The sequence below is a fragment of the Botryllus schlosseri genome, chromosome 15, assembly GCF_051294905.1.
Source record: "Botryllus schlosseri isolate E-star chromosome 15, Bs_hap1, whole genome shotgun sequence".
Lineage (NCBI taxonomy): Eukaryota > Metazoa > Chordata > Ascidiacea > Stolidobranchia > Styelidae > Botryllus > Botryllus schlosseri.
In genome coordinates this window covers 3508024-3580112 of record NC_137250.1, presented here as the reverse complement: position 1 = coordinate 3580112, position 72089 = coordinate 3508024, and the positions used below count along the sequence as shown (strand labels likewise).

Genomic DNA, 72089 nt, shown 5'->3' with positions numbered 1-72089 from the left:
GGATGGTTCGGTTGTCCTGACCAGCTTTTAAATCGTGTTTCCGGAATCAGACCGGCAACAATCGCTTTCGATCAGGATCAGTACTTTTAAATTAAGTTAGCTGCGAAAATTGACAGATTTAAGAGGCTGGTGTGGAGCAGTGATACCACGTTTGATCTTAGTACAGCGTTTGAAGTTTTCCATTGGTTAGTTGAATAATTGATTTAACACCATATCTATGCTCGCGTCTGAAACTTTGTCTGACCATTGGTGTTTCAATTGCGCGCTGTGAGAGGAGCTTCTCAAAGCTCAAACTGATAAAGTCTTGTTTACGTTTTACCATGAATGATGATCGGCTATCAGTTCTATCTGTTCTTTCTCTAGAAAGATGCTACGCTTGAAAACTTGATTTTGGGATATTTTTGCTGATTTCGCTTCGGCGAAAGCCCGAAAAGTTCAGTTTTAGGGCGGCTATTAATTTTTTATTTGCCCAATACAGGGGGGCCAACCTTTCCGGCCAATGGACCTGATGAGATTTGTGAATCATTGCGCGGGCCACTTGGATGTTGAATGTTGATGACCTTTCTTTAGTCGTCCGATAGGATTATACGTAACGATGAAAACAAGACTTATAATATACTACGCATCAAAATCGATAACAATAAGTCATGAAGAGTTAGCGTGCATATTGCACTAATGAACTAACAGCGCAAAGCGCTAACATTTTTCAAAGTTAATGAATGAGTTCGGCCAATACTAATGTCACTTGCATATGTTGCGGGTCGCCTCTGTGTGCCGCTGGGCTCATTTGACAAGGACAGGATTATTCGGCGCTTAGACATATAAATATCGAAGATTCCGGCGTATATGCGTCTATCATTTTGTGCAAAAGTTTTAATCGCCTACCATCTTTATGCAAGTACAGATGCGAAGTCGGATGTTGGACGACACGTTTTCTCATAATTGCGAGTATTGTCAGACTCAATTCGGTAAATTTTCAGGAGGGGGTACTAAAAGAAAGAAATTGAGTGATAATAAATCGCGCCAAGTGCTAAGAATAATGTCAAGTCAAATAAATCTACCACTGATGAATAAGTCATCAACAACTCAAATTTGCCGGTCAAGCTAATCAAATTTTTATTTGGCCTTGCAAATACACAATAAATTACATACTTTGTTACGCCGATAGCAGACGATATATATAAACGTAATAAACTACATGGAATGTTTATTATTTGATATTACAGCTCATTTCAGGAATTATCTCGCGAGTCGCTCAAAATCTCCTGGCGGGCGACGGGTTGGCCGCCACTGGCCTAATACATTCGTTCACCATTTGACTACTTGTTTTTATTATTTTTGGCCTTATAAACGCTGAGACGGCGAGGCTTCTTTCTCAAGCAATATAGAACCTCTGAGACGCGGCATATTATTTGTAATGATTTTTATTTAAAAGATTGCTTGAACATGAAAGTAGGTCGAAATTTGCTGCGGTCTACTTGTGGGGGGGGGGGGCATTTTCAACGAAAGCTATGGGCGGCAGCACATGCTGCTACGCCGCTGTCGGACAATGCAGTTTTCAAATCCATGTCGTCTTCCTGATCTACACAGAGTAATTACCTGCCTTGGAAGTGACATTCACGATCTCAAATTCAAATTCAAAACACCACCGTAACTATATCCATGTTATTGATTGGTAAGTAGCTTTCTAGCATCGCCGTAAAATGTAGGTGTGTCGCGCAGCGTTATGTTGCGCCGAATACTTTAGAAGTCGATCAACATTTAGATTTTCGTAACCAGCGCGACAATTACATTTCATTGATATCAGTGATTATAAATTCTAAGCTATTTACGATGAGTTGCGCTACCACAAGTGAGGTTTGGCCCGTCTGTGCCTCATCTGTATCTTACCTCTCCTTTCGCGCTTTATTTCCAAACAATAAACATGAAAATTCCTTGATTTTGGGAATAAAAATGTTTCAAATATAGTCATTCATAAACATCGATAGAAAATACCAATTATCATTGAAGGTTTCACAATTTTTCCTCACACATCCCAGACGATGTGTGAGGCGCCGCCTCAGTTGAGCCCACGTCCCTGATGTATCACACCTTACACTGGGTATATATTGCTGTGGTGATGATGTTTCGTTCAACTTACGCATGTGATCATGGGTTCTTGCATTTATGAAGATCATCACGACAAACCTGTTCGCGTATAACTGGCGAGAGTCTCAAATTTTGTAAGCTTAACCTCACCACTACCAACCAAGACTGCAAAGACATCTGTACGAGTTTTTACAGAGAAAATGTGGCGCAGACGAAGAACCCCATGTAGTTCTATCCAGTGATAACATGACGCCACGAAGTTTCAATTGTGACGTAACAGACGATTGACATGTATGGCTCTTTTGGAGGTTAGATGGAAAAATAGGGTCAATATGGCTCTCCCGATGAAAAAGGTTCCCGACCACTGCTCTAGGACGTAGACAAAAAAGATATGGCCAGATGAAGTTGACCGATGGTGATATCCGATGGAAAGAAGAACAATCGATCTGTGAATTCGAGAGCGATAAGTTTCTGTACATCAAAGGTGCCGCCTCACCAAAGTGAGAAAACGGCTGCGACCCCTTCTCTCCCTCACTATCTTCGCCTGGTCCGGCATTAAATATAGACAGTTTTGTTGACTGGGTACGTAAAATAAGTAATTCATGTGGTACGAACTGTAGTGAAATACAAGTTAGTGGTACGCCGTGTGTTCAAAAAAATAGTGGTACGCAATGGGAAAAAGTTTGAGAAATACTGAATTAGACGAAGCGACGCCAGAGGATAAACGTGACCTTGCTGTACTTGAACATGCCGATTTGAAGGCACGCACACTGAGATAACGAACGCCGTCTACTCTGCAAATGCCCGTTCTTTGATGATAGCTTTTTAATCATACGGCGAAATTTAACAGTGTGTTATTGTGTGTGCCTGCGAATTGGAATTAAATCCTGCGCATGATCGTGAATTGCTGCAAGGATCTGCGAACGTAAACAGAGAAACGCATCCCAGAACGCCGTTATAGTCCGCGAACAATATTCACGATGCGAGCTACAGTCAATTCGATGCCCGAAAGTTGTGTGTAATAGAGTCGTGGCCTATGTATAATAATCTGTTTTATGCATTTATTCTTGTCTGTTTGAAACAGTCGTATTCCTGAATTGTCATACAATGAGCGTGTATAGTTTAATTCTATGGTTCTTAACCTTTTAGTCTTCGCGGACCCCTTTTGGACCGTCAAGGACCCCGCAGACCCCCAGAAGTTTTAGTTCAAATTTAGCTAAATTATCGTGCAATAGTCATCTGTCCTGTGCAAATCATAACTGTCGGCAAGTGATAAACACCAACAAAATGACTTTTCTCGAAAATTATATCATATTTATCTAGAAATCGGGTTACCTTTTATTATTTCAAAGCGAATTCTGCAACCGCATTTCTTGAGATACGTGTTCGTGTCTTTAAAATCCGCGCCTTCGGTTTGATATGAACAAGTGCCGAAAATCCATTACCACAAAGATAGGTGGTGGTGAATATAATAATAATAGTAACGTGTAACGCTTCCAACGGCACATTTGGGTGATCGCAACAAATATGGAACCAAAATTGATAAAAAAATTAATCAACGTGGTATATAACGAAAAGCCTGGTTAATAGGTCATTTCCATCTAGCAGCTCATCTTGACGTTAATGTGGAAGAAAGGTTATGTAGCCTATATACCACAGGGGAAAATGGATATTTGTCAATCTTTCGAAGTCACCGTGATTAATCTTGCTGATCCTACAATTTATTTTTTCCACAATCGTATACAAAACTTCTCTAGACAGTATAATATTTGTATCGGTAGACCATTGGCAATTCTTCAATTAAAATGGGTCAGCACAGCAGGATATTTTTTTAACATACTGGCCCATCCCACCACGATTTCCTCGGCAATAGAATTTGTTTTGTTGTCCGGAAAAGAGATTTATTGAAATAATGCATATATAAGTAATTGACCTGGTGCACAAGGCCATTGCTGCCGAGCACCAAAAATTTTATACCAACAACAACAACAGCAGGATATTTCATCTCGGGCGGCCCTTCTGTTGATGAGAGGTTTTGAGTGTTACTAGTAATAAAGCGAAACTGCTTGTTGATGTTCCAAATTATAAAAAGATACATATTACGTTATCAACTATGTTGCAAATTTAAAGGCTTCGCGGACCCCCTGAGAATGCTTCGCGGACCCCCGGGTTGAGAACCACTTGTTTAATTCGTTACTGACACATACACAGGATTATCAGTGGCACTAGTTCTGCGTTTGTTCGGTTCTTGTGAAGGAAAACTTTCTCTATTCCAGTAAACTTGATCGACACCTGACGGACTGGTGACGAGCGCATCAATATCGAATTTCAACCCGTTGGATATTTGATAGAAAGCGAATTTCTACTGATATGGTCGAGACATGCGCTCCTGTTGCGCTTGTCGCAATTAAACTTGAACAATCCCACAATTTAAAGATCACAGCCAACTGTATGGCTTGATATGAGCAAGTACACCGCCGGTATTAAAACGTGGCATTAGTGTTTTGATGCGGTACGCAGCAATGCCGTGGACTGAGTTCTCATGCCAATATGTCGTTTTCCACAGTCGACTTAGAGTAATTATGACGTGGCGTGACTCTGACTATGCACACTTAAACAAAATAACGGATCGGCGCGACTGCCCCGGCGCAACGAATAGTATTTAACGGTATGACTAAACCATTCGATAAGTTTACGTTGCCGGAGCTGGGGCCGGAGCATCGGTATCAACTGACTCCGGAGTTTGGAGCCAGAGTTAACTCATCATAGAAGAGAGCTCCGGAGCCGGAGCTGAAGCAGTTTGAAATATGTGCCAGCTCCAAAGCCCTACCTCCAACACCCATTAATATTCATGAAATCTGGTTATCTATGATAAAAGCATTGACACCCTGATGCTGGCTAATGGATCAAATGTGTGACCCACCCTAATCTGTGGCGGGGAAAATGGACATTTGATCCGTTGTACCAAAATGATTTTAGTGATGTAAATTTGTATACCAAGATTTATTCTAATGTAGTAATTTCTAACCGGTGGGTAATTTAGGAGTTTCTGGTTGGGAATAGACTCACCAGTATTAACCTCGTTTATTAAATGTCTTTATTAAATGTCGATCGTATCTCTGATATTTAGGCCTATTGGCTCCTTTGCAATTCAGCAATTCGTATTATCAGCGTCTCCAATAGGCGAGAATCGACAGGACAGAGGCACGCGATCTCAAGCACATATACATAAAGGTTGTTATTCATTCGTATGCGAAATGGTGTAATTGAAATCACCTGATTCGTTATAATACGAGTCCATATGTATATGTCAAGTCGAGTCAAGTCGAGTCAAGTTGAGTCAAGTCACAATTCAAGTCCAGTTGCCTCTTCGAAGTATGAGGCATGATTACGTCGTGGTATTTTGCTAGCTGTCTGAAAAACAGATGAAGTTGTCATTGACTTTGAACCGATGAACGAATATACATATACATATGCACATATCCGTAGCACTGCAAAACTACGTAAGTAATTGCATAGCATCAGGTTATAGTTACCAGCCAAAATAGAGAATAGAGAAACAAATTGATAAGATAAAATACATTACCCATTTACAAATTTATATGATACAATTCTAGCCTGCGCCAATGGTTGAGGACTACATAAACTATATTCGAATTCAATTTCAATGAAACAAGAGATGTATTAAGGTAAGAACAGAAAGCAGAAATATACATTATTTCGGTTAAAGTACTTTACTATACTAGTTTACGACAACGTTAACTGTAAGCTTCGATCACTTCGTTTGCGGTCAATTTATTTGTGAGAGAAAAATGGAGGCGCAGTAAAACGGACGATCAGTGAATGTTTGGTCTCTCTCACGGGTTACACAAGCGTTTCGCGAACAATCCGAACATATGCAAGATACAGTGATTTTCATCGACACTGATTACTTGATGACTTGAAATTGACTCGTGAACTTTGGTCCGAGTCACGAGTCAATCCACATTTCTGATAAGCCGAGTCAAGTCAAGTCAAGTCATTTTAGCAAAGTGACTCGAGTCAAGTCAAGTCATACGAAAAAGGTGACTCAAGTCTGACTCGAGTCAAGTCATGCAATTATTTAAAAGTAAAGACTTACTTGAATTTTGGAGTCAAGTTCCAGAGGGAAAGTATCCCAACTTGATAAACAATGCCCAGAAATACAATTCTCTATTGTGATCCACTTATGTATGTTGAGCACCTTATAGCAAGATGGTCAGAATCAAAAAATCAATATCGCAATCGATTGACCGATGACCACCTCAAGCCACTACTGCGTACTGCATTCTCTGCAATTACACTTCGCTTTGACACAATTCTTGAAGCTCAAAGCGAATGACAAGTTGGACATTAAATTGATTTGTGTATTTTTTTCTTGTTAGTGTTGCTATTCGTCGGTACTTGCTTTCATGCGTTATAATTTTTGTTATACCTAATGAGTGTATTCGTGCGGCTCCAAACGTACTCTGAAATTTCAAATGCGGCTTCGACACCGAAAAAACTTTGGAACCGCTGGTTTATATGAACTTTCATAGTTCAAATAGCGGGGTTAACTATTCTGTCTTGCAGGCGTACGTAAGACAGTGTGAAGAAACAATAAAACGCCCTTTTCGCAGATGGACTTTCTACGATTTACAATCGCGTAGTATTACCGTATGGAGACATTGTAGCAAACAAATTCCCAATTGTAACGAGGCCTCTATATCATATGCATATGTTATGTAATATATCGCATGAGGTGAACGCTCTTACCTGGTCGCACATACAAAATAATAATTGACTGAAACCAATACTTTCAAGAATAAAGAAAACAAACCCGTGCATACTGCATACCGCGCGGACTATACTATTTTACTCTGTTATATTACTTAGGATAACACTCGATGTATGACAAAAGTTCATATTTGCAGAGTTCAACATTACTGAATATTAGGAAATGAAGTCCTGTCAATTCTAAACACCAGCTACAATTTGATATGGTCGTGCTTATATAATGTATATAGCCATGTATGTTTCTTGCCAACCTATACAGTACGTCAGATTTCAGGGCTATTCTTTCACGAGGCAGTCCAAGACAAGGATTTGTGAGACGATATGAAACGTAAATCCCTTTGCGCATTTACTCGCTACGCCTATTGCTACAAGATCGGATAATTTAAGATTCGCATTATTCCCCTTATCATGTCCTCATAATGATCGATGGATCTTCGCTTTGAAACCTGGGTATTTAAAATAAAAATCTTTTTCCGAAATTGCTGAATCTCTCCATAACTTTATTTGCTGATCGATTACATATCTTCGATGACTGAGTCGGCATGACCATGTTGCGATGAATGATCAAAATCAACTGCACGGCTAATTTTATTACTTTCTCGTCACTACAAAATATCACAGACAGCTTCAAAAACGTTTGCGATTACGCTCCGATCGCGATATGTCTTTCTGTGCGTACCTTCAGGGAGTGTGAAAAGAGGAAATGTATATCGTAAAGCTTCGAAACACAATTTGGATACATGATTGGTGCTTAACTGCTTATACTGCGAATGACTGAACAAGAAATGAAGCAACTTTATCTGGATAAGAGCATACAGTTCTCACTAACTGATCTCACCCTTAGCCGTACTCCATCAACTTTCATTAGGAGAGTTACACGGTTCGGTGATTGCGGTGTTGAGGGCGCATAAGCTACCAAAGGGATGAGATAAATATTTGTTTTGCAGCAGACGAGACTCGTTCTGTAAACCATTCGATAGGCTACGTTATGGGGATTACTCTATAACGCGATAAGCTCTTCAAATGTTCAAGGTTTAATCCGGCAGCGATTCGACAGATATCCGACAGTTAGCAGTTCCGGATTCAGAATGTTAGATACGTCACCAAGTCTGTTAAATTGTGTTACATAATCGAATTCATCCAGTTAAATCTAAGTGAAAATCGCCAGACATTGATCGACGTGGCCCGGGCGTCGATAGAACTAACATGATAGCCTTGCGAGTGTGCAGTGTACAGTGTAGAGTACTTGAAAGTTATATTTTGATGATGGATTTCGTGGTAGGCAAGTCTATATAATTTACAGTCTCGTTCGTCAACGGCCGCTAAAACTCCGACCTCGACAGTTAATGGCTATTATATACATATATATCATATATATATAATATAATATATGTATATGAATTGGCTCGCCTTCTCATTGATCAGCAGTTTATAGCGTCCCCAGACAGTTTAGTAGATGGTAAGTAACCTGCCTAGTGCATATGCGTCTTAATATATAATCAGTATAGTCACAGATGAGCAAATGTAAATACACCGATGGCGTGATCGATCCTGAAAGGATCCTACGCTTACTGAATGAGGTGTATGTCCTAATTACGAGAGTACGGACATGAAGTATAACTATAATTGATCATTTGATTTGAAACCGCATAGCGATAAATTTATGTCATTTCAAGCAACTCTATTCTCACAGAGGAAGTGTCACTACTCGTACTTATTCATGTAACGTATTCAGTATTGTTTCCAGACATAGTTGCAGAAAATGATTTCCGTGGTAGCAGGGTATGGTATTTGAAAGTATGTGAGTCTAGTTTAGTTTGTAATCGAGCGACGGATCCATACACCAATACTCAACACATATACAGGTCCACAGCACAGCGAAGCTCCGCTTTGTATCCATAGATGTTATCAATTTCGAACTGAATCACTACTCATCTATACTCATACCTAACCGGCTCGTATCAAGTGCAAGCAGGGCAGGATATCTCGTTCCATATACAACGGGGTCAGTAATAGGTTCTATAGTCTATACATATGAAAACGTCACAGTCATAACGGAATGGAAGTATAGTCATAGGATTAAACTAAACTTCAGGAAGTAGTTATCCAGAGGGTGTTGTGATATTTGAGAATACACCATTGTAAAGTGAAACTAATTGGAATGCAATATAAGCTAGGAAACCTTCGAGGTTTTTGCAGACGCAGTGACCTACATCTCTGTTATTGCTGTTACAATTGGAAGATAGCCTATACCGAAATGTGATCACTTACCATGATTAGCCTATACCTCCTGCAATCTGGTACGAATTCACAAAAACTAGAACAGTAACCTCCACACACAGATCTTCGCAGGTATAAGAGATTCAAGATCGTGCGTCCATTTGTCCCTGTACCACTGTACAATTATATGGACTGAATTCATCAATGACTGTCTGGATCTGTTGATTTCAAATTATGATAGAGTAAAATCTAAGGTGATAGATCAGCCTAATTCACGAAACGCAACTGTTGGTAAATTGCTGGATGCTAGATCTTTTACAATAGACGCTATTACGTCACACGAATCAGTGACCTCTTCGCTCGAAATTTCCATGGCGTATCATTAGTCACTTCATTTCATCCGGTATTGGAAATGCGTTTCAACTTCGTGAGATAAGCAGTTATGCACAGTTGTATATTTTCGATGCAGCGCACAAAATTAGTAAGTCGCCTACCGAGCAGCGACTGAATATCAACTACTGTGTGATGTGACGCAATCTGTGTTTGTTTCATGAAGATTGTTAAAACTGAGAAGTGCTCGAATTTGGTTGGAATGTGACGAGTTGTGTGCTCTCCGCATCATCAGTATGATTGCAATTCTTCGATAGTGCGTCTAGTACGGCAATGTATCTGTTTACAGCTGCATAGTGCGATCAGATTACTATCGCTAGATTGAATGCAAATGGCGCTAGTAGTAGTGGTATTCACTATCCAGTAAGAACTGGTACAAATACGTATGAACTTATATGCTATGTTTACAGTGATTGGTTTAGAGAAGCAGTGAGTCTTCAATAAGTGCGTTGTGAATTCATTGGTAGCATTCTCTTGGTAGCGCAGGTATGCAAACAATTTTCGGTGCTCTCTGTACTAATTCCGACGCTTTTATGGAGTAATTTTACCACACATTGGGTGGTTCCGGGTGAAATCATTGCTGCGGTGCTGCCTGGTGGGTTTTAACACATTAGCTCGGTAATTTCATTCAGTGTATTAGTTTCAAGGCTGAACTACGGTTAGTGTTCCTGACAGTTGGTATACAATACTTATCGTGATAGGAATGGTTTGGTTCGTTAATAAAATCTGGAAGGGGTGTGCAGTTGTGCACTGTGCAGTGTGCAACCAGCGGCCCGCAGAATATAAATGTCCATCAGGAATAGTGATCGGCCTGCGAAATGGGTTCTGGTTTAGCCTAATCCGATGTAGTGGAGATCAACGCTAGTGGGCTATGAGAACGGATTAATATGACACTAAAATATGCCCATGATGAAATTCGATAGACTTCACTCGGTATCGCGGACATTATTTGCGCCTTCATCCTATATGCTTTCAACTATTCGAGATATTTTGTGCAGTTCGATGTTGAATTTCATTGAGAAGCCTCACCCACGTCAAAACCAATTCTAAACGAGGTGACGGGCTTTGCAACTAATGAAAATATCTTGTGTGGCCTGCTGTTTCGCGGCGTCATCTATGTCTGGCTGAGTTGACAAAAAGGTTGCACCTCTGGTATAGGCAGGCCGTGTTATTTTTGGCATTTCAGGAGCCAGATGCCAAAACTGCCAAAAATAAAAATTTGAAAATGCCAAAAATAAGCAATTTTTGGCATATGCCAAAAATAACGCGGCCTGCCAAATAGTGTATTTCGTTCATGGTGTTGTGTTAACAGGACCGCGTTACAAGCGAGAAGAGCGTTTGTGAAAGGCAGGTTTCTTAATCTGGGTCCAGCCCAGCCATTAGGGGTGAAAGCATGGTGTACTAAATGGTGTGGGCACAGCGTGATTGAACGGCTGACTGCATTTGGTTTACGACAATTTTACGACATTTTTGACCGGCTTGTCGAGCACTAAATTTGATAAAACGGGTATCAACGAGAAGCTGCCGCAGTACTGATTATTAAAATATAAATTATATTCTGCTCATGGAACTGGAACCCCCAAAATCAACCACGATTTTTGCATTGTGATCGAGTTGAACATTGTGACGCAACAAACTGTTTGGCTATTTCTGAGCTGCATAGTCTCGTTTTGCCAGACAGTCTTGATGCGTCAATGTTCTTAAACAAGCTAACCTTCCCAGGACTCTTCCATACGAGTTGGTAATATTAAAGCCACCTGAAGTGACAAAAGTCCTCCGAAAATATATCGGTAGACTGAAGGAGAAATGATAGTCGGGCTACTAAATAGAATGTGTTGAGAGACAACACAGGAACCTCCTGGAAAAGGATCGGGAAGAAAAGTCTTTCCGCGATGAGATCGATGGCACTGGCGAAGTGATATCTTTTCATGATGCATGGAAGCCGGTTCGGCCCTCCAAAGATTTTGAAGCTCTGAAAACCTCTTGTGGATGACTGGCAACATTCTTTCCCTCAACGGCTACTGTTGAAGCCGATATTTCCCAGATTCGCTGGGCGAGAAATGAATTTAGGAGAAACTTGGCTGACCTGAGTTTGGAAGCACTGTTACAGTGCAAACGATTTAAGTCTATTCAACAGCTGTAACAATCAGCTGTTGAGCGTGTTTGTTAGGCTTTTCTTTCTTTTTTTTGCTTATTGGCACCGAGTCCGATGGATACTGCACATTTTGTGGTCTCGTTTGATATTATTAACCTATGAAATCGTTAGGTTTTTTTTCTTCTTATTGTTTGTTGGCACTGATTATACGTGGATGCTGCACATTTTGTGGTGTCTTTTGACAAACTAGCCCAAATAAAGCGTTTTTGTGAATAATTCGAGGCGTAAACTATCTATTTAGAGGTCGATGCCAAAACTGCCAAAAATAAAAATCGAAAAATGCCAAAAATAAGTTATTTTTGGCAGTTTTGGCATATGCCAAAAATAACACGGCTTGGGTATAGGGTATTAACAGCGCAGCAGGCTTCGATTCGTTGTAAATTACCTAGTGTCATTGTCAGTGTGCTTAGAGAAGTGCGGATAAATACAATAGAACTGTGGATTATACTATTAGACAAATAACTCACTTTCACTTGCCTGCTACGTATAGTTATTTTCGTCTCTTCTCGGGAATAGCGCTTTTAATGCTACGTCGACATCGTCGTCAAGTCAATATGGCTTATATGGTGCGAGTAGCGGTAATCACTTACGCGAATTCCGTTTTACAAATATAAATTTCGATGCGTCTCAAGAGCAATATTAACCGAATAAGGAGAATTGCTACTAAGGCACTGGTTCTTAAGCGATATTCCCGGGAACCCCATGGGTTGCCGGAGGCACTCTAAGGGGCCCCATGAAGGTCACGACACACACTCAACTCATACCAGTTGATCGCAGCGCATCAAGTAGCTCGATTTACGTTTTTAATCTTATGATTAGCAAACCTGTACGAACTGTAGTGTACACTGGGGGTGTTCAAAATGCCTTCTTTCTCTAATTGTACTGGCTACTTGATAAAATTTTTAGGTTACCTAATTAAAGCCGTCTCACCAAATTTGGTTTAATTCCAACCAGTAGTCGCATTGCTACAGGAGAAGAAAGTTATTTATTTATTATTATATAAAATAAATAAATAAAATCATAATTTTCTGTTCACCCCAAGAAAATATTATAGGTTGTCTATAGAAACCATGCTCATGAAATTTGACTCAATTCGAAACATTGGAAAGAGTCATTGATGTTCAAAATTTGTTCGATGTTCAAATTTTGTGAGCATCGTCTCAATAGACAACCTAACAATTCCATGGGAAGTAGCCTACATAAAGTTTAAATAAGTTTCTTCTCTTGTGGCAACGCGGTTTCTGGTCGGAATTGAACCAAATTTGGTGTTCAGGATTTAATTAGGCAACTTGACAATTTTATCAAGTAGTCAGTACAATTTGCGAAAGAAAGTCATTTTTGAATTCCAACCATTCACTGGTTAAATTGTCAGGTTGCCCTAAAAAAACGCAGCACACCAAATTTGGTTCAATTCTAACAAGTATAAGACTCCGCATATCCGAGCAAGGATAATCCTAGAATTATCAACGAAAAACTAATTTAACTCCGCTTCTACTATCTATATGGAATTGAGTCAAATTTGTTCTGCATCGTCTTTGAAGACAGCTCAAGAATTTCATTGGGTTGACAGAAAAATTTGATTTATTTTTAATTTTCCGTGATAAATTAAAATTTTTAATTGGATCTGTCTGATACTTGCTAGAATTGAACGAAATTTGGTGTGCAGCGTTTTTTAAGGGTAACCTGACAATTCAATCCGTGAATGGCTGGAATTCAGAAAAAAAGTTATTTTTGAACAGCCCTATTGTACACTTGTTGTACACGGCCGAAAATTCGTACGAAGAAATATTTCCGATAATAACCATGGCAACTGTCTCCTAGGTAATAGCTGTTTTCAATAATTGAACAATCAACTTTAATTTAACCGCGAAGAAAATTCATGCTGTCACAATCGCAGATCGTAGTATCTTGTATCGGCAGCGGGCCGTTTCATTCAACAAACTGACGACTGACTGCCAATAACGCGTATTCGCACTAAGAGGCAACATATAACATCGTACACGCCACTTATCTGATTCACATCGCGCATAACCTTAATCGACTTTGTGCGTCCCGAGTAGCAGTTTTTAATCGGACGACGGGCATGATCCCGGATCATCTAACTCAGTGTTTCTCAACCCCGAGTCCGCGGACTCAAATGAGTCCGCGGAAGGTGCTTGGTGAGTCCGCGAACACAGGAATTTTCAGTAACTTAATCGGCTCGGCACACTTTTTCTTCACTTCCGATATGATTTCGGAACATGTAATTGACAGACGTACGGGGCTCGTTCACTTTCGGACCAAAGTCATTGCAGCCTTACGGAGAAAATAGCTTTTTGGTCCGAAAGTGAATGAGCCCCGTCCTAGTCCGGTTTCGTTAAATTCCGATTTGAGGATTAGGCTGAGTGATTTGCAAAATACCTATTTTGAAATGTTAGTAACCTTAATAGCTGTCATAAAAAATGCATAGATACCTCAAATATGTGACTGGCGGCACTCAACTTCAATAGTGCTTTCAGAACTACATTCATTGCAGTAGAATTTATTACCTCGGTGACTTTTCGGGTTTCCCTTATCAAGAATTAACGGCTCCATAAAAAGGATAAAGACTTTGTATACAATCTTTCAATATTCCATTAATATATTCCGCTGATTGTCTGTGTAACGTCTTCTGAGTATTGTATAATTTGATTCTCTATTATCCCTTTATTATGACTACCGGAGTACCGGTACAGCTGACTTTGACCAGCTACCGTTCCTTTTTATCATTGCATTGTTACGTCATATTTTGCCAATTTGGATTTTGTTTGAATTTCGTTCTATATGCTTCTTATTGTGCCGTTACCTCTTGTTGATAAGGGGCATACGAAATTCCTGCAAGGTAATAAATTATACTGCAGTGAATGTAGTTTTGAAAGCAATATTAGAGATACCTCAATAAGCGATGTTTGGCCACGTACATTCCAAACGTAAGAATAACGAAACAGCACCACTACAAATTGATCAGCATTCCAAGCATTATTGGTTCTCCTGAGATTTTCTGTGTCTTGGGCAAACCAGTTGCTTGAAAGTATCACAGGCAAAACGGGTATGCTTTGCACATCTGTCGCATCATCCTGGTTTGATACCAATCACGCCAGGTATAAAACCCCTTGCCCCTATTATCGTCAACTGGAATTTTTCAAAATGCCCTACATTTATGTTCGAGGTAGCCTATTGCTAAAATTGTCATAAGCAATTCTATCACGGTCATAAACTCTACAATTTTGGTCGGATTGACTTGAATTTAGTACGAATGGACTCGGAATTTAATGCTGCGTGTTCACTATTAACAATTTTCATACAGAATATGCCAGGTATAAACCCCTGGGATAGCTCTTTATACACACGTATGCGGGACCGTAACTGCCGTACACCAAACCCCCATAATTGAGGGGGAACCTCGACGGGGGGCCAAAACTATTCGTGAATTAACATAAATTGTAGAGTGTTTTTTGAAAATTTATGCAACTTTTTAGAAAAATGATATCGATATATCATATTCCGAAACGTCTCACTCAGCTCGACCGATAAATCTGACTGCATGAGCAGAGATAGCATAAAAAATTTACACCTATATATATATATATAGATGCAATCCCCGATCATGTTGACCGATTCAATCATGAATTATGGAATATTTTCGCGCCTCGCGCGGTTTATTCGAAACAAAACGACTGAATGAACGGTACAAAAATTTCGCTGAGAAGTAGCGGTAAAAAGGTATCGGAAGGGGGGGTCTGGGGGTTAAGCCCACCAGAAGTTAGGTTTATGGTCTGTGTGGCCCAAGACCAACGTTTTGTTATTGGGGGGGGGACTGACGAGTTGCTGTTACGGTCCTGCACGTAGGCACATTGCACAGGTTTCCGGCGCGATATACGCTGAGTGCTGGTAATTGATTATGGCGACTTGTTCACTTACAGCAGGGCTGGCCAACCTTTTCAGCCAAAGGGCCACATTCGATCGACGAAATATTGCGCGGGCCACTAGCCGCGCTAAGCGCGAAAATTTTTCGAAGTTCATAGCTCAATAATATTATCACTTGACTATATTGCGGGCCTGCAGTATATCGCCGAGCTCAGTTTGCCAGGACTGGACTATTCAGCGCCTGGACATATCAATTTCGAATGCTTCGACCAACATGCGTCAATCGTTTTGTGCCTAGGTTTCATATGGTCGACGGTCTTTCTGCGAGCGCAAACGCTAGGTCGTATATGTTGAACGACACTGTCTCGTAACCGAGAACATAGTTAGACTCAATCTGATACATTAGGCGTTCTTTCATTTTCACAAAGGGGTAACAATATTAAAAGCAAGAAATCGAGTGACAACATGTTGCGCGAAGCGTGTAGAAAATATTTACTTTTGATAAATTTATCGCAAATTATTCTGCTTTATTGTAGTGTACGAAGATCTACCAAAGTGTGAATGGCTCATGGAGATGCCAATGCGTCGTTACTGATATTTGAGTCATAGCATCTCAAGTGTTGCTTCCAAACAAATCAAATTTTTGGTTGGCCTTGCAAGTTCACAATCTGTGCAATTCATTTTTTATAACATTACCAATTTCTGAAATTACCTCGCGGGCCACTCAAAACCTTCTTGCGGGCCACATGTGGCCCGCGGGCCACGGGTTGGCCGGCCCTGACTTACAGACTATTTGGAAAATTACAAATCGTAGGGACATGTGCTAATCGCAGAAACAATCTATAGTTGTCTAATATAAGTGGAACTCGAGATGTGGACTGCAATACTGAATAGTTGCTTGAATTGCAAAGCCGACAGATGTGGAAAGACAGATTTAAGAAAGCTTCCTTGACTCAATTTTAGCTCATTTTTTGTTGATACCGTATTACACTCTCTTGGACAGAAAAAAAAATATTTTTCAGTAATATATAGCTTGAGTCCGCGGGTATGCTGGCGAGCTTGAGATGAGTCCGCGGGTAAAAAAGGTTGAGAACCACTGTTATCTTTATGATATCCGCCATCCACGGTTCACTTGAAACTAGCTAATTGGCATCACGCTATTTCGCTTCGACCGGGCAACACTATGGCCCTTTCCAAAGTCAAACCTTGCATTTTTGAACTGGTGGCTCAAGGACATCAGCCGAAGTCACACGGATTTTCATTAGATTTTTCGAATTTCAAGAAAATGACGTGAGTAAAGTTGAGACACCAAAATCCCGTTTCCCGATTCGAGTCATTACAACGGTAGTAACGGAGCAGATCTGTAGATAGATGTATATTGTGAAAGGTTTTTGTTTTCTATGACGCAACGAAAATTTGGGGTTCTCGAAAGCTGTGCTACTGAAATGTTTTGTATGCGCTTCAGTGGTCTCTGGTTGGTAAATTGTTACTATGCGTATGTATCAGAGATGAGCGGATTGGAAATATCCATGTCCTAGTCCAATCCAAATCCAAAGCTTCAAATCCTTATCCAAGTCCTAATCCAGAAATGTTGTTTATTTCAATCCTATTCCTACTCCGATATAAACTTAGAATTCCTCTTAGAAAGCTTATATCTTATGCCTATACATCTGTAACGAGACATAAATCGCATAATGAGTGCCACAGTACATTAAGCAACTTTGATAGGGCGAAAAACGTTGTAGACATTCGCCACAAGACATCAATCTCCCAGAAAATCGATAAATTCAATCCTAATCCTAATCCATTTAAAAATAAATCTGAAATCCTAATCCAATCCTAAACCAACAAAATTTCACAAATCCCGATTTCACAAATCCTAATCAAAATCCATGCTCATTGCTCATATCTGGTATGTATATCATGAAAAGACTCCTTATGTTGAAGAATTCGTCGAATTGATGGGCTGAACGTGGCACGACACGTGTGCCATTAATTCCAAGCATTCACAAGCTCTCACATGTCTTTTGCGGTGCAGTACAATTACTATTTCTCAAATTTAGATTTTTCTAATAAGGCAGTTTCGGAATCCAGCAGTAGACGTGGTCGATCAGGTAATGAGAGATTACAAGACATGATCGATTACCACCATCCAAGCTATGATATTGTTATTGGTATAGTTATCATCTTGTTCCATTTCCCAACATATTCTCCATTATGATCGGCTGGTATTCAACTCAATTGTTCGGACGTGATCATCGTAGTGCCGTAACGTGATCAGCAACGCATGCTAAGCACTATAAAAGTACTATCACTTTGGTTTTGCTTGTCTAGTCTATTTATCGGTACTCGCGCGTCCTCACCAGATCCTATTAATATCAAATACTCGAGGGCCTGCGTAAATAACAGGTAAATAATTGATGGTGACCAAAAAATCGTCCCGTCGTGTATCAGTAGGCAGGATGGCGAAGAATATTTCTCTTATCAGTGACGCTGCGAGGCTACTAACGATTGAACCCCGTCATTGAAGAAATGTGATCACATGCACATTTTGTTTCCTTCAGATTCAAGGAATTGGACCATGGCAAATATTGATTTTCCGCTGTATAAGGGAACGGAGAGTGAGGTATACCATTGCCATTGAGATTTGGGCTGTTAACTGCGTCCTCAAAGGCGCTTTCGAGTTGATAGTCGTAAATTACTGATATTTGTGTTGGGAATTGAATTGTAATAGAACGCATATAAATGTATAAATACGAATATTCTGACGTAAGTGATTGATATTTGTCTCCCTCCGTCTCAGATTACTTTTTCTGTGACACGGGGCCAGTTGTGCCTCGCCAGCGCCAAGACAAAGGTGGAGAAGATTATTAGTCTTTTAGGCGCCGATGGAATTCGGATATGAAAATTTTATAGCGTTGGACGCGTGATAAAGTTGGTGTAGTATTTGCTGGCCGGACATCCTATTTTCGTATCGTACCTTGGCGAGAAGCATAGAAATCTACTGTATGCGCAAGGTGTATTTTGGCAATAATTATTTTATATTTTCAACGCGCTAAGCTGGTGTTGTCAGGAGTTACATTCAGTCAATACGGTGAGACTTGATCATAACTATTGCGATCTTGTGGTGTTTTGAGATGACGGAAATATATAATAATAACGAAGCAAAACAGACTAGAACGGGAACTAATTAGCATTTATCGCTATTGCTACATTATTGTATACTTATACCGAAACAATAATGGTTTCGTAAGTACACAAGGATCAATTCAACAGATAACGCTGGGCATGAATCATTAGTGCTGTAAAATGTGAGATCATATTTAGAATATGTGACTCGCTAGAGATACAAAGCGCAATATATAAATATATTTATATCTTTTAAATCATTGATAAAAGACTTCTATTCGTTAAAACGTATTGGCATCGGTACCAAATTTCACCGCAGAATACGATGTGCGTTATTTATTCATATTGGTACTAAAGTGGGTAGCACAGTGAAGCAACTTGACCAATCGTTAAGGTGACGCGTTATTCTTATTGACCTTGAACGATGTCTGCGATATGCGTCGTAGTTACAAACGATATTGAGGTATAAGCCGTCTATTTTGAACGTGTGTAGCGGGACCTGATATGCAGCACGTGTCGTAACCGATGAAGTCATTTAGCTCAGATAGTTCAACATTTTGGCACATGAGAACAGATCCCCTCATTCTAGTAGACTACCGGGTAATATGAGATGGTGATATGCAAACATGGTATGATTTTCACTTTCGTCATCAGATCAATTTCCATACTTCAAGTAGTGACATGACGACCTGGTATACCGCTCGTTAGAGCTTCGTCGTTGCGAATACATATGTGAGAATTCAAGTGATACTAGCTTTGGATGTTGCCGTCATCACAAAGCATTTTACTGACCAATAGTTTTTTTATGTTACCTACATATGATTGAGTTGGGGTATGGTCTAACAATGCGTTAAATTAGCTTGAAGTTGGTCGGATCAAAACCGACGTCCTTTATCGTAAACTTAGGGAATGTGACAAGACTTATCCACTCATATAGAGTGTTTAACGCAGGGCCGGCCAACCCGCGAGGTAATTTCCGAAATTTATAATATCATCAAAAATGGATTGCACAGATTGTGAACTTGCAAGGCCAACCAAAAATGTGATTAGTCTGGCCGCAACACTTGAGATGTGATGACTAAAATATCGGTTCCGACGCATTGACAGATCCATCAGCCATTCACATATTGGTATATCTTCGTACACTACAATAAAGCAGAATAATTTGCGAGAGATTTATCAAAGGTAAAACTTTTCTACAAGCTTGGCGCATCATGTTGTCACTCGATTTCTTGTTATTAATATTGTTGCCCTTTTGTGAAAATGGAAGAACACCTAATGTATCAGATTGAGTCTAACTATATTCGCGATTACGAGACAAAGTGTCGTTCAACATATGCGACATTGCGTTTGCGCTTGCAGTAAGACCGTCGACTATGAAACCTACGCACGAAATGATTGACACATGTTGGTCGCAGCTTTCGATATCGATATGTCCATGCGCCGAATAGCCCAGTCCTCGCAAACATAGCCTAGCGATATAGAACAGGCCCGCAATATAGTCAAGTGACAATGTTATTGACCTATGAACTTCAAAAATTTTTCGCGCTTCGAGCGGCTAGTGGCCCGCGCAATAGTTCGTCAATCAAATGTGGCCCTTTGGCTGAAAACGTTGGCCAGCCCTGGTTTAACGTATGTTGCCGCGTGAAATTATCATCATGTAGAGCTTGCGATGGCTTTGCTGGAGATTGTGCTCGGTTCTGATGACGGTCGTTGCGAAATAGTAATAGTATCACATCTGTTATCCTAACTATCATACCAACCTACCAATTTATGGTAGATCATGTTACGGAAAGGTCTTATATGCTTCACATGTGCAAAATATATGTAGATGAAAATACCAATGCCACCGTATATATATAATTCTTGGTAAATGCGTTGACTCTGATTCCTCATTTCTCACAATATACAGTGCGCATTAAACACTCAATGTATGTTTAGCAATTAGCATATAGATGGCAGATTTAGGAGACGTGATTGTTATTATACAACAGAGCACCCATTGTACAACGATGTGAAGGTGTGAATTTCCTCTGATATCTTTAGACGCTTAATTTATTTTTCTATTTATATGGTAAACGATGTAAACGTTGACGAGCTGGTGCTCGCGATGGCAGGATCCATCGATTTTGATTCGGGCAGCGATGTGGAGCCAGTTTCTTGGCAAGAGGACCTCCAATCGTACCGTCTTCACATCGCATTTTTCGTCGAATACAGCCGAATCTCCCCGTCTTTGAGGGTGTATAAAATATTCGACCAAGAAGATCATGAAGAGATCAATAATCCGATGCTGTACCCGACCAATTCAAGACGCATGAGTAAGTAGAATCTATTTGCCTTGACGAACTTGTGATATTGAAGTACAGTCATAACGAAGACAGTTCACTTCAGGTTATTTTCATTAATTTTGCTAGCAAAACGCAGCAAGATTTCTATACGACGAAAGGATAGGAAGGTGTCAAAACGACTTGGAGTAGTCTTTGAAACCAGACACGCACCAGGGCTAGGCGGTGTAAAGAAGAGCCACTCTGAATGAAAGGTAATAGAAGATAACATGAAAGGTGGTGAGGTAGCGTTTTTGTATAACTCACAGCCAGGGCCGTAACTGCCGCACCCCAAACCCCCCAGTTGGAGGGGGCCCGAGCTCGAAGGGGGCCCAAAATTATTTCATGAATTAGCATAAATTATAGAGTATTTTTTGAAAATTTGTGCAACTTTTTCAAAAATTGTCCGCGCTGCGCGCGATTTCGAGTTGCCAAATTTCTTTATTATTGGGTACTTTTCCCCCCAAGAAAAAATACGCAACATTTATAGAAATGGGCATATAAGCGTTGGCCATTACCGCGCCACGACGATCCAAGACGTATAAAGTCTTAGACCATGCAATATGCGACTCCAAGAAGTGTGCCAGAACGATCGGCAGCGAGAAAACTTCTGCCGAAAGGGACTGCCCTCATACTGACCGAAAACTTCGTCATATATACAAATTACACATAGGTTTGATTGTCCATAGGCGCCTACATGACTGGCGCCGAATGTCTTGGCAACCTGAACCTCACAAGACAAATACCATCCCACAGAGAAAAATTATATGGCAATGAAGAAATACCAATTTGAAAGCGTGTGTACTTTTAGTTTAGTACGTTTGGGCAATTCTGTATCTTTTGATATAGCAGACAGGGGGTCACGAAATAACATCATGTAACGAAGTCATGCCAACGGGTACGCCCGCCCGAATGTTTAATTATTATTTACGGGCTCTATACTTTCGAAGACACCTCACTAAGCTATACCGGTGAGTAGAGAGGGCAAGAAATTTACAGCAATATATATGCAATTCCTGATCTTATTGACCAATTTATCATGAATCATCGGAAATTTTCGCGCATAGCGCTGGCTCACGAAACGGTACCACTATAACTTCGTGGTAAAAGTGAACAACGAGATGGGGGACGGTTTATCACGTAATGGAAGCCTATGACTCAAGTTTTTTGGGGGGCCTGACGAAGTGCTGTTTCGTTCCTATCAACGGGTATACACCCGGTGATCTTTAACTATTATTGAAGGTTCCTACCTTTTCAAACACACCTCACTCAGCTCTACCGGTAAATCAGATTACGTGAGCAGAAAGAGAGTAAAAATTAATAGCAATATATATGCAATTCCCGATCATATTGACCGATTCAGTCATGAATTATAGAAATTTCTTCGCGCTTTGCGCGGTCAGCCGAGTGAAGCTGACAGACTAAATGGACACGCAATGTAGATGAGAGGTAGCGGTAAAGAGCCTACAGCCTGAGGGGGGTCTGGGGGGCTTTATCACCCTATGGGGGGCCCAAGACCAACGTTTTGGGGGGGGGCCTGACGAAGTGCTGTTACGGCCCTGCTCACAGCTGCAACATCAGTGAGTTGCGGGTTCGAGTCCGACCGAGGTAGACGTGTTGAAGGTTCCTCCAGGTTCCAACTCGCCATCTCATTCGCAGAAGCGGTGTTTTAGAAAAGGCAATAACTAGACCGTACTACTAGTCGGCAGATGCAGAATAAAAAATAAAGAAAATCGGCCTGCTGTAAATGACCCTTTTAGTGCACTTAACGAATACCACAAACAACCATATAACACAAAAGTGCAAGCGACGAAATCAGCTGGCGTGTGACGCCGGACATGGTTGATACGTCCGATTTTAGTCCGGTAATTTTGAGCGCTGATTATATCAGTGGGTTTTAATGCAGGGCAGAATAGTTTTTCTTTTTATTTGGATATATTGGAAGAACTCCCACTGCATTGGAATGCCCGAACATCACAACAAACACATAGTTGGTTCGGGATGACTGTGGCAGAAATCCACATCATGAAAGTCATTTATTGTACAGCACTGCCTAAAGGTAGTATTATATCTCGTCAGAAATGTTCACTACCACCTCGAATTCAATTATGTAATAATCTCTCTGTATATGATATATATGTGTGGTTAGTAAATGACACAACAGAATCCCGCTTTTAAATTGTCAGACACTGTTTTCAAAATTTAGGTGAACATTTTATCATGTCGAAGACATATCTGTGCAGCTCGTGCCGTGAGGTATCAGCACGATGCCGCCTTAGAAGTATTCAAACACAGTCTGCGTATCTTGAATGTCGCATGGAAACAGAAATATCGGCCATAATCCAAAATTCAAGCCGAAAAAAGTTCGGGCGGATATGTGCATTGAAAGCACTATTCGGAGTTTTCAAGATGAGTTGAGCGCAAAATCCACATTGGAAATATCGCAAGGCCTTATGCGACGACAAAGGCTAAACAATCTATAAACATGGATATCACTGGTGTGCGGAATACACAAATTCTTAAGTCTTTTTTCCTTCCAGATGCAGTCGTTGATAAATTGCTGCGAAAGGGCGAAAGGAACTATAAGCGATTTTTGGACGCGCTTTCAAAACTTTATGGAGACTTATATGACGTCATAACCAACAGGAAGGAGAGTCCTGAGATGATAGAACCACGTGAGTGTAGCACATGGATAACGTATATTACCGGAACTAGGGACTTGATTCCAACCTTCAAATGGATACTGCAATCTATAATTTTTTTGCCTCTCCATTTTGGGTTACGAATCTCTAGTCTCACTAGTAATACGCCATCAGAGCTTTGGACTGACATTTGTTCACTTAACATCATCATGCAACGAAAAATGCGTGTAGTATGTTATGTAGCACGTTTACATTTCGAGATTAGCCTATACACTCTTACGTATTACGCTCAATGGTATTGTGCGTCGGTCTGCACAAAATATGTATAAACAATAGTTTGAGTATGGGTATAGTATGTTGACTGATAATGTTGTGTCGCGCGTGTAGGTTAAGTAATGACTACAGCAACGGGAAAATGCTTCGTGCAAACGAATGTTTGTCCTTCTAATACGTTTTTATAAGATGAACTCTGCAGTTTGGAGACGACCTTGTAAATCAGAAATTTATTTTTATTTTGGAGTTCGCGTCTGGCAACATAACTACTACAATAGTGACCTCAACAGGTCGATGAGAAATCGCGCGTCGTATCTTCTGTGAATCTACATTACGATATGTGTTGCGAATGTGACATTCTCGTGGAATCATAATCCAGACCCAAATTGAGAATAGATAGGAGCTATAGTTTGTCCGTTTTATGTGTACAATAAATTAATTAGGCTTACCATATTTTGGAAATCTAAAAAGAGGACACTTTTTCAGAAATTTGAGACTTGCAATACCGGAGAAGAATTCTCAAAATTCGGTGAACTTTTCCCACTTTGCGATCGGTTAACTGAAAAAAAAAAGGTCAACTTTTCCGCTCAGAGCCCAAAATACCGTTTCTTCCTCCACATTGCCGGGTGGATGACTAAAATAAAAGGTCATCTTTTCGCTCGGAGCTCAAAATACCGTTTGAGCGTCACTGCTGTGCTAATTTACGGCATATCACTCGCATTTTGCTCTAAATATGACCAAAAATTTTCAAAAAAGAGGACAAAATCTCAAAAAAGAGGACAAAAGGGCGTCCTCCGAGGACACTTTCAAAAAAGTCAAAAAAAAGGACAAATCCTCTAAAAGAGGACGTATGGTAACCCTAAATTAATAGAATCGCTTACGCGTAAAATGCCCTGTAGGCCTATTCCGGCAAATTCCATTTGTATTAGCTTTTAGACGACCGGATGACCCGTTATGGCAAATATTGGCATTATCGTGATACTATATGAACACTTTCATTATCTAGAGCAGGGGTTACCAAAACGCGGCGCGCCAGGTAACATTTGGCGGCCCGCGAATATATATTAGCAACAACGCCGTAAGTAAAGCATTTTGTGATGCTGATATCGATATCAGTTTCAAAATATTGTTGTTGTTTCAAAACAAGCTATTCGCTTGTGCCTAACATCATTATTCCTCATTAGCTGAAACGGCGTCGATTATGGCAACAATAATCGATCGAGGGAGAATCAGCTGATATTAATAAACGTCGCCTTGACGTGCAATTGCCTTGACACTGCCAAGACCGAGACGCGTGGAAAACAGCTTAGTGCTTCCCCACAAGATCAAGCTTTAGGAGACAGCCTTTCAGCCAGTAACGTGTATCGCTAGCCCCAACAAATATCGATTCCTTAGTCGCTGATAAGCGTTGTCTGGTATCGTGCGCAGTTCATATTTAAAAATAAAATGAATTTGATAATGATGATATTTCTTGATTCATTTGTGCTTCTCTAATAAAATATTATTTGCTTTGCGGTAACTATATGCCCATCGCTCATGTTATAGAGAGCACAGCGTAGTACTGACGTAAAGTTTTTAAAGCGTGGTTGCTCAACTGTGTGGCTTATTTTGTCTCGACATTGCATTCTTGCGTCCCGCGGCCTCTACGGAATTCTAAAAGTGGCCCGCGATCCGTTTTGAGTTGGCGTTGTTTCTGACATGGTCTCAGTGCCGTCGGTGGACGATGGTTCCTTTTTTAATTTAATTTGTCGTGTTTTTTAAATCCGTAGTGCTACAAATATTGTACTTAAAATATAAATTATTGACTTTGCTTTGACGTGTCACATGGCGCGAATACGGAGTGACTCAAACATCCCACGTCCCCATACGCCAAGATAACTATGAAGCCCCGAAATAAGTGTTATATCCGTGCTGTTATGACATTGATGACGTCTCTCACGCTCATCAAAATGTTTGAAATACAACATTCGTTATAATTACCGTTCAAATGTTTGATTTCATACGTCAACGTGATCCGCAATGCATTTCATGTAATTTCTATAGTACATCGATATGATTGCAGTCACGCAGAGATAATAATCCAACAAGATAGCGTGATGGTGGAACCACCGACCTCTTCATTGGTAGAGGTGGATTCAATCCCCGGCCGGGTATGATCTAAGACCTGATCAGTAAAAGCTGTGTCCGTGACTTCCGCGCACGGTGATCAGAATACCCCGGATTGTGTTCGGGTTCGAGATATAGATTTGTACTTTGATTTGAAAATATCAAATTCGGTCATCTCTGACTGTATCCAATGTGTGTATATTGCATGCAGTCATCGGTATTGTATCTTATGACGGATGCACTCCAGTTATATTTTAATTCACCTCAAGATCCGTTGATATGTAGCACGGCCCGCTCACGTTGTAGTAAGGGCAGTGGTTCCCAACCGGGGTGGGATTCCCCCTTGGGGAGAATTTTGAAATTTTTAGGGGGAAATCTGGCTTTAGTTTTGCAACGGAAGCTACACTGTGTTCACAAAATTTTTTGATTTTTATGGTAGAACTGTAAAGTATGAAACTACTTCATTACAACTACGTTTCTTTTGCCGATTTTATGCTAGATATATGTTTAAATGCTTTTTGAAATCTTTACTTTCTGTATAAATTCCACCCGCAGAAAAGTGAGTTCCGCAAGACAATTTCGTTGGTCCCTTGACAGCATCTCCACCAAACTGTTACTAAGCAGGTAAAAGTTATGCCGAATTCAGCACAAGACCGCTGGTGAAAATGCCGACCTTTTTTAAGTCATCATTTCAGCTAACGTGAAGAACATACGAAGCTCATCGGGTATAGGGAAAATTTTGGCCCAAATATCGGTCAAAGGGGTCCATGAGACGAAAAAGGTTGGGAACCACTGAGCTAGGGCTATTGTAAGCCACCGCAAATACGCAGGTCAGGTGGCGATGAGGAGCCTAGATATACATATAACACTTGAGTGAAAATTTTGGAGTCGCCCCGGTTGTATTCGAACTTGCAATCGATTGGTGTTGCAGCTATGGAACACACCACCACGATATCTCGCTGCTCTCATAGTTAAACTGAATTATAGCTACTCAATAATATGCAGCATGTGCACGGATGCTTCTTGAGTATCGCAACCCCTTCGACTCGATGTACGTTTCAAAGATAGTGCGTTCAATTTGATGCTTATTTAAAGCATGCCAAGATGAGAGCATTCGGTTTCCCGGCGTTAACGATCAACTGTTGGACATGGTCCTTGAAAAGTACGAGTCCAAGAAGTTGGAATGTGAAGAGTTGGAAAAGAAATTAACGACTGTGAATCGTGACGTCGAGGAGAAATCACGAGAGATGTCCCAACTGCAGAACAACATACAAGAATTGAGATCCAGGTATGTAATCACAAATGACTACATGATAACGTTTGCATGGATGACTTATGCTTTTACAGACAGAGGATCTAATTTTGTGTGTTGTAGCCATGTCTATCTATGACTCATGTATGTACTTGGAATATCAGTGTAAGCGTTCGTAATCTCATTGGGATATCCTGGTTCAATGCCAGGGCGCGTTTGATCAGATACTCCAAATGAAATTCGTAACTGTTCTGCTGGAATTCATCACAAAAGGCGGATGTTGATATCCGCCACGAAGCACGTAGTAATGCACTAATCAAATCGGAAATTGATACAGCAGTTGCGGCAACATTGCCGTGTCGGTATCAAACTTGCAACATGATACAATTCCATGCAAAGTCCCGAGCCTGTGAGTGTCCAAGGAAAGAACAGAATCGGTATTTTCATGTGGTATTGGGGGATGCTGCTGCTAATTCTATATGTTTGGATTTTACAACACTTGTGGTTCGCCATGTCAAATGATTGATATACGTTCATGATATACATAGCTGTATCTGTATGTCCGAGGAATAATACAAATCTGCAAAGCGTTCTTAAACCTTCGATTGTAATATTCTATTGTAGGGACGGATTTTGTCGTTGAATGGCCTAGATCACTTCGCTGCATATCATAAATAAATTATATTACCACATCCGTCGACGTACTACTGTACTCTGCACCGCTGTGGTTATCATAATAATGAGGTGACGGGGTGGTGAATCGTGTCTCAAGCGAGCACGGAGCCTATTGAACCGGTATTCACTCCAAAAAATAAATGAATCTCACGAAGAAAAGATTCGATTTGTTTGGTCTAGACGTGGTTACTTCGGGTTAGTGCCTACGGTGTAAAATACTGATTGTAACAAAAGAATTTCTAGCGAAAATTCGAACTGATGATGACTTATTCTTAGTACCATTCGGTCGCCAAGTTATTACACTTGTCAACACAATAAAAAAAATGAAAAATTTGGCAGAACATCTAGGAGTCATTTTGGCGGTTTTCAAGGTTGCTGATTACGAATATCACATTAGTTCTGCCAGATTAGCTCTATACTTAAGAAGATACGTATACCCCTAACAAGCCCAAATTACTGTATTTACCTTCATATATTTCACTTGGTAGGAAGTAAATAGTTGTTTTATTACCTTTATACTCATCATAAATAGATAATTGACTACATCAATGATCCTCATGTCGTCCTCCATTATCCAATCAATATGAACTTGACCTGATTCGAGATCTTTGTTTGTCAAAAAAGTAGTTTGTCAAGCCTAAAAATTGTACTTTTGCACAAGGGAAATGTATTTTGCCAGTGCCAGTTGTTCATTCTATGAAGATGAAAGAGGAGTTTAACGCTATCAAATTGTCCTTGAACAGCTTCTCTGCAATACTCATATATCAGTGGTCGGGAACCTTTCTTGTCCGAAGAGCCATATTGGCCCTATTTTTTTTCATCTCAACTCCCAAAGAGCCATACATGCCAATCAACTGATACGTCACAATTGAGAACCAGTAACGTCATCGTAGCACTAATGCGAACTCACTACATGGGATTCCCCGTGTGCGCCATATTTTCTCACACGGGCCAAGCCTCAACATTGATAACGCAATTCATCGTAAGTAGCTTAGAATTTATCAACTGATGTTAATCGAATGTCTGTTCCACTGATTCCGAAAATCTAAATACTTGTCGACTTCTCAATTCTCAAAGTATTCAGCGGTAACATAACGTTGCGCTGTACACGCCAACATTTTATCGCTGGTACCACACATAGCTATACTCACCAATCAAGAACGTTGATAGCTATGGCGTCGTTCGTAATTCGAGTTTGTAACTGTGAATGTCACATCCACAGCAGTTCATTTCGCGCCGTAGATCAGGAAGACAATGTGTATTTGAAAAATGCGTTTTGATATGGGCGTCGCCATGTCTGCTATGCTCTTTGATTAATCAACGTATTGCACAAATCAAGATTTCGTGTCGGATACACCGACTTCGCGAGTGATATTGGCCGCTGGCTTGACAATAATTTAAATTTGATGATTTTAAAAAGAGGGGGTCGGAGCCCCTAAACCCAAAGACCGTATTGTCTTTACCTCTCAAAGACATGTTTATACTGCCACGAGAATGATTATTCTGGCCGTGATGAAAATTTGCTAACAAGTGGCTGCAATATTGATCATTTCAGTATAAAAATAAATATTTGGCAAAGAGCCATATCTTATGCCCAAAAGAGCCATATATGGCTCGCGAGCCATAGGTTCCCGACCACTGTCATATATACTCATATGCGTCCCACCTCTTTTGATCTGCAAATGGACAACTTTCTGCTGAGTCAACAAAGTGGGCATACCTAGTATCCCTATCAAACAGGAATAGAAAGCTGGTATCTTTGCTGGAGCTGAGATATTCGAATACGAATGACAGATTCTAATTTCACACTAAGAAAATAGCGCAGTGCATGGAATTCGATTAAGGGTGTAGGAAAAAACGTAACATCACAAAGCAGCCAACTACAAACATTTGGTATGAAAATTATTATCTGCATATGGAAAACTTGCCGCAAACATGAGCAATATTAGTGCACCCCTTGTTCAGTCATCTTGATATATTTCCTGGCCATCGTGACGATTAGAGTTATGAGTGAGGGAAAGATTCCACCAAGACATCAAAACATCAAAAGAAAGATATTAGGGACGATGAGATGAAATTATGATGGCAGATCATTGCTGAAACCTTGCGAAAGATTACACTAAATTGCTTATAAGCGAAAATCATACAATAAACAATTTCATTTTAAGATAAATTGCAACTGATTATTTTTAATTTATAATAGCGGGTTGACATAAAACTGATTGAATTATTGCAATTTTAATCGATTAGTTAGCTAGATACGTACATATATAATTGTCGTTTATTTATGTATAGGCTACATGATGTCCGTGAAAGTCTACAACTCGGATAAATCGAATACCCCTAAATATATTGATGTTGTTGCATTTTGTTTCAAAACAGTCGTCAGTGTATTAATATAACAAAGAGATTGAATTTCTGAACTTTATAAGACGACTGAGCTCATTTTTCATCAGCCCATACGGCGAAAATATGAGATTTTCGTCAGTAATAGCTACATGGGTTATCTCCAAAACAAGAGAGCCAATTAAAAAAAAACTAAAGTCATATTCGGAATCAGTGCCCTTCAGTACCCCAAAACCACTCTTACTTTGTCTGCCTAAAAATATGTGGTGACCACTGACCAGTGTTATCGTCCATCCTCAGTCGTGGGTAATGCATGTTTAATTTAAGCTTTACGCCCACTAACACGAATGATATCAATACCTCATGTTATGTGACGGTCGAGGCATGTACCCTTACGCTTAAGCACCACGTTGCTTTTATGCGGATCGAACGCAGCACAGACTTTGTCGCGAACCTTATTTAAGATTTGCAGAAGGACAGTTTGACACTAGCGTATTACTGAATTCAGGCAAATAAAGGTCGGCTGGCGGCTATATGCTTGATGCTGGTCATTGCACTTTAAAATATTTAGTCGTATAGCACATCAAAGTATCCATACCACATATATAGGCGTAGATGTCGTTATATAACTTTTCCTTCCTATCGAGCTGATTGTCCTCTATACTATTCACTCAATCATCCAATACATGCCTGATGAAACTGTTTAAATCGAAGTTCCATTTCGAAACACTTCCACATCCTGTCTTCCGATTCAAGTGGATTGATTATTGTGAATGACCAGTGAAATGTGCACCCAAATGGAATGTCGGACATCACGTATAGTGAATGAGGTCGCAGCTGATTTGGGACTCCAAAGTTGACATTTTATTTTCCTAAATTTATGGAGAATCTGTTAGTTCACTATTGAAAGGATTTGTCGTCCTTATCTCACGCATCCTTCACCCTAACTGCGTACTTCACACATTTATGTGCAATCCTTTAAGTATAAATAAATCAAGCAAATTGAAGGTGTCGTTCGTCCGAAGATGGAGTAGTGCACCAATTTATTACCACATCCCAATCCTCGTACACACGGCAAATTTCTGCACCGGTGAAAACTTACGCATTCATGTGTAGAACTCTTTGAAAATCTTGCGTTGATATTAACCAAATGAGGGTTGCATATATGCAGATGCAGAGATACGCCAGTTACTTTAGTCTTATTGTTACATTTGCTACTACCTTGACAGCGTTGCGATTTTCCGTGGAGATGCTTGACCCTTGTGAATTGAGCTTGCACGGTCATTCCACTGCCGTAATATTGGTTGCTATAAGCACATTCTCTGTATTTTGTAACTATATCCTCATTACCCGCTGGAATGCTGCTATTAGATTCGACTCGTAACCTGGCACGTTTGTGGACTCATCGCCTTGAATGGGGTGTTGTTGAATTGTGAAATAGCATTCCCTACTAATCGATATATATAGGGTTGCATTTACTACAAAACTCAATCTAAAACAGGGGTCGTCAACTCAAAACGGGTCGTGGGCCACTTTTCCAATTTTATAGAGTTCGCCGGCCGCATGAATGCAATATCGAGATGAAATAGGCGACCAAGTTTGAGAACCACGTTTGTATAACTTTACGTCAGTACAACGCTGTGTTCTCTAACACACGGCGACGAGCATATAGCCGCAACAAAAGAAATAATATTTTCCTAAACAAATATCTTAATCATCACTATCATTCTATTTTGCACTATGATCTGCGTACGATATATGACAATACTTTTCGGCGATATTACCTACTACCTACTACCTAGACAGGATATTTGTCGGAAAACTATCGGTCCTCGTAAAGCTTGATCTTGCCGGGAAGCATCAAGTCGTTTTTTACGTCTCTTGTTCTCGGCAGTTTCTGGGTCAGTGCATGTCAAGGCAGTACGCTTATTTATATCAGCTAATTATTCCTCCATATAATGCTAATTCCACCGCCGAAACCGTATCAGCTAGTGAGGAATAGGGATGGCGTTGGGCACATGAATAGCTTATTCTGAACGATTTCAGTATAATAAAATGCTTTACCAAGCGTAATACGGAAATATCAAATTAGGTCGCGGGCCGCAGAATATGACATCACGGGCCGCGTGTTTGCGACCCCTGTCTTAAAACAAACATGGCCTTTGCTTAAAACATGTTTGTTATTTTTTTAGCCAAGCCTCCAAGAATTTGATTGACATTGACCATTGAAAATATAGGGTAAATATGGCTCCTTGACGGAAAAGGCTTCCTTCGTTATGCAGTATTTTTACGGTCGGCGGTCATCATCATGAGAACATCCATTCCGAACCAATTCATATATATCTACGTGCTATAAGTGTTGAATCGACGATGATGTGGAGGGCTCCAACCATCCTATATTTCGTACACGTCGGCTATATCGGATCAAAATCGTCCGTAGGCTCATACAACATGCTTTTTCGACAGTATTACATAATTATGGCATAATGATACAACTTTTGAAAAAAAAAATTATATTTTTCAAATGACATTTTTTTAAAACACTGTTTTAAACACCATTTATTTTAAATACGTGCCAGAATGTGTAGCTGTAGACGAACTGAAGAGTTCAGTGGAACCATATATATTCAGTGCCTGCAAAGACGACACGTGTCATTGTAACGAGGGGTTTCTGTGCACAGACTACCATACCAAATATATGTGTCGATGATATATGGGACCCAGACATTCGGTAATCTTGAAATTTGTCTGGTGATTGCGCTAGGTTATTAATATCTGGGAAGAGGTCTGAATGCGTATGGTGATATGGTAGACAACATTCATATCGACACATATCTAATAGATCAACTTACCTAAAGCAACCTTAAACCCATTCACTAATCATTGCGCAGAACACAAACTGGTAATTCTTCAGAACTACGGTGCGGTATCCGATCGATAACTTGACATTATGGGGAATTTTTATAGCTTCCTGCACGTGCGGTTATTGCATCCCTTCATTCTTAAATATCGAATATCGCACTTTCAATATCAATTTACTCTCAGGGGCGAACGATATGAGAGTACGGTACGTGATATGAACGCACTGAAGGATGTCCTTGACCACGTGAAGTCGGAAAACAATAAACTGTGTATGCGACTTCTCGATAAAACCGAAGAAAACTCAAGGATTAAAGAACGTATCATGTCTATGAGAATCGAAATGGACAAGAAAGAAAATGACCTTAAAAAGGTAGGATGATCAAAGTTTTCTTTATTTTATTAGTGATTTAGTAATATATCAAGTTCGCCTACGTTTTTACATTTGTTCATTATTGTTGAATCGCCAATCAGGTTTCCACAGTTGTATTTTTGGTCATGGATAAATTCATAGAACCGCTACACCTAACCAACACAGTAACTTCGTAAAACTTGGATGAATTTTCTTCAAACATGTCCAGAACTACACCATGCTAGATTATCTGCGTAATATATATGCTCCATGTTGTGACACGAATATATTGAGTGACAATGATTCATTGGTGTAATTGCGGTCTGTTCGAATATAAATTGAGATATCTTCTGTTGCTAATTATGATTAGTTGAAACACGGATTGCAGCGGCTGTTCGTGGTAGCCAAATTAGTGAACCCATCCCATCGTTTTGATACTGAACGACCAATTTAACTGGTCGACATGATTTCGTTTTTTTTGGCCAAAATGATGATTATGAAGTCAATTTTCATACGCTGATTACGAATATGAAGTCGCTTTTTTTCTATCACGTCAATATTTTTTATAATCTGTGATTTAAAATTTTGCATTTCAGTGCTAAAAACAGCCTGTTCTGTGACGTATTCCTTGCTGTTGGGTCAGAGCTATAACCATTGTGACGTCATCAGACGTGGTCAAAGTACTTAACATAGGTACTCAAGTAGAAGTAGAAGTAACGACGTCAATTTCAACTCAAGTAGAAGTAAGAGTAAATTTTTATAAGTATGTAGAGAAGTAGGTATTCTAGGCCTAGTTTTTGATATCAGTATCAATTTATTAATATTTTGTTTCTTTCAAAACATCACAAGACTGCGATACAATGAAAAGATAGGAAGGCGTCGAAGCGACTTGGAGTAGTCTTTAAAATCAGGCACCTACCTGGGCGTAGCTAGGCGATGTAAAGAAGAGGACTGCATAGCACACTGAATGAAAAATAAAGCGACATTGAGGCTGTGAAGCACTTGGCGTGCCAATGGTTTGGAGAGAGCCTCATGGACATGGAAAAGATTGTTTCTTTTGCTCGTGTTTTTTTTTATTCAATGTCAAAAATCAGCATAAAATTCAATATCCAATTTGACTTGCGCAATACGACCGATTCCTCATGGGCCAGATGTAACAAATCACAATTCTATGACCTTCAAAAATTTTACCAACATTTGATGAAGATTCTCTCGGCGAAGAGTCTTTGTCTGAAGAATGTTCTCAGGATAAGTGTGATGGTGATCAGCAGCAGCTATATAAAGTTGAATCAAGCTGAACTAAATAACTTTGTCACAAATTGAATTTGATAAATTAATCTGCTCCTATTGTAGGTTCCAGATTAAAAGCCAAACATATACTTGGCACTGATACCACTGTTGCTTGGTATATGTATCGTATCGTGATAGTGAATACACACGCTGCTTTGCTTCCGAACCCTCATTAGTCTATTGTGTCGATGTTCAAAGTCTCACAGAGACATTGGGAACTGTGAATTGCGCACTTTATTTATGCATCAAGCCTGAAGGCTGTTTTGTCGCACAGTACAAATCAATGTGCTTCTATCGCTGCAGCTGCAACTGGCATCAAGGGGTCTTACGAGAATATAAAACTTTTGATTTCAAATTTGGAACATAGTACTCAAACTACTTAGACGCGTAAAGTTTCCGTTGATTTTGAACTCATAAATATGCTACTGGTTCAACTGTCTAGAACTACGAGGTGTCCTTGTTTTATCTGTGAATGGGACAGTAGAAATCATTTAATTAAACGTCAGTGGCCGATGAGAGAGTATCTACACCATGCTTTAAAATGTTTTAGAGCCTGCTCTTATCGACACATCTAATGTTGCATTTCCACCATTATATATTAAACTTGATCTCTGATCAAAGAGAGTGCATGTTCTCTAAATACCTTCACAAAAGGTTTTCCAACTAGAGTTAATACAATAGATCAGTGGTTCTCAACCTTTTTGTCTTCGGGGACCCCTTTTGCACCGTGTCAGACCTCCGCGGACCCCCTGAAGTTTTAGTTCAAATTTAGCTAAATTATTGTGCAATCGTCATCTGTCTTGTTCAATTATCAACTCAAGGCTAGTGATAAACAGCAACAAAATTACCGCTCTTGAAAATAACATCATTCTATATGTAGAGATATGAATAGACTCCTATTATTTCGAAGGGACTTCTCCAGCTGTATTTCTTATTTCTTGAAATATGCGGTCGTATCTTGAAAATTCACGCCTTCGATTTTATACGATCGAGAACTAAATAGTATATTCATATTGAAATGAACCCGAATATTTTCGGCTGACACTCGTCAGGGGTAATCGTCAGCAACTAGTAGAGAATTGGAAAGAACATCGTATATCAACAATCGTATCACAAAATATGACGTCACCAGCATGAAATTTCGAATGAGAGAGCGTTCAATGTACTATTTTTAGGTGGTACACGAACTCCTTTTGTTGACAGAGTTTTGGTTGGTGTATTTTGATAAAAGTTGATTCCAAGGCACACAAATGGAATTGTGAACGGCCTCGCGCTACGACTCGAAATCGGTCGTCTCGATAATTATTCGCACAAATCGGATTATCCAACAGATGTTTGCCGATGGCAGAATTAATGGCCTTTGATCGATCAGCATCAATCTTAAGTGGATGAGTTAAGGGTGAGCTTTTCACATCGCGTGACGCACGTGTTCTGATAAATCTGGGGACATGTTGGTTTATGCGGTCCTGCAGACGTCTTGACGTTCTTCCCACGTAGCCACAATCACAGTGGCACCTATATTCGTACACTACATTACTTTGTTGAAGTGCAGGAAGCACGTCTTTACGTGTTGAAGGGAGCAGTTGTGTTGTTGTGAAAATCACATTGGTTTTGACTGTGTCGTAACATTTACTGACAGCAGAAATCAATTGTTTTTCAAAGCGGGTGGAAATGGGGCCAATCCAAGGTAGATGGATATAAATATCTTTTATTGTTCGTGCGGTGGGCTCTGTTCGTTTTTCTGCGTTGAATTGCGTTAATTTCCTCTCCATGCCGCGGCTGATGACGTGTTCAGGGTAACCGTTTTCAAGTAAGATTTTTCGGATGTAGTCAAGTTCTAAACTCAGTTTGTTACCCGAACATATCATCAACGCTCTATGCACGAGTGTGCCTATGAGGTTAATTTTTCTGCGTCGAGGACTAAATGAATTCCAGCGAAGGTATTGGCCTGTGAATGTCGGTTTTCTGAAGACGGACGTTTCAAATTTGTTGGTATTGCAGCAAAGGTTAAATGAATTTTTCTGCGTCGAGGACTAAATGAGAACCGAACGAGAACCGAAAATCCATTTCCTCAAAGGTAGCTGGTGGTGAACGCTTCCGACGACATCTTTGAGCACGATCGCGACGTATATGGCACCATTATTGAGAAACATATTTTTCAATAAAGTTATCACTTCCATACTGTAGTCATTTCTATATAGCAGCTCATCTTCAATATATTCTGAAATAGTGGTTATGGATATCACAGGAGAAAATGGATTCCGTGATGAGGTTTTAATCTATTTTTTCCGACAGATGATTTTATCCGGCCCGCGAAGCCATTCCAAGTAGGTTGAAAAATGCTTGCATTATCCAGCACATTTGTCACAAATAATGATTTGTTTTGAAGAAAATACTTCCGTTAAATATTCCCTCAATACAGCAAATGTCGATTATGTTCGTAGGCCACATCATAATCACCTGACTACGGTGTTTTGATTTCACACTTGTTACCACTAGGAACAAATCGGTGACATTTATCCCCAATTTCGGAAAGGCAAAAAAGTGCACGGTGAGCTGAGATTTATGGAAAAATGTGCTAAAGTTTTATTCACAGAAGCGAAAACGACAATGCTGGGCCGTTATATGAACTTTACATGGATGATACACAAAAATATAATTCGAATATCAGTGCACGGTCGACGGTCGCGCTGCTCTATCGTTTCCGACTTAAAAGGTCCCCGGAATATAGAGAAACCTGAATCGTGATTTAATAAGAATACAACAAATTCCAAAGTCCGCGTTTACAGTTTAAGCTCCTGTATTCCTCACAACACATACACAGGGCTAGCGCAAGATTACGAATTAAGCAAAGGGAGCTTAGAAATCAGTGAACTTGTAGCGTCGTTTCCGCCACTGTGTTAGCAGCGGTTCATGACTGTATTCAACCAGCCAATCAGCATCGTCAATTCCACTGGTCGCGAATAAAATTGTTGCTATACTTGCTGGAATAAAACCCAGGCTATATGATCCGTGATACAATTGTAATATACTATTATCTATATATGCTTGGTAATAAAGCATTCAAGTGAAAAGCTAAGCGTGCGGCGGTCGAGCATTTGGAAGGTTTGAATCCGGCCCGCGACGTAATTTTAGTTCGACACCCCTGGATATTTAATCCTATACCGCCATTCTATTGATGTGGTTGCTGAAGCAATAACAGTTTGAAGCAAAGCTTCATCGTGATTTCCCTAATTCAAAAATTTTCATTTCGCAAATTTGGAGGTCTCGCGGACCCCCTGAAAATGCTTTGCGGACCCCCGGTTGAGAACCACTGCAATAGATGGTGTATTTGTAGGACCTCACCAAAACCCCATATTTCTTATTAGGAAGGCGGATTTGGAAAGAAATACATGACTCTCTTTCATTGAAGTGGCATCGAAATTTATTAAAATTAAACTTATTTAAATTTTTATTCGATTTTTGCGAAAAATTGTGAAATGACGAGTGAATTCTGACGGAAAATTCGGAATCAGCATCGTCAAATTAGGTAAACTCAATTGGCCGCCCTAAAGAAAGTTGGAAAACGTGGACCAGTGTTACCACAGCACTTGTAGAATCGTTTACCTACGAACTCATCACGTAGACTACCACTATCATTTGGCACCACGATCACGATTTTACTACTATTAGTAATAAATACCCACGTAGGTATCACATTTTCTAAAGCACCAATCAGTACAAGTTTGCTAGTCGTGGTCAAATGTGTATGCAAATTTTGAAGGATATTGAATAATGGTAACAGGACATGTAAATAAGCTTAGGCAATGGGGCTATATGCACATTTGATTCATGTAAATGGATATATTTTATTGTGTCCAACTGAGACTTCCTAGTTTAACTTGATGATTATCTTGGTTCAGGCGAATAGAGCGGCGGATTCCGAACGCAAAACATCGTTTCGTCTGAAGAGGCGAATCCAAGAAGGGCCGAGTCAAAGAGATGTTTCAGAACTCCGGAAGGAAATCGAAGAACTGAAAATACAATTAGCGCAATCAAAAGAATCCGCGGTAAGCATCAAGTGCAGTGACGTTACACCAGTGGTTCTTAACCTTGCCCCCAGCGCCCCCCAGGGGGCGCTGGCGATTTTGAAGGGGGGCGGAAACGCTCAGGGGGCGATATGGGGGGCGCTGGCCTGAGGGGGCGGTATGGGGGGCGCTGGAGAAAAATGGCTTCGCAGTAGATGATGTGGTGATAAGACATATCCTTAATGAGTATTCAGAGCAAATTAACACCGGAAACTTCGTTACATATAGCCTACAAAATAGGTTTAATTGCCCATGGGCGCCTAAATGACTGACACCGCAGGTTCCTGTCTTGGCAATCTGAACCCCAGAAGACGAATTCCATCTAGCAGGGAAAAATTATATGTCAGTGAAGAAATACCAATCTGAAATTGTGTGCGTCTTTTAGTTTAGTACGATTGGGCGACAGGGATATTTCTGATGGGTGATATCCCCGTTGAGCGATTCTGTATTTTTGATATTGCGGACAGGGGGTCACGAAATAACATCATGCACTGAAGTCATACCAACGGGTTCGCCCGCCCGAATATGTTTAATTATTAGTAACGGGCCCTACAGTTTCCAAGAAACTTCACAATGTTCGCTTTAAGTTTTGATGAGTCTGCGCACACTCAACAACTCACTGCGTTGACCCCTGGACAAAAGTGCGTATCGATTAAAAAAAGGTAATAACTTCGGATTTGCTGTGCGCAACGTAGATTTTGTGTGCGCAGACACCGTGTCAGCACTGCGCACGTGCGCAGTTTAGAGGGAACATTGCACCTCACTCAGATCTACCGGTAAATGTGTTTACGTGAGCAGAGAGAGGATAAAAATTAATCTCAATTTACATGCAATTCCCGATAATATTGACCAATTCAATCATTAATCAGTTAAATTTTTCGCGCTTCGCGCGACTAGGCGAGGATAGCTGCCTCAGTAAATGGACACCCAATGTAGATACCTAACAGGCTTTCAGCAAATAGAGGACAGCCTAATGGGATTCTGGGAGTGAAGTCCCCCGGAAGCTTGGTTTATCACCCGATGGGGGCCCAGGACCAACGTTTTTTGTTTGGGGGGGCTGACGAAGTGCTGTTACGGCCCTCGTAACGAATAATTGTACCTGCGGGCACGCCCGAATATGTTTAATTATTAATTACGTGCCCGTTATCTTCCTATACAACAGCTCACTCAGTTTATCGCGACTTATATATGTAATTACCACCTATTCATTCAAGCATTATAGAAAATTTTGGTACCTAGGGCGATCAGGCCACACAAACTTTGCTGACCATCGAAATCACGATAGGGGGTTCGTGGGGGTGAAGCCCTCAGAAGTTCGGTTTACCACGCTATTGGTGCGCAAGGCAGTCGTTTTTAGGGGGTTGACGAAGTGCTGTTACGACCCTCCCTCTTACTGATTGTCTTCATTACATTCCTTACATTATGAAGTTGGGGGGCGCTGGAGCACGATAATATTTGAAAGGGGCGCTGGACGAAAAAAGGTTAAGAACCACTGCGTTACACGAATCATTGATGCAGACAAAAAAGAAAACATCGACCACATTTAACAGGAGTACATTGCACTATGAATGAGAGTTCTGTTGTTGATTTTCTGAGTCGAATAGTGAGATTCGAAGTGTTGTTTTGGAAACAGCAATTCCCGTGTCGCTTTCGCATGCAAGCCAGTTGCGTTTTGTGATTTACCATCCGCTAGAATAGAAATGCGTCCATAAACAAGATGATGCGAATTACATAAGAATTTCAAGTACAGTTTTCCTGATGAGTGGACAGCTTGCCATTTGTTACCACCACAACGTTTGAAGTCATCTTGTATAGAGCTATATCGCTTACTTCATCCGTGAAATGACTGTTTACATCTGCTCATGTATTATCATTAACCAGTGGATGACGTATCAAGGATTAATATTGCGTTTGCACAGAATGGTAGTTTTGAAATTAATTTTGCAACTTCTGCAAATACAGGCTCAAGCCTGTGATCTTCTACAAGTACATCATTAATTGCAGTATCAGATGTATACTATTGCATATTAACCCCACGTAAGCCGCAATCAAGCTTCGGCATAAAAATACTTTTCCAAAATATTCGCAGATATAATATTCATAGGGTTAGGGTTACAGAGGACGATCGTGTCGGACCCTGGGTTGAATCACACACTTTTTAGGAACAACTGGTGTAGCAATATCGACCTGAACAAAATTGATATTGAATGAGTGAGAGAAAATATGCTGGCGATTCAATTGCTTCATTCTTGAATATAGGTACTGCCGGACACGAAAGACCGCTTTAGCGTACTCTATTCCAGCGAATAAGGAAAATCTCGAGGCAGTTTCGCTTCATTACTAGTAGAACTCACATGAACAGAATGACCCTCTGAGTTGAAATATCTTACTGTGCAGAATAATTTTATTTGCTAAATTGCCAATAGCATACTGATACAAATATTTTGCTGTATGAGGGTGATTTGTTAGGAATTGTGTAAAAATAGGACGTTGGATTAGTCAATCACGATGACTTCGAAAGATTTATAAAAATCTTTTTTCTCCTGTGATATACATAACTATTTTCCAAAATACTTCAAGATTAGCTGCTAGATAGAAATGACCAGGCTTGACGTTATATGTTCAATAAAAAAATTAGTTTGTCAATTTTGGTGCCATATTTGTTGGAACCACCTTCAAATGTGTCGTCGTTATTATTACATTCGCCCGCACATATCTTTGTGATAACGCATTTTTAACACTAGTTTATATCAAATCGAAGGCTCGGAATTTCAAGACACGATCACGTATTTCAAAACATTCAGCTTCAGACTTCGCTTTTAATTAATAAAAGTCTTTCCAATTTTTACATAAATAAAAAGGTTATGATGTTATTCTCAAGAATTGTCAGTGGTCACATGGTTGCTGCTTAATACTATCCTACAATTGTTATTTGCACAGGACAGAAAGTGGTCGCACGATAAAAGACCTAAATTTGAAGTGAAACTTTGGGGCAGTTGCAGAATTCACTCTGAAATATTAGAAGTCAATCCAATTTCTACATAAATAGCATGATTTAATTTAAAGAAAAGTCATTTTGATGCTGTTAATTACTAGCCTACAGGTATCATTTTTACAAGACAGTTGACGATTGCATGATAATTGAGCTAAATTTCTATTAAAACTTCGGGGGTCTGCGGGGGTCCGTGACGGTCCAAACGGGGTCCAAGAAGACAAAAAGGTTGAGAACCACTGGTCTATTCGATCTTTAAGTAAACAGCGACCAGTAGGCTCAAGGCACAAAATGAATAGGCTGTCCAATTCCTAACTGCCACGAGCACAGAAATAAAAATATCTACAAAATTAATTAATGTCGCGTCCCACCATATTAATAATTTTACCCCCGCTCCGGTAACAACTTGTGAAACATCTTGTCTATGTTCTCCTATAAATACTCAACATGTAGCTCTAATACCCATTAGCAACATGTAGGCAAGGCCGATTGATATTGAAAGTGTCGAATTCTCTTCATCCAGGTTTGGCACGACGGCGATATCGACACTCGCATCCAGATGCTTCAATCGGATAAAGACGAAGCTATTCAGATGTGCGCAGATGCATCGGAGAAACTAAACAAACTGCGAGAAGAATTCAATGACATGGAGACGAGTCGAGACAAGGTGTGGTGGTGTGCTTCGCGCAGTACATGTATAATGCGTTGCAATGTGGTTAAAGCGTATGCCACCAGATCGAACGTGACTGATCGTCGATCGAGCGTAACAGTATCCGACGAAACCTAGACCCCTGACCTCTCTAACCATGACCCTTACCTAATCTAACCCCCAACGTTGCTCTAACCCTAACCGTAATTAATGGACGTGTACAAACTACTGGATTTTCAGAATGCGCAAACAGAACTTGAACTAGAACTGCTCACATTTGAAAACCCTCGCAGCATGAACAGGAACTGTAACAACGACCATTCCAAATCCGCAATTAAGTAGGTAAAACACAACTAACTAATAATTGATAATGCGTAGTTCTGAACTGTAAATGAGCTAATAATATTGGAGGCTGATTCGGCATTTCAAAACAGCGGGGTTTTGAGTTGAAAGTGTGAGGCGTGGACCCCCAAAACCCACCCTTTTTTAGTAGTGATGACTCTGAGCTTGTAATATCTACAAGAACATGGAACAACGGAAACATCGGTATCACGATTCACGAACGAAGACATGTGTTCTAGTTTTTCTACAACTAATGTTATTTTAAATGCGCGAACAGAACTTGAACTATAATTATTCACTTTTTAAATTCGCCTCTAGAACTAGAACTACTCGCTGTTACAAATCAGCAACCACAAATAGAACTACAAATACTAAAAAACAGTAAATATAGGTGACAATCAACTAACATGATTGATACAAGTCTGATAGTCGGCCTATCTGCCGTTACTTAAATTGCTTCTCTCTCAAATGGCCATCATCGTCATCGCGTCTCAAATGAAAGGTCACCCAAAGGAAATCGACTAAAGTATTTGTCACTGAAATGAAATGACATGCCATTCAAGTCAAGTGTTTTCTTTTCTTTTTCAGTACTTGGAAGAAAATGAGAAGTTCCTATTGCAAATCGACGCAATGAAAGACGATTGCGAAATGTTCCGAAATCGGAGGGATGCCGTCTGGCAGCAACTTCAAGAAGTCGAGAAAGAAAAAGACCAGGTACCCAACCTGTGTTTTCCCCTGGTTATCAAACTGATAGTTTGGTGATCTATTACCAATAAGTTCGTTAGAGTCATACACCCAGGGCAACTCATCCAGTACGGGAATCTGCCTGCGAGTACATGACCCTTTCTATGTTCGTACGAGCGCGGATCCAGTTTTATTCTCGAAAACTAACCAAAATCCAGATTTTACAGATATGCTATACAGAATGTGTCTATATATTTAACCTAAACCTCACTTCAATCAAAAGTCAGCAAGTTTACGCCAAGTTATATAATATCTCAAACCGCCACAATACAGGAAATATAGAACATGTTCAAATGGCTGATGCTCACTGTTTGGCGTTAAGCTAACGTTGCCATGACTAGTATACAGTAATTCCGAATATGAAAATACATGTGGACAGACAAGAATAGTCGATATCAAGGTATGTCCTTGGTATCCTGTTATGTTGAAAATCATTTAAAAATTAGATTGGCAATCTGTTTACGATCTATGCAATCAATGTAATAGAGTTATACTCCGTTTTTTTACATGTTCCCGACCTAACAGACTGACATCGGATGCCGACTAATAGATATGTCATCATGGAATGCGTTCTACGCTTGCAAACACCGCAACGAACGTGTGTTTCTCATAACCAATCATAAAGAAGTTTAAAATCAATTTTCATTCTTGATGATCACGCTACCTGACAATTACTAAATTCTTGAAGCGCCATACACTGTCTGCAAAAGATCCATACTCCTAACACCTGCAATAGAAGGTCTGAATACCGCCCCTGACTCATACTCAGTTTGGCAAACCGAATCATAACTGAACTGAATATCAGCTGATGAAAGAACGAAACGAAGCTCAGACGTCTGCGCAAAATCATATGGAGGAGAAAACCAAGTACCGGGCTGACATCCGAAATCTAGAGGAAATCCTGGACCGAAAGTCCTTGTCGTTGAGACAGAAAGAAAACATGATCCGAGAGCTGGAACGGAAGCTCAGACAGGTAGCGTTGTTTTTGGATATTCACGCTGTACCGAATTTAAATTGTCCTTTCTATCAGTATTTGCAGATGATACCAGGCCAGGAACATCTAGAACTCCCTGAACCATTACCAACGGTGAGTCGTTTTATGGTCACTACTGTATAGCGCCTTGTGATACAGGTGGTTGTCAGTTTACATCAGTATTTCCGAAACCCGCGAACCACGCGCATCGCTTACCCCAAAGAAAAACTGGTTTGGTTCTTCGTACACAATAATATTAAAATGATGTTTGGCTACTTCAGATTGAACGGTTTCCTAGCCATCACCATATATGTTATGTCAGAGTCACACCTGCGTACGAATTCGAGGAGTAGTAAAATCAGCGAAACAATCGTGTAAAGCAATGACGTTTTCAAATCAATATACTTGGTTTTGCTGCTAAGCGTTAAATCACTTTTACGTTAAATCACATTAGTTTCGTTGTATGACGAGTTTGGAATTTACGCTCAATAAACGTAGCTGGCTAAAATAGTCATTAATTGATTGTATGATTTGAAAACGAAATAATGGACATCTACAACAGCGTGGAAACTATTTTAATTTGTTAATGGTTTTTAGTCGGGTATATACAGTATACTATACTGGCTTACTGGAATGAAAAACATCTGTCTCTACGTGACTCGAATAATTTCAATCAATACGGGAATTAGAATGGTTGTGTGTGATCCTGGTAACGAATATAGAGATACGAAGACGTGTTTCCCCTCGTACATGTTCCGGGTATACATTTCCAAAGTGAAATTTATAATGCGCAAACAAAGGAAAAATACCGAGAATATCGCTAAAATAGACAGTAATTCAGGAAACCTCTTTCTGTAATTAAAGAATGTGCCTATAATTTATGATCTACGCTGCGACTCGAGATATGTTCATGATCAATGTCCAATGGTTAATGTCAAAGTGCCCATCGTCGCCGCCGTCAAGTATTCTGCAGCTTTGCTACAAGTGAACTACAAGTGATACTTATCAGAATATGCTGATACTAGCACCCATCAACAGCTAACGCCAGTAAAGCAGTATTGCGAATATCGAAATATAGAGTGCATTTATGGTTCCTATTGTTATACCTGCATGATAGCGCGAAACTAACGCAAACAAGTGAAAGACACTTAAAGCGAGCGCGAGGCAAACATCATATCCAAACAAAGACCTAGTACGCTATAAATTAACCGACATGTGACCTTAATAAGCCGACGAAATGCTTCAATATCGATGATATCTCAACCTTAAAATGTGATCAGACACGAATTGTATATTTTAGTAGCTTAAGGATGCGCGGATAATTTATTACTGGCCTGGCCTCGCAATTTCATTTCCGTAGATCTGTCATACTCAGGAATTTCGCTTTGTTGTTCATGGAATGTTTTGAAATACACTAAGATCTTAAACAATATCAGACGCAATCGCCGAAAGCATGTCGGTATCAAGTGTGCCTTACTGGCAATAAATTTCCGAATAATCCAATTGATAACTATCGTTACACAAGTCGAGACGAGAATGCAAAGAAAAAATGATCCGTACTTCAGCTACATTTTATCCAAATTGATTTGTCATTTCACGCTGGCTTTTCTCTAGTATTTCATTTGGATAGTCCAGATCAGGGGTTCCCAACGTGGGTGATATCGTCCCCAGGGGACGATTTTGAGAGACAAGGGTGCGACAACACCCGAAGGGGCGATTAGGGGTGATTTAGGGCGAAAATGTTAGAACTTCCTGTAAGATATAGGAGACATGTGGTACAGACGGATCAAGAATTGCAAAATGATCTCTGGCCCCCAAATCTTCAGCCGATAAGAGCAGATCGTTTGCTGGCTCAACACTTTGATACCACATATATATATACGTTAATATCCACCAATTGAAAAAATATTTATGCCGCTCAAAGTTAGTTGCTCCAACGTATCATCGGTCCCAATCTGGTGGGTCAGAAGAAACATGACCTGGAAACTATGAGACATACGCTCAAAAACTTCAATGTTCCAACCTTTTTTGCTGTGTAAAATAATCTAAGCTCCATCAAGCCAAAAAATAATGTTTGGTCGCAACCGTCGAGAATATAGAATAATAATATCTCAAATATTTTCATGAAATCACGTTTCGATTTAAGCACAAGCTTACAAACTTGTTGGTACATACACATTACCCGTAAATCGAGATTTTGACTTCCAAATAGCTCATTATAGCGATAAAACATGACAGGTAATTATTAAATACCGCGTCTATGTGTGTAGGCGTGTTTCTGTTGTTGCATGACTACTTAGTCCAACTATTTTGCTTGATTTGGCTATGGCGACATTGGTCTCAACCGTATAAATTATGTATATGAATTGAAAAAGTGTACGCAAGAATGGTATTGAATACAAAATATATGCCGTTATATAGCCTGGTACGAGTCACATTTCACTTCACATTACAAATTATTGTAGGTTTGTTCGTGTTGAATGTTACAAAGAAAAATGAATACGTCGATTGAAATTTACTTTGCACCCCTCAAAACAGAAAAAAATCTATCTGTCAGAGACCCCATAACTCATGCAAGTCGAAGTTTCTTGCATGTGAGATTGTTAGGAAAGGTACTACCAGCATGCAACTGTAGACAAATTCACGAAGTGTAATCATGGGATTACAGAGAAGTTTTCAAGTATTTCCGGTCCCAGTGTCTCATCGGTTCCACATCTCTCCCTATTTAATGACCCCGGCCAGAAAATGCACGTGAAGACTGCTTATTCTGCATATGACGCGAAAGTTAACTAAAAATAGGTCAACTCAACGGAAAGAAGACGTGGAAACTGGTTTTCCGAGCACCTACTCGGAAAAATGACCTTTTTTTAAGTCAATTGAAAAGCGATCAAACTTAATTGAATGAATTCCCCGTGTGTATATGACCTGTTTTTCGAAACCGTGAATATTGGGGGGAGAAAATTTGTGACGAGCCTGATCAGGGGGCGATGAGTCGAAAAAAATTGGGAACTACTGGTCCAGATAATCGAAAGAGAGAATTTTTGCTTTCGTCTGACCAATTAGACGTGGAACATGAAACTGCGCAGTTGGGCACTCATGCGGGCATAGCTAACAATTTATATTTGTTTCGTAAACAGATATGATAATCATATAACCGAGCTCCAAAGGTATTCAAATCGATACTAAGCGTAAGATATTGATTGTCTGATTCAACACTTAGGGTATCGCGCTTGACGCATTACTCGTTTGCAGTATGTAAAAAGTATAATTATGCTGTAAGTCTACTCGCAGTAAACCATCGTTTTTCATTTAGCCGTACGCATTGTTCTGCCGATTTGGGATTCAAACTAAAACATGGATATTTTATTTCAGGAGTGCTTTCGCCCTCGATTGCCAAATATAAAGCATTACGAAGAGGTAAGAATTAGCCTTCACAAAATAGTAGTCGCGTATTCTACTGACTGCATATTATCTGATCTACTTAGCAGTGATAGTGCGAACCCCTAAAAAGTATTGGTTGTTGTGATGACGAGGCTATAAGATGTTCAATGTGAACATGAACGTTAATGTGAAATCATGATAATATGAGACGTCGTATTGCTAATTCCATACATCATAACTTTCGCTACGCCGGCTGTAAATGAGTAGGCATACAACACTTTAGGGATAAGGTAGTTCCATGGAGGGCACCAGCAACGAAGACGTAACACAAATACTTAATATTACATCTAAAGAGGGACACTTGATTTTCGGTAACAGTTACTGGATACATCCATTTACCTGTTGCTGTACAATGTGCAATAGTGCATACACTGCATACCTATGAGTATTTTGATTAGATTGATATATATTGAATTAATAGCACCGCTCGTTGTAACACGAATCCGTGTTCTTTATCAGTGGTTCCCATCCTCTGGAGATTTGTCACGGGACATGAAAATTGTCACCTAACTCTATTCCATTAAAATTAAAGAAATAGTTGAAATTCAATGAAAATTATAATACAGCGATAGCCTACTTCTTGTTTTTTGGTAGACTTTCTTGTTTTACCACTAGATTCATTAATATTATTATCTCCAAATTTGTGCAATAGCTACTAAGGAAGTATGATCAAATTTATCTTAAGCTTTGCTTTACATATCGACATGAAAAAGGAGTTTGCAAGCCACAATTTTCTTTAAATTTTTTTCATTGATGTTTTTTTGGCATATACATCTACTCATGATAAGATGCATACTATCTGTGCATATGTATACCATAAGTGCATGATGTGCATATGCCGCGGGACAAGGAAGGTGCATATATAGCGTCGGACGGCTTTCGATGTCTTGTACCACCGCTCAATGCTATCCCAGTAATGCATGAGCGCCAAGTGGGGAAGTTATGGATGCCAGTGGTACTACTCAGGTCTTTGGTCCGACCCGGCCGGCAATCGAACCCACGGCCTGCCGTTTAAGAAGCCGGACGCTTCACCATTACGCTATCTTCCGAATAATGAGTCAATGAAACTAAGAAAGTTGGAAGGTCGGTTCGGTTTATTAGAAATTTTTATCAGTTCAATACACCACAAAAATTGCGATACATGTGAAAAGATAGGAAGGTTTCGAAACGACTTGGACTAGTCTTTGGAATCACACACCCACCTGGGCTTAGGCGGTCTAAAGAGGAGGCATGCGCACTGAATGAAAAGTGAAAGTAAATAGTATAGAAGAGCAAGCGAAACAAATGGGGTGGCATGTCATGAAAGGCGAGATCGATAGGTCAGTCGTGGTCCAGTAATATTGAGGGCGGACTAGTATTCATGCCAGTTGAAAAATAGGTGCGCCGTTGAATTTTCAACATTCAACTGCAGATGGGTCCCACTGTGCAAAAAGGCAGGAAACTGCTGTTCTATACTATAGGAATTGTATCTAAAAAGACGTTTCTCTATCTTCTATTCATCCTCGTGTATATAACTATTGGCTATTGCATGGATATAGTAGTCAACTCTAGTCAATAATGATAAGTGAGTGCGCTCGGTGTTATTCGTAACACGCCGATCATGAGTCATGACAGTATGATCTGCGAGTAACATCTTATCCTTGGATGATATAGCAACTATTCGGCTTCATATTTATTGATATGGCGTCGCATTTCGGCCTCCAGTACCTTCTTTCAAGTATTGTTGGAATATACAGAGAGAATATCCAGATGGTTTTGGATGGACATCTACTGTACCAATATCATATGCCACCGTAAAAGGACATCGGCCTCGCGCGTTGCTGTGCCAGGCCCGCGACAGTGACGAATGGAGTCCTTATATTATTAAGAACCAGCTTGGCGAGATATATCTTGCGGACTCCCGATAAAATCAGTGCAATATTTATACGATATTGGATTTTATTACTTTTCCGTTTATTATCACTTGCTGCTGCCACCGTGGCGAATGATTAATGATATGATGTTTAATATCAAAAATGATTATCAGAGATTTTTATATTACTGGGAAGTCCAGTCACTTCACGAAAAGTTTTATTGTACTGAAAGTTCGTTTACGAATCTCTGAATTACCGAGCTCCGCAACCCAAGGGGAAGATGAGCCGTCCTTTCGCCCCATCTATTATACTATTCAACATGCTCGATTTTCATGACCTGACAAAACATGCATTCGTTTGCAGTACAATTTCAAATCCGAGTTCGATCGGGGCATAGACAGCCGACACGACGCAATCCCGAACGACAATGTATTTCCTGAAATACCGCTCGCCAAAAACTACGGGAAGAACTGCGGCGAAATTGGTCAGGTAAGATTTTGAAGAAGTTCTATTTTAGAGTGAGCCACGACGTGACTAAAGTGTGGGCCAGACATCGATAAGAATCGGGCGATGTGTGTTGGTTGGCCTCAAACTCTTTAAAATTGTCACCCTCGAATCTTACCAGCATTCTCCAAGCCCATATATAATAGCTCACTGTCGTATTGACTGTAAATCGTTTTACGTAAAACTTACATTCTAAATATTTTCCGTCGGGAGTCGATTGCTCTCAATCTCTAATATGCTCAATCTTGCCTGGTTCGAGCCCTCTCTCATCTCTGGCTAGAATAAATACCAAGTGGTAGTGCTGTTTTATCGAACGGTTATTCAAAATCATTCAAATTATTGACGGAAGCAGTAGAGCAGTCATCATTGCTACTCAAGTAGAAGCAGACGTGATATCATAAAGTCTTACCCAATTATATGTAGAAGTATCTACTTCCAAGACATGCCAAAACTACTTCGATTAGAAATAGAAAATGAATGGTTCGAAATGTAGGAGGTGTGTCATACTTCTTGCAATAAATGTAGTGGGCTATTTTCGGAATACCTTATTGTGTCTTTGGTACAACGCAAAACGATTTATGACAATACAGATGATGAGATTTTATAAAATGGTTTTATGCAAACAAAAGGATTTTTTCTATAACTTACAAATTTCTCACTAGTTTGTTCTGATTCGTGTTTGTAATTGTTTATTTCAAATTGCGCTGTCTACTATGATACCGTATGTTTCAAAGTTTATTATTGTTGCCATTGTTACAGTGCTGACTTCATGGTTTGCAATTCGGATTGTTACGTCATACTTTATCTTTTTGGTTTTGCTTTTAGGGGGCTAGGCTACCCTCGAATTGGTAATTCAGTCATACACCCATAACTTTGACACTAATAAAGCAATATTTCTGAAATTTGGATCACAAGGTGCTTTTTTGGAAATCCTAACTTTGGTGAAAATTCGGTGAAAATGTTCATGGTTTTTTCGACTTGCATTAAATTTTATAACTTTTCGAACTAATTTTTTTCGAAATTTTTCTAGCAAAATTTTGCCCTGAAATTTTTCCTTGGTGTTCATTATAGATTCTAATGGCTCAAAAGTTCCGGATAAATTTTTTTCATCCCGACAATGGTTATTCTCTATAAAAATATAAAGCAATCAGAATTTTTGCAAATTTTCGACTTGGATGAACTTAAGGGAGGGATCCCTCACTTTTAAAATAAAATAAACAGTTTCATCCGAACAATCATCTCAAGATACCGATACCTGCAAATTTCATGTTGATTGGACGATTTTTTCTGCCTTAAAAATGATTCATAACTTTCACGGCACGAAAAAAGAAAATTTTAAATCCCTTTAGTGCGCCGTTAAGTCCTGAAGAGGTAACCGAACAGTCTTCGAATTCAATAAATATTTTATTACAATGAATGTTGTATTGAAATGATTAAAACAATTTTGTAAAGTATATTTTGCTATTTTGATATGATAGAGGAGCCATTCTGTCAAGTTGAAACGATAATTTCAGTTACAAAAGTTATACATACCAAACCTTAAATTGCCTTCTATACATTACTAAAGTCAAACTGTGAACAATAAGCTGACTACCAACTGATAAGTTGAAGTATAGGTACCAGTGTTGGGATGACTCGAGTCATGACTTGACTTGACTCGAGTCACTTTGCAAAAATGACTTGACTCGGCTCTTCAAAAATGTCAATTGACTCGTGACTCGGAGCAAAATTTACGAGTCAATTTCAAGTCATCAAGTAAACCGTGTCGATTAAATCACCTATCTTATGTATGTTCGGATTGTTGGCGATATGCCGATGTCACCTGTGAGGGCAACCAGTCATTTACTGATTGTAAATTGACCGCAAACTAAACGATATCACAGCATCCGTTGTCGTAGCAGTAGTAGATTAATCCAATAGCAGCGTATCTTTGTTTCCCAGTGCTCAGTACGCAGTGCTCACCTTTACCAACCCTCTTGTATAATTTAAATCGAACGAACATCTTGTATGCGTTTATATTCTCGCGGATGTGTAGATGGGTAGTGTGGGCTACTGTAACATATCAATTTGTTGCGACTAGTCGAGGCTTCGTAATCGATCCTCTATTTTGGTTGATGATAACAGACTGTAGCATGTAGCTATACGCAGCAGTTACTTAAGTATTTTATTAGCAGTTATAAGCGTGCGTGAGCGATAAAACGCCTTTTCGCATGTATATTTAACTTTATATTTGCAATTTGATGCAACATAAACGTCCAATTAATTTGTCTATCACCCAGTTATCAAAATGTAATGACTTTGCATCATCACCCACACTTCGAAAATCCAATTTGACTAGAATCGTGACTTGACTCGTGACTTGACTTGACTTGACTTGACTCGACTCGACTAGACTCAAGTCCCCTACAAAACACGAGTGACTTGACTTGACTCGAGTCACCTTCGAAAGTCGATTAACTTGACTTGACTCGAATCAAAATGTGCAATGACTCGAGATGACTCGGGACTGTAGAAAGTAGTGACTTCATCCCAACCATAGTAGGTACTATTAAAGCAAATCCAATTGTGTAAATAGTGCAAGTATGCAAATCCTACTTGAATACTCTAAAAACGTATGAGTAGCCTACTTTGTTATTTACCAGATCTGACTGTTGAACAGGTTGATAAGCGAATGGCCATACGCAGGCGTCCAGTGTTGAAATCTGGAAGGCAGAATAGAAGCACGGACACTCCATCCCGAACCTCTTCCACAGACTCTGAGCAGCAAAGGTTTTTATCTGGTTGAGAAGGCGATGCTTGTTCAGTGCATTCACAAAAGCGCATGCTTCGTTGCAACACTGTCTGTTCGCATGCTCCGATTACCGTTCAGTTTCTTGCTTTCTACATCAACGTACTGTACACGCCTACCGTGGCTATGCAATGATACATACGTGCTTTATACAGTAGAGACGTACTGTACAAAATACCTGGTTCAACCCGGCGGTTCTGGATCATCCCGTACACGATATCGAACCGTGCACAGTTTGATCACCAGTGGCTTTTCTCTTATAGAGATTAACCAATTCGGTCTCGCAATCGTCTTGTCGGTATTCTCATTTGGACAATGATTTGAATAAGGTAGCAAACTTATTTCGAGCTTTCTGGAGCTCTAAAAAATACGTTTCCATAACCAAAACCACAGCCTTCTCAGTATACCGGAATTTCAGTTTTAATAAGAGTAATAACATGATAGTTCGCTGTCCGCGGCCCCGTCCAGTTGGTCTGCAAAATCCTAATCTATCACTTCTATAGACTACGAAACAATTTGCGCCAATCATTTGTCTTGGTCATGGTTTACTTTGACGTTCGACGTGTTGAAAGGATACAGAATCTACTGTGTATTTTAAATGCGCGAAAATATAGCCAATGCTATGCAACGAATTTCCGTTGATTAACCATTTTAATTTATTTAGAATTAAATTCTATGCCTATTGAGTGCGGGTTTTTGATTAGGGCATAGTCTGGTATTGTATGGAACGAGACATCTTCATAACCCATATTTAACTAACACTTTCCATGTCACAGTTGTAATCTTCGTTAACATGCTAACATTCTTCGATGCCGTATTTGATACATTTTCCTTACTTTGTAATACTCCGGCTGTGGTGTATATAATGCCTCTTCGGATACTGGGAAATCCTCGGCTGTTGACATTTTGGACGTAACATTGCTAAAACCAACCTCGATCCGCAGATACGCCCAGTTCGTATTGTTAAGGAGTGTGTTCCGAAAAGATTACGCCACTCTATATAGTGCAATTGCGGACATTTAATACGATCCCACAACTAGCACAAGGCCATCGACAAAATAGTGTCCACACTGCATTGAATAGCTATTTTCACAAGGAAGTTGATCACTACGTTCATGGTAAATTTAAATTATACCGTTTGTGGATTCATTGTCATTATTCGGGCGTAACATGTGAAATGAATCGCCAACTTCAAATTAATATTTTCATCAATAGCTGCTTCAAACGAAAAAGCATTTATTCTATTGTGATGGTTGGTCCTTTCGTCAAGCTGTTACGGAAAGCTACTACGTCAGAGGATTCGGAGTCATTAAAATCGCCGGTCACGTCAGCCTAATAAATGCCTGAGACGGGCCACATATGTTACAGAAGTCACTGAATGTAATTTGAAAGAAACATAATGAGTCTCCTCGACGTGGTTGGTGAGGTAACCAGCATGAAGCCGTCAGACTGTGGTAGTAAAGTAACCGTATCATTACAAATTTTTTGCCGTGAAATATCGGCGTAATCGAACGGAAAATATAGTCACCTAGTGTAAACACTTATTCTTTGACTTCGTTGAAAAACCTTTACACGGGACGACAATGGGACCTAGCGGGTCACGTGTTTTAGAACCCTGCTGTAGAGTGTAGACACAAATTTTAAAGTCAGCTTTGAAATAACAGCCGGAGACGAAATTCACTGTATACAAGAAAATATCATGATAAGTGAAATATGTGTAAATATACCTACATGAATATTTATCTATTCTTCGTAACTTTTGGTCAGAACATAATCAAAAGATGCAAACTAGCATATCCAATGCAGTGGCATATTCATCTTTGAAACGATTAAAGTTGTTAGCCGAGGTAGTATGGGAAAGTAAGCTTGTTCCATGATACCATGTTCTACATCCACATATTCCATACTTTAATTTCCTTCCATGCCATCCAATACCATACCATGCTATGCCCTGTCTGTGATAGCATCGAAATGAAACTATTAGCCATCACACTCACGCCTCCTGCATCATGTCAGTAAAATGTGTGTAATATCCTCTTGAAACAACATTATTATCACCGATTATAGACTGAATAAGGAACGCGATGATCACGATGTTATTTCATATAGTTGGTAGGGTGTTCTGCTCCACTGTAGTTCGAGAGAATTTAGAGGCAGCATCCGCTACTATTTTATGGATATCTATACCATCCCACATATGCACGGAGCTTTTACTTAGTCGTATCTGCGATGCTCGCGTAGTTCAAAATGTTTTTTATCCAAACACCTGAATTCGCGTTTGGAATTGTGTGTGCTTACTTACTAATTGTTTCCATTTTCGCAGCTGACTACTATCCGCTAACCAAACCTACTCATCCTACAGTACTTTTTACTGTCCAATGTTTATGTGCTTCCGCTTATACGAAATAAAACTCACCGGCAATTGACCAATTGCATGTTCGTCTGGATGTTTTTGCATGTCTTGCTCAGCTCCGGATGAGGATCAGGTCGCGTTTGTTTATATATCTGTGGAGTTGTCGTGTCGTCTATTGAGTTGGTTGCATTTGCTGTGCTGCGATTGGAATCGCAGTGACTTCATATCGCGCGAATTCGCTCCAAGTTGCTTGAAGCCGATTTTGAAGTTTACAGCCTTTCAGCGAAGAGAGCAGTTTTTCGTTGTGCGATTCCATTTAATTGCATCTGCCAACTCCAGATTACATTTAGGTCATTGAACTGATTATCCCGTCATGTACCGACTGAATAATGACCGTAATATAATAAAAATGACGGTGGGTGTGATCACTTATCGGTGTGGTTAAGTGCAACTGAGTTCGAATCCAATATTATATTGATTCTGGTCGAGTGTAATTACAGCTGATTTATTTTTGAATCGAAATCATGTTTTTTGAACAGGGTTTATCAAATTATCATCGATTTTGCAGATGTGATCTTTATAATCTAATGAGCCCGAAATCCGAATTAGCAGTGATCTTATTAGAATATATATACTTGATACATTTAGAGCTAGCAAACAACGTTTCTGTAAATCACCAACTGGAAATTCAGTGATTAATTTTCATGTCGCAGAAAGGCATGGGGTTTGAAAAGACACCGCAGCTGAATATGTAGGGCGTTAGGCATATGATTTGAACGATGTGAGCTAATACTATGATCCTGAGTGTGGAATATTCATGGTTTTATATCATCCGTAGTTATGAAAAACGCCGTCGGACTATATGTAATGCATAGTGTTGCTTCTTAACATTGGGCACACTTACGATCAGCTTCCACGTGATGCTGTTTTGCAATTCCTTACCCCAGACGCCTCATTCAACCAAATGTGAAGATGCCTGCATTACGTCACAGTGTAAAGAATAACCCTAACGGGATATCAGTAAGCTGAAGTCTAGCAGACATGGACACTAATCCCGGATAGTAGGCTATAGCATCGGTCAGCTTACTCGGCTCATAGTATTTGTTTTAGGCAAAAATATGGATCTGAAAAAATTCAACCACTACGTTCTTTTCATCAAACATGGTACAAATCAATACGGACTATCCTTTTATTAAATATTACGTTGCTTGAAGACACTAGCAATAAGCCATTTTGGGTACAGAACTTCAGAATAACGCGAAACAATAACTTCGTATTGTTAATTTATTCGCTAAAAGCTTTTCGACTGTATCTCATCAGTAGCGAACGTTAGTATCAGGGGGAATCAAATTCGAAATGTAGGAACTATTTGGTTTGTGTGAAGTATTATTAACTAAAACAAACAACTATTAGACAGGCAAGATATGGTAGTAACGATACAAAACAAACGTTATCGAGTACATATTCGGTTATAAATAACCGAAAACAACAACATATAACTATAATGAAATATTCCAAGAGTTTAGAGGCGTCCCTCCTGGCGTCAGAGAATCGGCTTTCGCAGCTTTATGATCGTAGATTCCAGGACCTTCAAATGTTTTGTTTCGTTACCACCGCATCTTGCCTGTCTACTGGTTGTTTGTTTTTGTTATTATTACGTAATACGGACAAAATAGTTCCTACATTTCGAATTTGATTCACCCTATTACTGACGTTCGCTACTGATGAGAGTCAGTCGAAAAGCTTTTTGCAAAAAAAAAGACAATATGAAGAAGGTATTGTTTCGCGTTACACTAGCAATAGGAATGGATTTTTTGTTTTTGTTTTCACAAACTAATCGGTTACGGTCCATAATTTAATGCACCGAGTACGTTGTTGTTGACGTTGCTGTTGTTTGAGGTATTCGTGGTGTTTGTCGACTACTATGGTCATTTACACTAGTGCTTCTCAATCGGTGGGTCGCGACCCACCAGGGGGCCGCGAAGCTATCTTAGGTGGGCCGCGAAGACGTTCTAACTGTTACACTTTCGTATTCAATTTTCCAACTATTGTAGACACTTTATATTCTCCAGATTAGTAGAGTTGATGCACATTCTCCTCCAAACTGAATCCTTTTGCGCCCATAAGCGCCACAAGCCACGTTGCCGTGCTCACAATAATTCGTGAGTCAGATTTTCGTCACAGTCATCTTGATTGCAGCGTGAAATCGGATAGTGCGTTATTGTGTATGCTTGAGATTGAATTTCTTTCTTTCCGCCAAAGGCTTTGCGAACGTTGATCGGTAAATGCCGCAATCCAGCCCGATTTGTCGTTATAATCAGCAAACAATTGCCGCAACGCAAGGTACTCATAACCCCCTTTGCGTTCGACGTGAAGACGAATGGCTGATTGGATACGCGCTTGCTCGTCTGTTGTTGTTTGTGATATTCATGGTCTTTTTCTACTACAATGGTCATTTACACCAGGCCGATATTCTTTATTATGATTCCGCATCTGACGACTTGGAGCACGGTCCATAGGGTTGTTCAGAATTGATCGACTTTCAAAATGTCGTGGTTTTCAGTCCGATTCCCATGCCTTATACCATAAAAACATATTCTAGGTACTTTTTTTCGTAATTCATCCCTTGCATCCGTGTGCACATTGGGCTGGAAGAATATCGGCTAAAAATAGGGGATTCCCCTAAAATTTGAGTGTCGCTATTCGGACTATGCTAGTAAAACGTCATATATAAACTGGTTTTATGTAGCTATTGCGGTTGGAGTGCTACATAACCTCACTATAGAAAGTATTGTCAGTTCAGGACACCATTTTCATGTCCCACGCTGCCTTAGAACTCCTCAAAACTGCCTAAGACTGATAGTCATTTTGTTGGATCACCTATCCTATACTCCTCAACCCTACCCGAGATTGTTCATCAATTGCCGGGATCACCACGTGCAAGAATACAACTGTAAATGTATCATTCACTCACAGCCACATTATAAACATCACATTGTTCAAAGTAAACGAAACAAAAAGGCAAAGAAACAGATCAACTTGGCATATTGCATTGTACTGGGATGCAAAGCTCACTAGAAGTCGTTTCGGAGGGAAATTTGAGGCCATGGCAGTGCTGGCATATTCTGCGTATTCCAACGCATTTGAGAAAGGCAAACTTCTTGGCAATCGAACTCTGGAGAGTGCTACAGGAAAAGCACAGGCTGATCTGTCATTTGAACTGCTGGAACTTTATAATTTAACAAATAATGTCAGAGCTCTTGTGTTTGACACAACACCCTCAAACAATGGAAAAAATAAAGGTGCGGTTCTGTTACTTGAAGAATTGATAAACAGGAAAGTTTTCTACTTCTGCTTGTCGCCATCATATTTACGAACTAGTCATCCGGGGAGGTCTGGAAGTGAAGTGTGTTTGGATCTGCGACCACAGGCCCTGAAAGCACAGATTTTAATACCTTCCAAGAAGTGGAAAGATATTGATCAATTAAGAAGCTCTAAAACACTTCAGTTTGATGAATGCAGCTGGTTGGCGATCAAAGCTGATGAAACTAAGCAGGAAATAATTTCACTGATGAAGCCATATAATGGAAAGCAGAAAGAAGTCTTGATAATAAATGACTACAGAGAATGTGCAACAGGCACCTTGGCGAGTGTAGCTGCCCAATATATTGATAATCGTTTTCGCAAGCCTGGTGCTACTAATAGCACTGGATGTATGAGTCAAGTGCTGTACTGTCAAAAATGTTCATGTGGAGAGAGCAAATGGGCTATTCTGAAGAGTTCATTAGAAAGTTGCCCTGTTCCATGTCCCAGCTTGGTTGAAAACTGGTAATGCATGTGACGCACAGTATATTGATCTCAAATTCCTTCATGGCATGACTGACTTTTCATTGTGCGATTTCACAGTTGCTGATGTGGCATATAAAAAGATGCGAGAACATCATTGGCATCTCACCGAGGAAACGGTGGTATCAACAATGTTCTCGGCTAAACCATAGATTCCTGACAAAGTGAAGGAAGCGATGGCTGCTAAATTGCTGCAAATGCCAATCCTTGAACAATTTCGCAGAGGTAGGCTATACCTCTGAGTCTAATCTCTGACTCTGTGTCTGAGTCAATGAGTATGGTTGCTTTAATTGAACCGGAATCATGGTTTCTATTCAATGCTATACATGTCGAACATGATTGGTTTAGTCTTCCAGTGTCGGAATGGCATACTGATTCGCATTTCGTGACTGCTCAAGAATTTGTGAGTCGCGTTGAAATAGTTAACGGCGCAGCAGAGCGTTTGGTGAAATTGAATACCGACTTTGATGCTTTCAAAACAGATGACAAAGAACAGCGAGCGAGCCTCTTACAAGTTGTGGAAGATAACGGGAAGAGATATGCCGATTTCTCTAAAGCAACCATTTCATCCGGACCTGATTTAAGTAGTATTTGCCGAGTTGATCTGTTTCTTTGCCTTTTTGTTTCGTTTCCTTTGAACAATGTGATGTTTATAATGTGGCTGTGAGTGAATGATACATTTACAGTTGTATTCTTGCACGTGGTGATCCCGGCAATTGATAAACAATCTCGGGTAGGGTTGAGGAGTGGAACCTTAACTGCCCCACCCCAATCCCCCAATTGGTGCATCGAGCTTGAAGAGGGGCCAAAATTATCTCATGAATCAACATAAATTATGAAGTATTTGTTTGGAGAGTTATTGAACGTCTTTCAAATTTTCTTCGCGCGTGTCGCGAATTGGGATCGTTAGATGTTTTGGTTTAAATAGCGGTATACCCATCTCCCTAATAGAATAATACGCACAATTTATAGAAATAGGCCTTTCGGAGTCGGCCATTACCGCGCCACGACACACCAAGACATGAAGTTTCAGCCAACATGCGACTCCGCGAATTGTGCAGCCAAAGACGTCGACAGTGAGAAAACCTCTGCCGAAAAGGATCGAGACCCTCGGTATATGTATGCCGAATTGTCCATAGACTGTCTACGGTAGGCGCCAAAATGGCTGTCTCCAAATATCGCTGTCGCCAAAATTAATAGTAGTATATGTAATTGGCAATATCATTGACCGAATGCCATCATGAATTCCGGAAAATATTCACGCTAGGCGCGACCAGATTACTGTAACACACTGACAACATAAAAACTGTCACCCACGAGCAGTGGTTTAAACGTTAACCGCGAAAGGGCGTCTAGTGGGTCGGGCAATGAAATTTGGATGAAAAATGGGTCGCGAACTGAAAAAGGTTGAGAAGCACTAATTTACACCATGCCAATGTTCTTCGTTTATCTTCCGTAAATGCCGACTTGTAGCACTGACCACTTCTAGGCTTTTATAAGACACCGCTTACACGGATGAGATGGTCAGTAGGAGCCTAGATGAACTTCCAACACTTAGGTAGGAATTCTGGAGTCGACCAGCGTGTGTGTAGCCTACGTGTGTGCAATGTGTCCGTAACAACATGTGGAGTAGGTTACGCAATACGCATGCACCACGATGATTAGAAGAGCATAATGTAGCGATACATCTAACATGGAATTGCCCATTAGTTTATATGCCTGCAATGGCCGATTTTCCCTCATATATTCAATCAACAACAGGCAGCAATGCTAGAGAAAGGAATATTTCCGTAATTTTGTGCTGCCAAATCTCTTGCATGAGCATTAGCCTTTTTCAGGCCGAAATCCACCAATCAGGATCTAATGGTGGAATTAGAAGCAGTTGCGCTGCGAGATTGTGTCAGATTGACGGGAGGAAACGCGACAGGGATATTTATTAACGAAGTGATCGTGTCGCGAAATTCCGCGTACGTTGACAGTGTCCTGAGGCCCGGCTTGAAACTTAACAAGGTGAGTCAGCCCGTATTCCTGTATGGCTCTTCCTTATCCTTTGCATTGGCGAGAACACCGGTAACGAAGTAAGTAGTCGATAAAATTAAACTTGGAGTCTCACACTGGTTTTGTTTTTCACGACGTCGCCTTTTTTAACTGAAACAGTAACGTAAATAGGTATATTACCATTACAGTACCACTTCTACATACACGGGGAATTATGCAATGCATAATTCCTTTCTCATGAGCAGCTGTAGCTGGCAATCGGTCGGTGCTTTACTGCTCAATCATGAGACACCCAAACAACTGTAGGTTTAGTGACCTACGACAGTAAACGGCTCCATACTTTGTTTTCTGCTTTGGCAAGGACTCCGTGTTTTGTGATACGAACATTTGTCGTCTGCGATGCCGCATCTTCATCATTTTATTGAAATTCTTTATCAAATCAATATACCACACCATTATGATATAATAAAAAGATAAGAGGGTGCCCTAACGCATTGGAGTAGCCCTTTAATCAGACACCCACCTTGGCGTACAGCCTGTAAATAAAAGGCATGCACACACACTGGATAAAGGAAAGGATAGCATAAAAGTAAGCGACAAAATGAATGCTGCATGTTTCGGTAGGCGAGGTCGATATGTCATGTCGTGGTCAGGTAATATTGAGGGCTGATTAGCATTGATTAAGTATAAATTGCTACTATTTCGATTTGACTGTGGACATGCTCGACGACTGTCGGATAGGTCCAGAGCTGCTGTTCCACACTACAGGTCCGGCATACTTGACAAAGTATTGTGTTATCATGTATTCCATCCTGATCATATGGTAGTTGTTCTTCGAAGACACGGGTGTGTAGTAGTTGCGCGCTTTTGTATTTCGAGGAAAAGTACTCGTTGAAAAATGTGCGACTGTGCCACAACGGAACTGATACATAAACTTGGCAATAGCTTCCTCATGTCTTCTATGCCAAGAACACGAAATCTTTTGAGTAGCGATTTATCAGCTGCACCCCACTTGGGTCCTTGGCAATGATACGGAGAATCCAATGTTGCACTAGAAAACTGAAGATAGTCTAATCAATATGGTCAATGTTTAATTACACATGACATAGCGAGACGACTGTACAATGTACATGTATGTACAATTGTACATGTACATTGAACAGTAAGGAATTGGTAACACATGTATTATACGCCGCAGATTAGAACACCGCAAGGACAACCATTCGAATTAACCAATTCGACGTTGGAATTTGCTAATGAATTCATAAAGCGATTACAAGGAACAGTTGTTCTCTATCTGGAGAGCACATCATTCGAAAACGGCGGGGGCGAATGCGTTCGACTATTGGGAGATTCGTTCTATGTAAGGTAAGTGTCATGTGCGTCCTTCTGTTACACGTTGCAATACAATCGATGGAGAATCTATCTGAGAATATATCAGGACGATGCGACAAGTAATAATTGTGATCCTATCTTCTTTTATGACACAAATGCGTTTCTTTTTTTCTTTCGGTGGACGATGGTATGTAACGGTTAATAACTGTATGCTCATCACCGATCCCCTTGACATCGTCCATTCCGTGTTACTTCCAATCTCGAACGCTCTCATTTTCCAGAGCGAATTTCGATTGGCAAGAAGACGACATGCTGAATTTTAAACGACTTGAGGTAGTTCACGTGGTGAACACTTCCCCGAGCACTCCGATGAAATGGGAAGCGTGTAAAGTTGATCCATACAATGGAAACGACGCTTCCAAAGCAAGAACGGTTCCTAGTCTAAATTACTGGTAAGCGTCATGTAGAATAGGTTACTTCAGTAGGCGCAGTGGCCTCAAGGATTGTCCGTGATGCTAGTTATCATCTGAGTAGTATATGCAATAACAGCTATTGCAAAAAATGCGCTAATGCAGATAGCATGATTATATTAATCCGCCGGATGTCCGATTGTGGTAATGCGTTGCAATCACTGAAATTCCAACTGAATATCAATACTGCTGAAGAATTCAATTCTGGGTATGGTGAAATTATTTAGTCTTCAAACAATTTTTTGATTTTAGATTTAAAAGTAGATATTACCTTCGAGCAGTGTTTCTCATTTCTCAAATGAGTCCGCGGAAGGTCCTGGATGAGTCCGCGAGCACAGGAATTTCAAGTAACTTAATCGGCACACACGTTGACAAATTGTCAACGTGGTATATCCTCTATTTTTCAATGGAAAAACTTCAGTCTCATAGTGAATCAATATTTTTAGGTAATTTTATATTGACAAAAACCTAAGAAACGACCATGGATCCTAATTTAGGGGTCTACGGACATAGTTTTAGATTGAGAAGTCGAAAATCCACGTAAATGTCAGAATTTTCAATATTTTCATCCCCTTCTGATATGATTTTGGAACATGCAATTGACGGACCTACGGGGCTCGTTCACTTTCGGACCACAGTCATTGCAGCCTTGCGGGGAAAATAGCGTTTTGGTCCGAAAGTGTATGAGCCCCATCCTGGTCCGGTTTCGTCAAATTACGATTTGTGAATTAGGCTGCGTGATTCGTAAAATACCACTTTTGAAATGTTAGTAACCTTATTAGCTGTCATAAAAAATATTAAGATAACTCAAATATGTGACTGGCGGTACTCAACTTGAATAGTGCTTTCAGAACTACATTCGTTGCAGTAGAATTTATTACCTCGGTGGCTTTTCAAGTTTCCCCTTATCAAGAATTAACGGCACAATAAGAAGGAGAAAGAGTTTGTCTACAATCTCTAAATATTCCATTAATATACTGCTAATTGTCTGTGTAACGTCTTCTGTGCATTGTATAATTTGATTCTCTCTTATCCCTTTATTATGACTACCGAATTACAGGTACTGCTGACTGCATTGTTACGTCAAATTTTGCCAATTTGGATTTCGTTTGAATCTCTTTCTATATGTTTCTTATTGGGCCGTTAACTCTTGTAGATAAGGGACATACGAAATGCCTTCAAGTTAATAAATTATACTACAGTGAATGTTGTTTTGAAAGCAATAGTAGATATACCTCTATAAGCAATGTTTAGCCACGTATATTTCAAACGCAAGAACAACGAAACAGAGCACTACAACAAATTGATCAGCATTGCAAGCATTATTCGTTCTTCTGAGATTTTCTGTGTCTTGGGCAAACCAATTGGTTGCAAGTGTCACAGGCAAAACGGGTATGCGTTGCACATCTGTAGCATCTTCCTGGTTTGATACCAAACATGTCAGGTATAAACCCCTATTATCGCCAACTAGAATTTTGCAAAATGCCCTACATTTATGTCCGACGTAGTCTAATGTTAAAATTGTCATAAGCAATTCTATCATGGTCATAAACTCTACAATTTTGGTCGGATTGACTTGAATGTGGTACGAATGGACTCGGAATTTAATGCTGAGTATTCACTATTCACAATTCACACACCAAATATGCCAGGTGTAAACCCGTAGGACAGCTCTTCATACACACGTATGCAGGACCGTTAACTGTCACACCCAAACCCCCTAATTGTGGGGGGGCGTGCTTGAAAGGGGGCCCAAAACTATTTCGTGGATTTACATAAATAATAGAGTTTTTTTTGGAAATTTATGCAACTTAAAAAAAAAAATCGAGCCAGGCGCGATTTAATGGTGTCACATTTCTTTATTATTGGGTACCCTTCCCCAAAGAAAAAATAGGCCTACGCATGAGTTATATCATTTTCCGAACCGCCTCACTCAGCTCTACCGGTAAATCTGATTACATAAATATATATGCAATTCCCGATCATGTTAACCGATTCAATAGGGGGGTCTGGGGGCGAAGCCCCCCAGAAGTTATGTTTATCACCCTGTGGGGGGCCAAGACCACCGTTTTTTCGGAGGGCTGACGAAGTGCTGTACGGTCCTGCACTTATGCACACGTTTCCGGCGTGATATACGCTGAATATTGTTAATTGATTATTGTGACTTGTTCACTTGCAGACGTTATTTGGATATTAATAAATTGTAGGGACATGTGCTAATCATAGAAACAATCTATAGTTGTCTATTATAAGTAGAACTTGAGATATGGACCGCATTACTGAACAGTTGCTTGAATTGCAAAACCGACAGATGTGGAAAGACAAGTTTAAAAAGGCTTCCTTGACTCAATTTTTTCCAAATGTGCAGTCGATGAAGCATAGTCTTTCAGATCTTTGCTAGCAAGCTGCAACAGCTCTTTTGCAATTTCCGACCACATAGCCTACCTGTGTGAAATCTGGCTTTTCAACTCTGACGTTGATCAATCGAAGTATAGCAATAGACTTCAATCGGAAGATGAAATCAGATGTAGGCCTACATTGACAGCCATAATTCCGGAATTCGATAAACTTGTCAAGCAAGATCAAGGCTCTCATTGAGTGTGGGTTGAATGAAAAACAGTGCTTGCTTTTTTTTGTTTATACCGTATTACACTCTCTTGGACTTTTCGTTAACATAAAGCTTGAGTCCGTGGATATATAGGCGAGCTTGAGAATATAGTCCGCGGGTCAAAAAGGTTGAGAACCACTGCAGAGATTAACTTGGCAAGTTTGCAGTTCTTGTAATTATTTTTATAACTATGCGAAATAGCTCATGCAACCGCAACTTGCCTTACAGGGTGGATTGTAATATTTAGCTGCTTATATCCTCATTCGGCACGGAGAATAAAACTTGCTTTGTCGGTGCGTGTTTTTCATTAAAAATTAAATACAATGAACATTGACTCATAAACTAATCAAATAAATCTTACTTCGCAATGTGTTTACCGTGTTTCTATTATATTTATAGAGTTACTTTGACTGTAACAAGATATCAAAACAGTAAGACAATTGTCATTGAAATAACCTAACTAATCCTATTCGAATAACCAAACTACTAATGCCAATACGATCCTACCACTAACACACGTGCAGTCGTGCACTAAACAGTGAATAGCACCACGATACGTCAGACCTATAGTTACCACTGTGATGTAACAATTACAATGGGTCCACTTCTTTGCTTTGCGAGAATGTGAAGGAGCCATATTGACACCTTAGCGCCGTACGGCGACTGCAGCCCCTGTATCGTGGTACCTGAATACAATTCCGAATATTGTACCATGCAGCTGTTTGTAGTATCCCTAGTAGTTTTACGTTCGTCGCAAAGATGTATTTTGCAATTCTGACCGAAGCCGACTCCCCATAACCATTAAAATTATACGACCCCCTGACTTTTTGAAACCACCTACTTGATCAGTTTTCAGAACTTCCATTTGGTAATACCACTTGAATTCGTTTTGACATTGCTTGGATTTCCGGCTTCTATTTGAATTTGTGTAGTAACGCTTACTACTTTGACATTCTCTGTGTCTTATATGCTGTACTCTCGCAACAACATAGTTATCAAAGTATATATAACAAACATCCATGCATACAGCCTCAGCAATCCACTGCCAAATGAGAACAGAACGAAGAAACGAATGTCACTTGTAGAGTCCAGTTTATATCACGTGGCGGTAAGTACCTATATATTGAAATCGGAACTTGGCATTTCTCCTTAATCTCTTCCTTCCATCTTTCGCGTAGCCACAATTAAAATTTGTGGCGCGAAGAATATTCAACTATCAAATGACTTCCTAGCAACACAGAAAACCAATATTAGGCCATGGTACCTGGAACAGAAATATGAAGAACGAGTCAGTGTCTTCGGTCCCGCTGGCGACTGTACTGCCTTACAGTTTTTCGTTGGATCCTCTTATACCAGCACTTGTCGCGCATGTAGTGACTGAAGGATGTGCAATCTGCGATCCGCAGAGAAAACTTTTAACCCTCTGTATATGACAGTTCTGAATAGTGTGGATCCATCAAAATGACTTTGGAATTCATCTCAGTACGGCATTTTTGATCCAAGCTCAAGTGGGCCATGATACAGACCGGAACACACTAAAATACAAGAGCTTCTTGGAGGTACAAAACTTCAATATACAATTAAATAGTATATTCATATTGAAATGAACCCGAATATTTTCGGCTGACACTCGTCAGGGGTAATCGTCAGCAACTAGTAGAGAATTGGAAAGAACATTGTATATCAACAATCGTGGACGATTGTTGATATACAATGTTCTTTCCAATTCTCTACTAGTTGCTGACGATTACCCTGTATATCAACAATCGTGGACGATTGTTGATATACAATGTTCTTTCCAATTCTCTACTAGTTGCTGACGATTACCCCTGACGAGTGTCAGCCGAAAATATTCGGGTTCATTTCAATATGAATATACTATTTAATTGTATACTAAAATACAAGTATGCTGACTGTATAACTTAATCTATTTGCCAAATTTTATTGAATACTCTGATTATAGAGTTGCACTTCGTGCGATTTAGCTATTCACATTTGTTATAAGTAAGGCGTTTTTTTACATAAAAAATCAAAATTTTGACATTTTTTTACCTTAAAAATCAAAATTTTGACCAAAGTTGACCTAACGTCGGCAAATTAGGTGTTTTCCCACATAATATTAGAATTGTACTACTTATCTTCATTTCTTGTTGGAACTGTCTGTCCTTACGAAATAGTTTGGCCTGAAAAAAAACTTATTTATCCTCAAAAACCGACAAATTTTTACATGAAAAAATTTATTTTAACGAATTCTGGCCCGATAATGAATTCCAGTTGTTACATTATGCATTATGCTTGATATAATTGGAAAAATCTGTAGTACAACGAAAGATACTTTCCTACATTCTCGGGTAGAAAGTGTCTGTGCTTACTAAGCAGCTTGCCAAGAACGGAAATAGAACGTTCAACTATCGAATGTGACTAGTCACATTCGATAGTTCAACAGCAGCAGTTGTTGGCCGACCAACCGTGTTGCTTCATTCTGGCAATGGTGTCTACATCCCAATTTTTCATCATGTGCTTCTTGCTATAGGAACCATGCAATGCCAACGCAGTCTTACTTCAGTTGGGACATTGCGGTACGTTCAGCAGAACAACATGTCAACCTATTTGTTTCATTTGCCGTTTGTGATTCACAATGAGCAGACAATGGGCCGTCTACAGCGGTAGGCCTATAAAGTAGGCTACAAGCTGAAAAATGTCAAATGATAAGTTCACCGACAGTGCAAAATCTACGATACAAACGAAATGCAGGTTGCAAAAAAGTTTTAACTTTGTAAACAATTTTGACATTTTTGACCTAACGCTACAATTTTGACATAATTTAGACTGTTTGTGACGTGTCAAAAAATCGCCCTAGTTATAAGTGCTGTCGTGATCCAATTTGAGTGCCAAGTCTCGCCAAAACTTTTTAATATATTCGGCCTCCCGACTACTAAAATGACTAACATTGAAATTCGATCCTTTCGCCTTATCAATATCTAGCGTGCTTCCGAAAATATACTCCCATGCCTTAAATAATTTGGCGTACTGTATTTAGCGGTCCGCAACTTTTCGTAGATGGTGTAGGTAGGGGTAGACCCAACGTTCCAAAAGACAAAGCAGACCTATTAGAAATGCCAAAGCACTCAATAGCGTGGAGTGGCAGAGTAGAGCACTTTATTTCATCACATATGTTGATCTAGCCACTCCACAAATATCCGTAAACCTAACCTAATTTTGGGTTTCGCCCTGACGCCACTTCTTTATGCACTGAACCGTATGACTATAGCATTCATATATACTTGTACTTAGTTCTGTAAACTACCACGGTGTATTTTTGTAGGGGGTTTGCCTTATGAATATAGCACTGGCGTGGTGAGTGGAAGCAGTGAGTTAATCGAGCAAAGCACAGAGAATCTATTCGACTTGAAGAAATCTGCACAAGAATACTGAATATTATGTTGAATTGATACAAGCCAACTTAAATTCCCCTTCATGTGACAGATTTGAAATGCTTACCCTGCTCTTTGCGTGACCTATTCAGGCTTTGGCAGTTACCGCAAATTAGTGAAGTAACAGTTCCAGTCAACTTTCATAACAGTATTTTGAATTCAGCAGAAAATTTCCCCCGTTCCAAATGGAAAGCTTTTCGCGCATCCTAGGTTGAAAACCACTGCTGTTTTACTTCGAAAGAATTAATGGACGTTATGTGATATAGGCTGAAGTAACAAATGTCCGGGAAGAAGATCCGGCATCACGCCTTCCCTACTCGGTTGTCAAGCCTGCTAAACAGCGACGGGATATGCCACGACCGTGCCTATTTCTGCCTCAAGCATTCTCGGAATTATTGGCCAAGACACTTGTTTCTACGGCTGACTCATTACTCTTCAGCTATCCGGAAATCGGTAATGGTTCGAGCTTCGAGTAATGCAAAGCAGATCGATATTATATACCTCAACTTTTACAGCAACAATATCTGGTAATGTTGGCGAATTCGAATCCAGGTTATACGACCGTGACGTGGTTTCTTTTCAACCAGTATCGCGGGATGTCTACGAGATTGTGAAGACGAGCGCTATAAAATCTTGTATCCAAAAGGTGAGAATGTGAATGTAAATGTTTAAGGCGGAATCGGTAATTGATTGATGGATTGATTGACTGAATAATCAATTAATCGGTTTTACGTTCAATTTCCTTTTCTATTGTCATTTTATACAAGGAACACGGGCTGTATTGTTTATTCCTGAACGCATGACTTATAGCATCATAAACTGTCATAACCGGCTTTTGAATTTTGAAACGCAACATTTACGGAACCGTCGTGCGATAAGCCAATAGATATAGGCCTACTTTGGGGGATTAGATACTCAGAACTAACGGGCATAATTCCAATTGTGTTCAGGGAAAGCATTGCATCTTGAATGTAAATGAAAACTGCCTCACCATAAAGGAGTACTTGCGGCTGCTCCAAGATGATGATATTCATCCGATTGTTTTGCTCCTGAAAGTTCAGACAAGGCGTACAGCAAAGTAAGATTCGCTGATTCTCCATAATTGCATTGCGTTTGAGTTAGTGCGTTGATGTACATTGTTCATCCATCTTTAGAAGTATTCAAGCACAACGCAACGGTACTGTTCGGACTGTATTATCTGTTGGAGATCGATTCGTTTTCGAACAACCCATTTCCATAACTAATAATCAATTTGTCTGCTCATGTGACAAAAATTAGGGATATATATGGACTAGTCTAGACATCCCCGGGCAGAATCTATGTACAGATTTTAGACAACAACATATGGAACGGTCTAACGATTGTACATTGCCTTGATACCTGTGAATACTATCACGTTGAAATTCATATAATGTAAGCTACATGGTGAATGGGTGAATTGGGGTCGTATTACATAAATGCAACCTAAGGTGCAATGTGCGACAGTTTGCGCGGGAGCTTCGCGTCGCTTTTATTGGGGGAGTAATTGATTCAAAATCACCACTAAATCGAGGTAATTTCGTGGGTAAATTAATTCAAACATATATATATATTATGTTGGATACTTTCACGGAATTACGATGCCGGTCATATGAAAGAAGCAAGCGGGCTGCAGTTCCCCACCTTTGCTCTACAGTGAATTGACCTATCCTATTGACAAAAAACTTCATATTCTCAGAATGCTCATTCCGAATGAAAAAGCGAAACAAGGACTTTTCATGAACGATGTACAACAAGTCGAAGATCAGCTGAAAAGACTTTCCTGCAACTTCGTTCAAGTTAATCTTGACAGGTATATGAAACAACACTAACTCGACCCAACACTTCCAAGATGTTGTGATTTGGTCGAAAAAAGTTATAACTACGATTTTATATTGTGCGCGCATATCTTAAAATTCAGTTTAAATTACATATACGATGCTGACTTAACTCGACATTACACAAAAATGTTGATAACGAATATAAAATGCTTTTGTACCTCATATCGACAATATCAGACAATCTTTTGTTCATAAGTATCCTACTCTACTATTATTTTTATCTATTCCGTCATATTGAATCGAGTACGCCTCGCAGTAGGCCAATCGGAATATCTCACGCTCATTTTGACCGTCAGATGTGCCAAGATGGAAGACGCCATCCAGATTGTTACGGAAAAGGTAGCTGACGAGATGAACCGAGTATTGTGGGTCGAAGATGAAAGTGGACTGCGAATGTGACGTAACGCGCGAAACACGTGTCATAACTTCATGCGGCGTCTCAAATTTAGACTAATCGCCTTTAAGTTTTAATCCAATGTTGCAAAATTAAATTCTTTTCTGATTTACTTCAAATTTCAAGTACGTAGGTAATTGATATTCCTTTCAATACATGTCAAAGATAAAAGTGCGCTGATTAAAATCGTAGTGAGGGTCCGGCGATAGAAGGAAGCAAGCTCTTGTGGGGCGGTAGCATATTGGTCTGCGGTTGAGGAATTTGCAGTTTCACCCACATTATACCTCTTGCTTCCGTAAGTCTATCTACGAGTGATTCGTAAACATGCCGGCACGCCTCGCATTATGACAAGTATTTGGCAATCTGTGAATGAGGCCGTGATTAAAGCAGCGCCGTATATGATGACGATCCTTTTAGGCACCCTTTTTCCGAATCTCGCAATCATGGTACGCAAAGTGTTAGGGAGCAGCAAACTATTTATCTCTTTCAGATGTTGCGTCAAGGTCACAAACCACTGCTGTGGCTGACAAAGCGTATTTCACGTGTTTAGCCGATCCAGGTCTGGTGCATGGTTTGAACATTATTCAGCGAACACAGAAAGTAACTTTCACACGTTGTTTATTAAGTAGCCTCCAGGGGTAGGCAAACTTTTTAGTTCG

The 72089-nt window shown here is 39.9% G+C and overlaps 1 protein-coding gene across 1 annotated transcript; it reads left to right on the top strand.

Moving 5' to 3' along the window:
* The first annotated feature begins 17425 nt into the window (after positions 1–17425).
* LOC145457954 (uncharacterized) lies at positions 17426–71601 on the top strand. Its single transcript, XM_080336244.1, has 21 exons — positions 17426–20979; positions 23526–23660; positions 27102–27294; positions 33325–33511; positions 38683–38829; positions 42363–42506; positions 43419–43544; positions 44380–44547; positions 44605–44661; positions 47920–47964; positions 50205–50330; positions 53005–53114; positions 61171–61342; positions 62529–62698; positions 62947–63117; positions 66773–66851; positions 69444–69630; positions 69693–69823; positions 70128–70255; positions 70895–71008; positions 71333–71601. Exons 1-21 carry the CDS (start codon positions 20733–20735, stop codon positions 71433–71435), a joined length of 2940 nt encoding a protein of 979 aa, XP_080192370.1. The 5' UTR covers positions 17426–20732; the 3' UTR covers positions 71436–71601.
* Positions 71602–72089: the final 488 nt, after the last annotated feature.

Coding starts and splice junctions, on each gene's coding strand:
- LOC145457954 (XM_080336244.1), top strand. CDS start 20,733: ATGGTAAACGATGTAAACGTTGACGAGCTGGTGCTCGCGATGGCAGGA. Junction 50,331..53,004: donor ACTGCGGCGAAATTGGTCAG/GTAAGATTTTGA, acceptor ACTGTTGAACAG/GTTGATAAGCGAATGGCCAT. Junction 66,852..69,443: donor CCAGTTTATATCACGTGGCG/GTAAGTACCTAT, acceptor TATGTGATATAG/GCTGAAGTAACAAATGTCCG.